At 37.2% G+C, this 72,089-nt stretch overlaps 1 protein-coding gene and 1 long non-coding RNA gene across 2 annotated transcripts; both read right to left on the bottom strand.

Annotated features, from left to right (window-relative positions):
• Positions 1 to 20,557: 20,557 nt before the first annotated feature.
• On the bottom strand, positions 20,558 to 41,256 carry LOC136840639 (uncharacterized). Its single transcript, XR_010853690.1, has 3 exons — positions 40,835 to 41,256; positions 28,407 to 29,124; positions 20,558 to 20,660 (listed from the first exon to the last, which is right to left on the bottom strand). It is a non-coding gene; the product is annotated as an uncharacterized lncRNA (long non-coding RNA).
• An 834-nt stretch (positions 41,257 to 42,090) lies between these two features.
• On the bottom strand, positions 42,091 to 46,178 carry LOC136840640 (uncharacterized). Its single transcript, XM_067107339.1, has 2 exons — positions 45,699 to 46,178; positions 42,091 to 45,152 (listed from the first exon to the last, which is right to left on the bottom strand). Exons 1-2 carry the CDS (start codon positions 45,849 to 45,851, stop codon positions 42,477 to 42,479), a joined length of 2,829 nt encoding a protein of 942 aa, XP_066963440.1. The 5' UTR covers positions 45,852 to 46,178; the 3' UTR covers positions 42,091 to 42,476.
• Between the last annotated feature and the right edge of the window lie 25,911 nt (positions 46,179 to 72,089).

Raw genomic sequence — 72,089 nt, forward strand, 5'->3', positions numbered from 1 at the left:
GAGAGGGAGAGGCAAGAAGGAGAGCAAGCCAGGCTAGACGGGTTAGAGCAGGAAGAAAGGGAGAGGCAAGATAGAAAACAAGCCAGGGCAAGACAGGGTACCTAAGGAAGACTGGGATCGAGCCCATGAACTCACCATGACCGCCCAAGTGGCCCGTAGCACTGCAACCACGCCTTCACCATCCTCTATCACTGCCGCCAGCTCCATGATGCTAAAATGGAATGACCTGGAGCCCGAGGCCTGGCTCGACCAAGTGGAAGAAGTCCTCAGGAATTTCAAGCCCCAGCCTGCAGAAATCTCTATGCTGCTGTTAAAACATCTGGAAGAAAAGGGCCAAACCACGTTCTGCTCCGTCCCATTAGCAGACTGTGGAAATTTTGCAGAGGTCCAGAAGGCCATAATTAAGGCCTACGAGCTCACCCCCGAAAGATGGAGACAACGTTGGAGAGGACACCCAAAGGAGGCAGGTCAAACATGGGCCGACTGGGCATGCTATAAGTCCCGAGCGCTCAAGCGGTGGCTAGAATCCTGCAATGCTACCTCTGCAGAGGAAATTCTAGAAACTTTCCAGCTCGAGGACTTCCTACGCTACGCCCCTCTGGCCCTCACTACCTACCTCTGCAATAAGAACCCTCTGACATTAGATGAGTGATGCTGTTTGGCAGATCACTGGGACATGCACCATCCTACAGCCAGTTCCTGGGGCCATAAGATTTGGCCCTCTTCCCCGACCTCTGGTCAGCCTCTGCCCAAGAATGGGCACCCTCACAAGAAGCCCATGTGCGGCTATTGTAAAAAAAAAAAAAAAAAACCTGGGCACTCCACAGAAAACAGTGCCACTCAAAGGCCACTAAGTCCCCTAATGAGATCATGACAAACTGAGCCACGTCCGGCTCTGGAATGAACAATAAAGAGCCTGCCCCCTCCAATGGAACAGTGCCCTAGTAAAACAAAACCAACCATCATTGCTTTGGCAGTGACAAATCCAAAAACCTTAGGCCCTCCAGCCAAAGGCCCTGTATCTGTGGCACCTCCCAGAGGTAGCTACCCTGCCTGCCAGGTCACAGCATTCGATGACATTGGCACGCAAATCTCCCTCATAAGAGAAGATAAGGTCCCCTATGGGGCCACCATTGACAGACATAAACCTATTACAATGGAGGGCATCAACCAAATCAAGATGATTCTCCCCACCGTCAAGCTAAGGGTCACAAACCTCAAAGATCAAAAATCTGCACTCTTGTAATAACTACTTACCTTCCTGGAGGCTATGACCTCCTCCTGGGACAGGACTTCCAGTCCACTTCTAAGTTACAGAAATTGGGGGGTCCTAACCTCTCAACAAATACATAAAAAACCAAGCGTCCTCAAGGACCTGCCTTAAACCCGCTGCTGGTGCCACTTGAGTGCCCTGAGCAGTGCCAGGCTCCGACTGTCGAGCCCGTGATAAATCACATCCCAGTGCCAGTGCCAAGGCGCACCCTGAGTCTTCCTCCAAGGGATCCCTCTCCCCCTTCTGTTTGGCATTGCTACCAGTGCCAGTGCAAGAGCCAATCCACTATATACTCGGGTTTCCTCTGCATTCCTCTGACCACGGCTCACCCAAAGGCATTGCCTGCAACCCGTGCCTGAGCTGGTCAAGTGAGCCAATGCCCCGACCTCTTCTCCTCCTTCCCAGTCCTCCGCAGACAAAACCATGAATAAGGATTCTGCCATATCACAACTGGCTGATGAATTCCTCTGACGACTAGTAGTGGAGCTTGTAATGAATGCCCCTACTTCGGCTGTCAGAGAAACTGGGACAGATAGCACTTCTATGTCTCCCTTGGACTCAGTTCCACGATTCCCCTACCAAAGAGGTCCACCGAAGAAAGGTCACAGTCACAGATAAATCCAGGTAGTCCAATAAGAGCTGTTGAGCTCTCCTCGCACTAGTGCCCTCTAGTACAGTGCCTCACCTTTACCTTACAAAGAACTTTGGCACCTATGTCCAGAGGAGGATGCCGGGTTTCTTCCCCTATTTATTCTTCTCAGAACTGTGTGACTTAACTTTTTCTTGCAATGTTTCCTTCTACCACTCTGATCATTTCTCTCTCTTTCTTACCAATCTTCTAATTTAATATTTTCCTGGCAATCTTGCCCCTTCATGAACCCTTTGTATAAGCCTATAAATGGCTCCTCATCTTAATTTGCTTCCCACTCTGCCAATGTAGAGCTCAATCGCCCGATTTTTTCTATACCGCAAGTCTTTTGACATCCTATTTAATGCCTACAACAGCATAGTAACTTTTAAATTGAATATAACAGAGCCTTTTGGCCTAACTGCTTGAGTGCTACACCTGGCACAGTGCCATTACCATCGCCATTGGCAGTTGTTTGTGCCATAGGGGTTGCGCCCTCTGGCTGGCCTTTTGTTGCCCTATGGGGCTAAAGAATGACCTAGACAGCCTTCATAGGCTAAGAAATGTAATTCTGATATATTAATCATAACTTTTACTTACTCTTGTCTCTGACATTTATTTTACTTGTGACTCGGAAAGCCCATGTACTTCACATACTTGACTGTCCTTCATTGTACTTAGCTTCGTGCCACAGGGCACCCGTGTTGTTAGTGCCACATCTGGCACCATGCCGCCCCATACAAGTATTGTGGCATCACCTAACCTAAGCCCATGAATACTTCCTTGTAATGCCTCCTCAAGGCCCTGTAACAGCATGACTTTGGACTGTCAAAGTAACCTTATTAATTAAGTGCATGTCTAACCTGAAGTTTAATGCCGTACTAATCCTATTATTGTTCTCTGTGTTGTTACCGAGTTTCTTGAAATATTAATTCATAGACCTTTTTATTTTGTATTTGCTATAATGCTGCTTTAACGTAATAACATGAGAGATACATGACTTTAACTGGCAGTGTAATGTAAACTACATAAAGCCCAATTTAAAAATCAGTGATATGTACCTTGCTTTTGATTTACTTGCATAATCAATTATTTTTCTGAATTGCAATGTTACCACAAAAGGGAAGTAGAGAGTTATCAGCTTGTTCAGCTGAGTTCACTTAGTTGTTGACATTTCCATCCAATTCAAGGTGCAATTGCCAACTTTGTGGGGGAGCTGTTAAGTGGGAAACCACTTCTGAAAACAAACCCAAACCTCCAAACTGTTTTGCACCCCAAAATGACGTAATTTCGCACTGATACCTAACTGAGGAGGGCGTGAGAAACTCAGCCCCTATGTAAATTTCTCTCCATGTTCCCCTTTTTGGTGCATCTGTTTATCTTTTCTAAAGACCTGGTGACTGCTTGAATTACCTCTTTTCAGATAAAAGGCGAATGACAACGAAGCCTGCCAAAAATCCACCAGAAAGGTTGAGTCCCCATAAAAACTGGCCAACATGGGTTGCCAGAAGTCACCAAGATTTGGGAAAAATCCCAACACAGAAAATGAGGCAACACAATCCCCAATTTACGATCCCAGTAACCTCTGGTAGGAGCAAGAAAACAAGCCCTCAAGGTCATATAAGGCGAGAAACGCCATCAGCAGATCAACACACTACCCCCTTGCATGGTCCCTTTATTGAGCTGACCCCTCCACGTGGTCACCTTTTGACCACCCAGTACATTACCTGTGCATTTCCCATTAAACTCATACCTCAGAACTGGTGAAATTCGACGAGGCTCCTCCATCACTCCATTATAAGGTAACGTCCTGACTAGAGGTTTTTTCAACAGTCACGTGTCTTTAATCCTTCACTGCACTCTCATTTTCTTTTCTGAAGTGCGAGTTATCACAAAGACCTGACTCACTTAGCTCAGTGTGAATTTTAATGCAAGTATATCGTACCAGAATTGAGTTATCTTGGCACCCTCAATTCACCCGAGATCGATATAATTATCCTTGTGTAACCACTGGCATTATCAAATTGCAGACAGTACATTGGCTGTGGAAACATCGACTTGTCTTGTGCTTCTTGCAGTGAAAAGGCCTTGGCAATCAATTCTTCAGTATCCCTTTCAAGAGGATTAATCATAGACTATTCAAATTTTCAACTGTGATGGCATAACTAACCACGTGGCAGCCCCTGTTGTATCTGCCTATCATTCCCCAGTCTTCTGACTGATGTGTTTAATTCTAAACATATCCCATTTTAAAGTAAATCTAAGTGTTTATCTGCAAGGCCCTTGTGGAAGTATGGCCCTCAGCCCAACTGTTTTTTTTTTTTCTTTTACCTTTCCTGCCTGACCTAGCAATTGCAGTCAGATTTTTTCAAGGTGTATACCTACGACCCCCTGTTCAAGAAAAAATGGAAAAAATTGAAAAAAGTGTAGGTATATATAATGGGCTTTAGTTTCTATTTGTTCATGAATGCCAGTGGATGGCACTTGCTGATCATCCGAATGAGTACAAGTGCTGGGCTTGATTTCATCTTGTTAACTAGACATAAGATAAACCAGTTGTAGATAAGTGCGTGATGTATATATGTACATACCTGTATTTATGAATATGCAGAGCCATACAGGAGATAGACAACAAGAACCTAGAGAGCAAAAGAAGGCAAATAATAAAACTGAATGTGAAATGTACAAAAATTATTTTAGAGCGCCAAAGAAGTGGTTCTACAGAGATGTAAATCTTCAGAGATTTTTTAATGACCATACGGACCTGAGAACTAATGAAGAAATGATATGCAAACGAAAAGATGCTGGTCTAGGTTGAAGAAATGATATGCTAACGGAAAGATGCTGGTCTAGGTTGAAGAAATGAGTATTGTGAAGACTTGCTAAATGTGAAAGACAGAAAATAGGTACAGGTGAGTGATGTGAGTGGAAGGGGTGCCTTAAGTCTGAGAATGCTTGAGTAAGCAGCTGCTGAAGATGAAAAATGAGATTAAGTAGCTCAAGAATAAAGAATAAGTAAAGTGATGAAAGTGAGAAAGTGGCTGAAAAGGGTATATGAAATACATCCGAGTGTGGAAAAGTTACAAAGGAATGGCTGAGAATGAATAAAGAAGATAAAGGGGACTAAAAATATATATCATTACTCAGTACACAAGGGTAGATGTACGAAAGATATTACCAAGATTGATAGTGGAAGTAAAGTGTGGACTTCAATAATTAACACTGAATGTGTCTGTGTGTGTGTGTAAAGCATTTTCTGCGAATCAGCGAAGTGTGAAGTTTGAGACTAAAGGGTTTAAGACAGAAGTTGCAAGCAAACCTTAAATAGGAACACAACAAAATAAATGACTGCAAAGTTCTGAGAAGCGAGATATCCAACTGTAAAATAACTGGAGTGTATTCATGTATTTTTCCTATCCAATTTTTTTAACCATTTGTTATTTTTCTACACAATTTACAAAAGTACATTAAATTTTGTAATCAGACAAAAAAAAAAAATACTCTAAAATCATCCATTCCTTCAATTTCAACTTGAGAACTATAACTTGAAAAATGACTTGAGAACTAGGGACTATTATAAAAATTCCAATACATACATTCCCAGTAAATACTAAAAACATAAAGGTATAAACATAAGCGAAAGAAAATACTTCCTTCGCCCCTACAATCTAAGGAAAGTAAAAGAAAAGATCCTCCAAGCGAACCGTAGAGATGAAATAAAATAAAGTAGCCAATTCTTTCAAAAAGGAAGTGTTCCTTTGTCCATCCCTGTGCTTATCATCGCCTTTGAAGGGAGACCTGTTCTATTTTTGTTGTCCGTAGTGGTCTTTCTCCCCCTTGTGTGAATGGTGCCATCTATCCCCCACGCCCCAAGATGAATCCTCAGCCTGACAAACACGACAGCTTTTTTCATATTGGTTCTCTTCTTTTCCTCTCACAAAACTTCTTCGGCACAAATGAAATACGAGTCTTTGAGACCTTAGAGCGAGACGAGGCGATTGGGAAAAAGATAATTGCTAAAAAAAGAAATTTAATCATACAAACTATTTCTGGGAGCTAAAAGAGCGGATATTTAGTAATACGTTTCATGACAAATTATTCTCTCTCTACTCAGAAATATGTGTGTTTCTTTTTTCATTTTTACATGCTATAGGTCTTTTTTTATAGAAATAAATTATTTTTAATTAAAGCTCAGATTTAGTTTTATCGAAAATCCTTATAATTCTTAACAAAAGCTTTTACACAACACATGCTAGACTGGACGCTTAACAAGGTAGAATGGAAAGGAATTGTGAATTTTTTTTGTTCAAAACACTTGAAATGTTCTTGCAAATACAATACAGGAAGTAAACTAATAGGAAGACAAAAAATTTTAATATTCTAATCAATCATCTATTTCCTTTTATGTATTAGTGGACATCTTTCATTCCTATTCTTTGCGCTGTTTATAATCAACTTAAATGAACTCATTTTATTCAGCCTAAAATTTTACACACAACTGAGAGCGTCAACTCCTACAACCTTCAATGGTTGCACTTGAGGGTTTTTCTTCATCACATTCAAACAGAGACAATAGTTTCAATGGTTATTTGCATATCCTTGAGATACACTGGAAATCTCCTTTCCATAAGATAATATTCGTCTTATCCAGTTTTTTTTTTTACTTCAAACATTCTTAAATGTCATAAGTATTAAATTCTGACCTCTAGTGATCCTTAGAGCTTTGCAGATCACCAGTCTAAGTTGCCATTTTATGGGCCAATTGGGGTGATAATTTCGTTATTTCACTGGCATTATTACCTTCAAGTCTTTTCTGGGCTCCTTGGAGAATTTACATTTGTTGAACCTTGAGATTCCCTAACTCCATAAAGCAATACTCGTCGTTTATCCAGCTGGTTTTTTTGAGCCTCAAATTTTGCCTTTGGTGTGATAACAACGTCTTGTGTATATATAGCGAAAACCAGTGTCCTCAAATTACCTTAACAAAGATTCCACACTGTTTCACTTCTGTTTCCTTTGGCTATCGATATCACTAAAGTCCTCTTCAAAACCGGGTAAAGCATAACTGAACGGCGGTAAAATAAAATTATAAGAATCCCCTATTAAGTTACACCGACAGCAACTTCAACGGGATATAAGAAATAAGATTATTTTAAAGAAATTTTGTCTAGTCGCCACAGAGATGAAGCAAAGATTCCAAAAGTACATTTCCACACGTCAGACCAACATCAGACGCGCTAACAAACATTCTTATTAAAGGAGTAAACGTACAACCCACAACTCCTTCAAGATGACGACATCCAAATTCACTTCATTCATTCATATTACGGAACTTCTCACACCAGACTTAGTAGATTCTTTATATGTCATCTTCAAAACAGTCCTAATAAATAACCTTTTGATCACACTCATAACACTAACCTTTGGGCCCACGTCTAGAGGATGGCAACGCAATCCTGGACCAAGAGAAGGACATCAGTCATTTATCAATTTTAGATCTTCCATTATTATTCAATTGCCGACCTACTACAAATCCTCCCGTCATCGAGAGATCCAAACTTACACAGTGACCAACCATTAAATTCAGCATCAATGAATGGACACACCAGTTATATGCTTTGCTTGAATGGGTTCGATATGGTCCCTTACACATCTTTGGACTTATCGAACTGAAAGATATGCTGAAGCGCGTTCTTGGAACTGTAATGCAACTAATGCCTTAATTCAACAACTCTCGGATGGGACATGATGCAAATTTCAGAGTTAATCCTAACTGTTAAATTATTAGAAACCTGAGCAAAAATAAATGCTATAATTCAGATACTTCCGATATACCGTTACTTTGAAACTTCTTTCTGCATTTCCGTGCTTACGCTACAATATTTCATATAGCTTTTTCCAGGCCATCTGGCCACAGACGTGGAAGGGAAAGTATTTAAGGACAAGATGTGGTTTATATGTTGTGTTCAGATTAAAGCTAATAAAGAATAACTATACTACAATCACCTGCCTAACAATATTCCATGTTTTGTAAAGTAACTTTCTCTTAATGATTTAATCGATTCCACTGTTTTTTATTATCTACCATTGAAAATACAGACCAGTAAATATGTCTTATTAATCTAATTAACAAAAGTATTTATAAATTTATTTTCAAGGAAGAGGTATAGATTTTTAATAAATCGCATTAGGTTCCCTGTCTCCAGTTTTCCTCGTTAAGTGGAAACAATACATGTCACTTTGCTAAATTAATAAAAATCATCACATACATTCTAGTATACTTCACTCAATTCCAATAAACAGTAGATCACTACTTCAGTATCCACGCCCATAATGGTTTTCTTGTTCAATATCAATTAATGCGTTTTACTTAGACTCGTGCAAAGTAAGATATCACAATTCACGCATTCATATTTAGAATTTACGTAAATATACTTTCACATCTCTACAAAACGTTATATTTTCGCATTTCGTGCTAAAAAAATAAGCTCTGGACATTAATCACAATATAATTTGATTTATGATGATTTTTTAACGCTTCAAAACACTATACGTGAAATTTCAGACGTGTGTTTCACCAAAAACATCCCTAATTAAGGTTTCTGCACTGGAAAAACAAACCATCAGACAAAATATCAATAAAAAGAAACAAAAAACTCGGGTCCTAAGGAAATAAAAAAAAAAGAAGGAAACGAAAGAGACGAGAATTCAATTGAAAATTAATTCATAAAAGCAGAAATGTTTCCACTATCCAGAGGAAATTCAGATGAAATTTACAAACGAATAAAAAACTAGGGACCAGTATAAAAGAATTTTACTAAAAAAGAAATGTAACAAATTTCCACCTTCACATGAAGACATGCCTGACAAAACACTCCCAAGGTAAAGTTCATAACAGAAAACTAATGGCAAACCGCCCTCCCCACCTCCGTTGTGAGGTAGTGCCGTCATTGCACCTCACATGGTGCACCGCAGGCATTACTGAAGGTTGTCTTCAGGGTTCCTTCGGCCCCTAGCTGCACCCACTTTCTAGCTTTTACCTCCATTCCTGCTTTCTTTTTCCCATTTTGTTATCCAACTCCCTCTTTTCAGTCTTAAGGCCTAAATGGCTGTAAGCACCCCAGTTCTTCATTTCAAAGCCTATTTTTGTTACATTAATAAAATTATGAGAAAACCCCCTCGAGGAATTGCTATACTACAAAGGAATTTTTTCTTGTAGCACGTTTCTATTGCATAATAATAATAATAATAATAATAATAATAATAATAATAATAATAATAATAATAATAATAATAATAATAATAATAGGGAGATAAGATAACAATACTGGTCATTATAACTAGTGCGGCGTGGATGTCTAATAATAATAATAATAGTTGCACCTGTCCCAAGTACAAGAAGAAAATATAATGAGCAACAGCAGAACAGAGAGCCAAAAACAAAAATAACTCGAGAACTAATGTGAATAACGATGACGTGCTGAAAATGTAATTGGTGTTTCGAACATTCCCACGTATCACCGGTCTCGAATATTAAGCTGAATGTGTTATCTTCCTTCAAATAACCCAATTCTTCGAACAAAATATTAATATAAAAATTCAATTCATGACAGGTAAAGTAACGTAGTGTCACCATCACGGGTATTGGGCATGCTCTTATAAGCAGATCAGAATACAGTTGAAACAGATCGTTTCTGATGAATTATAAAGTGTTATAATTTCTCCACATCAACTGAGTGAAAATGGTTAAAACTGAATTTTGCATTTCCAATTCAAACCAGCCAATCTTCCTTAGCAGAAGAATACTCAGTGGCCCATAATGGATGAAATCCTAACAAAGCCCAGGAATAATTAAAAACTATTTAAATCTTTCTTTTGGATTCCGTCAGAATCGAGATTCGGGGGAAATCGCCCGAAGGCAGCAGGTCTCGCTTTGGATTGAACTGCCAGTTTAGATATTTAAAGTTGGTGGTGAATTTTATGTCGTCGTTCTAAACTCTTGAAAATTGATTAGAAAACTTTTAGATCACATCAGTATAAATATTAGCTATACATATCTACCTAAAAAAGCAAAGACAACATCATACCTTTCAATACAGAATGCAAATCGTATACTGTACATTTAACAGGCAGGGTAATCTCTCTCTCTCTCTCTCTCTCTCTCTCTCTCTCTCTCTCTCTCTCTCTCTCTCTCTCTCTCACACACACACATACACACACACAAACTGTGGGAGTGATTAGAGGTTTGTGTAAAGGTATATTTGCGTATATAACGTATCTACGATGCACACTATTTAATGCATGCATATATTTAAATATTTGTCTTTCCTTTTAATTGTTGTTCTGTATAAGTTTATTTTTCCTTATATGTCTAAATAATATATATATATATATATATATATATATATATATATATATATATATATATATATATATATATATATATATATATATATATATATATATATATATATATATATATATATATATATATATATATATATATATATATATATATATATATATATATATATATATATATATATATATATATATATATATATATATATATAAATATATATATATAAGAAAGAAATGTAATAACAACCCAAAGACAACAGAAAACAAGGAAAATAAGGATAGCTACTTAAAATGTTAGAACAACATTATATCAGGCTGGAAAGAAAATGAATGTAGAGAGAGAAATGGAAAGAATGAAGCTACAAGTATTAGGGCTTAGTGAGGTTAGATGGCCAGGAGTGGATGTTCTCCAACTTCAACAGGAGGAACCTTTTTTATACTGGGAGGCCAGAGTGCTGAGAGAGGTGTTGGTGTGATTTAGACAAATCTATGAAACCATGTTTGATAGGCTATTGGGCTGTATCTGACAGGATTTTGTTGGTGCGTATAAAAGCCACACCATTCAATATATGCATAATACAAGTATATGCACCTACATCTGAACATGATGAAGAGGATGTTGATCAATTTTATCTAGAGTTAAATCAGGCAAGAGAGCAGTGCAAAAGAGCATGAAGTAATTATGGTTATTGGTGACCTCAATGCGAAGGTGGGACAAGGAAGAACAGCGGATATTGTTGGGCCTTTTGGATTAGGTAGAAGAAATGAGAGAGGAAACAGATTTGTAGACTGGTGCTTAGAGAGAGAACAGATTATATCAAACACCTGGTTTAAGCACCACCCAAGACATCTCTGGACATGGAAAAGCCCTGGTGACAGAGTTAGAAACCAAATAGACTTTCTAACCATCAATAAAAGATTTAGGAACTCTGTCAAGCAAGTGAAAACCTACCCAGGAGCCGATTGTAATAGTGACCATGTACCAGTTGTAGCAACAGTGATGATGAAGTTGAAAAATCAGAGGATGAGTACACCTAAATCAAAGAGGCAACTGAAATTATTGAAAACAGAGGAAATGAAGAACCAATATAATATAATTGTAAGAAATAGATATGACCAGCTTAAGGAGGAAGGCCCAGTGCTCCAACATCCTCAGCAAAAGTGGCAAAATATGGAAAATGCAATAAGAGAAGGTAATGAAATAATACCATCAACAGAAAGGAGAGCTCGGAGAGAATGGATGACAGAAGATATCTTGATAATGATGGATGAAAGAAGGCTACAGAAGGGTAAAAATGAAGATAGATATAGAGCTCTGGATAGAACTATTAAGAGGGAATGCACAAGGGCAAAGGAGAAATGGATGGATGAGATTTGTGAGGAGGTAGAAGATTTGGATAAAAGGGATGAACGGAGAAAGTATGATAAGGTGAAAGAAATTACTTTTAAAAAGAAGAGAAGTATCAGCACTGGTATCAAAAAGTGGATGGAACCATAGTAATGGAGTCAAAAGAAATATTGGAAAGATGGACGGAATATATTGGAGAATTGTTTGATGATGATAGAATAGAACATCTAGACTTCAATGACAACGGAGAAGGACCAAGTATAATCAGATCAGAGATAGAGGCATCTTTAAAACAAATGAAATCGATAAAGCAACAGGTGATGATGGAATAGCAGCAGAGATGTTGGTAGCTCTGGGAGAATACATCATTGATATATTAATGGAAATAGTGGAAGGAATATATGAAGATGGAGAGCCTGCAACACAGATGTACAAATCAACATTTATCACAATGCCAAAAATACCAGGAACACTTGAGTGCAATAAACATGGACTATCAGTATCATGAGTCAGATCACAAAAAATAATATTAAGGATTGTTTTGAATAGAATAAGAAATAAGATACTCCCAGAGATTGGCAATGAACAGTGTGGTTTTATGAGAGATAAAGGGACAAGAAATGCAATTTTTATTTTGAGAATGTTGATGGAGAGAGCAATAGAAGTCAAAAAAAAGATCTATATATTTGTTTTGTTGACTATGAAAAGGCTTTTGATCGGGTTAGACATGTAGACCTTATAAGGATATTGGAACAGATAAATATCGATGGGAAAGATCTAAGATTGATAAAGAATTTATATTGGAATCAAGAGGCATCAGTGAAAGTAGAAAATGAAGAATCAGAGACTAAGCACATCAAGAGAGGTGTAAGACAGGGTTGTGTGTTATCACCTGATCTCTTCAATTTATATAGTGAAATGATAATGAGAGATCTCAGAGAATGGAAGGAATTAAGGTTGGAGGAGTCAAATTCCATGTTTAATATCAGATATTATGATGATACAGCAAAGATTGCAGACTCTCATGATAAACTTCAAGCTTTAGTCAGTACTTTACACGAGTCAAGCAGAGAAAGAGGTCTGTCAATAAATATTAAGAAAACAGAAGTTATGGTTATCTCCAAAGATGAAATCCCCAAGAACAGATATAAGAATTAATGCTGAAACAGTTAAACAAACTGATAGTTTTAATTGTTTAGGATGCACTGTCACAAGTGATGGAAAATGCGAAGAGAGATCAGGAAGAGAATATCCATGGCAAAAGATGCATTTCAAGATAAAGAGATTAGTCACCAACTCAAAAATATCGATGAATCTTAGGAGAAGATTTTGAAATGTTTTGTTTGGTCTGTATTGTTGTATGGCTTGAAACTTTATTGTTGAGGAAGGCAGATGAGGAGAGGTTACAGGCTGCAGAAATGTGGTTTTGGAGAAGGATGCTGTATAAAAATATCATGGACAGAAAGGAAAACTAATGAGCAGGTATTAGAGAGAGTAGGCATTGAGAGAGAACTTTTGGCTTCAGTGAGAGGTAGACAAATGCGGTTTGTGGGTCACATAGTGAGAAGACAAGAACTAGAACATCTCTCTCACTGACTGGTAAAATCAATGGAAGTCGGCCAAGAGGAAGATTTAGACAAAAATATATGGATGGATTGGTGAGAATGACTGAGGAAGAATGTCTGCAGCTCAGTTGCTGCAGAGAGCCGGAAATAGAGAGGAGTGGCGAGCCATGATTGCCGACGTCCTTGGGGATATGGCACCTGGATGATGATGATGATTTATTATGTATATAATCAGTCATACATTTCGTTGTAGTGAGGGTATGGCCTCATTTACCTCACAGAGAGGGACCTAATTAATAGGTGATTTGGTCTAATTTGAATGTTTGCCTCCTAATCAGCGTACCCATCAAAAACGTTTACACATTTTTCCGCACGTTTACTGCAAATTAAGTTTATTAATTGTTTCTAACTAAGGATATTAAAATACATCAACTGATTAAGTTTAATAGTGTCATTTTTTTCCTTTTAATTGTTAGTCTGTTCAATAAGGGTGCATTATCTTCCATTTTTTTCTGAATAAAAATCACTTGTTCGTTCTGTTGTTCATTCTCAACTGTCCTATAATCAATGCCTGCATATAATTCGCATTTCCTAAATGTTTTCGTTGTTCCTAAATCCTGCATTTCAGCAAAATATTTAAAGAAATGGAAAAAAATGTAGGGACAACGCAGACTGACAAAATTTCCCATCCTCATGAAGTGAATTCACTATATCATAATTATGTTCTGAATATTTTTTACTATGACTAAAGTGCCAAATAATCCTAATTAAAATAGTATTTGCTAATCAGATCATTACAGCGTCACAGAGAAATATCATGACTAGTTTTATTTTTTATCCTTTAACGATAGCAATTATATGAATAAATAAATACAATACAGGGAAAACTCTGTTGAAATTTTACCAAACGAGGGGTAATTAGGGTCTGTTGCGCCAGAGGGAACTAAAGGAATGAAAACATACCAGTGACCCAATGCCGGAGTGAGGAGGCAAACACTGCCGGATTCAGTTGACTGATATACATTTTTATTTTTAGGCCACCAATCATTTTAATTTTCAGCCCTTATTTCTCCAGAGGAAATATGTCATTCGCATGAGGAAAGAATTACTGTCGATACAAAAAGACGAATAAACGTCGGTAAGTAATATCGTAGCATTTAGCTAATGTCACTTTAACAAAAACTGGCATCGATACCCGAGCATAAACTTATGCCGTCACTGCAAAGCATCTTTGTATTTGGTCACTGGACATGCCATTATTCCTCCATCAAATAATATAAGGCAATTTGTCAATTTATCTACCTACAAGTGCGTGCATACCATTACAGCAGTACGAAAAAATTAAACCTGCCAAAAACCACTTTGATGGTTCCTTGTGCAAGAACTGCTCTTACAATATAAGAAAATTATTTCTCGTCAATTTTCTACCTTTCATTTCAACCCATTTTCTTCGTTTCGCACTTTGGCCCCTTTTAGTAAGAATTACCTTTAGTTTTTAACATTCCACAGGTCACTTTTTTTTAATGTTAAAGGCCTGAGAGCTCAAAATTCTCAAGACATTAAATCCTTCCTGGGGATATCATTGATTCTTTAGGTCCCTACTCAAGAATTCTCTAGACCTATTTTTTTATTGAGAGCGACCAAAAACATTATCAGCTTCCATCCTAATTATTATTCAAAACAGCCAACAATTCAAAATGGCGATTTTCATTTAAAGTCTTTTTCTAATGTCTCTTCTTCCTTCTCAAATACAAAAAATGACATTTGTTAAACAGCGACACTGGCAACAAGCAGTTCTCAGGGGTGGGGGCCGTGGGATCTAAACCAAAAGGGGTCGAGGCAAAAAAAGTTTAAGAACCACTGCTCTAATGTCTCTTCTTCCTTAGATCTGACATTTGTTAAACATCTCCTCCGAGTTCTACCATAAAAGAAAGCAAACTTATCGTTTAGTTTTAGTTTTGTCTCTCTCGCCTATATCTGTCTAGCTATAAACTAAGAATACTAGTGTAAGCTAGAGCTCTTGCAAGGAAGAGCAATCTAAAACTAAAACAAAAAAATCAATCTTTTCTCTGCAGCTAGGCTATTTCCTAAAGAATTTTATTTTATGTATATTGCAAATCAGAATCTAAACATGCATGCTGAGTTGCTGAATAATAGTTCGACAGAAGAAAAAATTCTGAGGAAAGAAATTGGTAAATGCTGATTTTAGGTGTCTTGAGAGAAAAATGTACGCAGAAATTTTTCCGACAGTTCCCCCCCCCCAAGCGATGAAACTTGCAAACACGGTGAAGTGAAATTGCTTTAATCGAATCCCTATGTTAAAATGAGTGTACAGTACAATAATTATTTACATCCGATGTGTGCAAGGATACGTTTAGTTCATGATGTTTCATAATAAATGCTATAGGCAATTTAACCGCTACCTTGAACTGAAGCTGAGAAATATCACATTCTGTACCGCTGTAGTGTTAGCTCGCAATCACGCTGCCAAATGAAATGCCGTACAAGCAATTCCTTTTATTTCTCATCGACACTGACCAACACCTATGTATCGGTAGTCATGAAATCACAGAAAATTGTGAAAGCGCTTCCAAAAATCACATATATGACTGTGGCAAATACTTTTTCTCGTGGACCTTGATTTCTCTGAATTTAACTGAACCAAAGAGGAAGCAAGACTCACAGAAGAAATGACATGATAGTTACCATTGAGGCTAAGGAAATCGCAACTGCAGAGCGGAGAGGCGCTTTGCTTTCCACACCTAGGACTCTGTAAAATAATGATAGCGTGGGTTTCATCTCCTAATTGCGTGCAATGCAAACAAACTTATAAACTCGAGAATCCTAGATCAACCAAACAGCCCACAGCTGACAACAAACTGATGCATCTATCTCAAGAAGCTTTTCGATTCTTTTGCCCCATCGTGACCTTACATATTTTTAGTCTCTTCCACAAAGTTAATATTAAATTCACATTAGTCTTCTCTACCCTAATATCTTTCAAAAATTTTACATCACACAAATAATATATATATATATATATATATATATATATATATATATATATATATATATATATATATATAAATATATATATATATATATATATATATATATATATATATATTATGTGTGTGTGTGTGTGTGTGTGTGTGTGTGTCTGTGTGTGTGTATATATATATATATATATATATATATATATATATATATATATATATATATATATATATATATATATATATATATATATATATATATATATATATATATATATATATATATATATATATATATATATATATATATATAACATATATAATATAAATACGCACACACACACACAAAGTATTCCAATTTAACTTTCACTCGTAATTCCCCTCGTATGTTACAACATTCGCTGAATTGCAGATCCGCGTTGCGAGTAACCTGTTGTGTGAAATCACCTGTAGATCAATGGTGCCATCTTCTTGCAAACTACATGTGCCACATCCTGTCATAATTTTCCAGATTTTACAGTGTGACCAATCGCTTTCCCTGTAGTACCCCATTTTGTACTATCTAAGGATCCTATCCCCCTTCTACGAAGTGTGCGAGCCTAGTCAGGCATAGATACATAGCTTGCAGTACAGTGGCACTCATGTTTGTTTACTGTCATTTAGTACAGTAATTCTGATAGTGCCACAGAGCTCTACTGACAGCTCCTGTATATATTTTATCTTCTGATACCTTTAGTGAATTAAATGTTTTAAGTGGAACCTCCCCCCCCCCAACCTTTACCTAAAAACACTTCTTTGATTGATATTGAGTTGTGTTAATTTCCCTGGGGTTGGAAATTTAATTAGCACCGCTGCCCCCATACTGCGTTTACAAGTATGATAATCCTATTTCCATACATCTCTACTGCATAACTTAATATTTAAACAACCAAATTTCTTTTGATATTAAAGGATCAAGTTTATACATCCCTTGACTGATATTCTTTTATACAGCTAGATTCAATGATATTCCTTTCCAGGGTGTTATTAGAATACACAATCCTTTTTGCCCCTTCCCAGTTGATAGCATGATTATTCTCACTAACATGTACGATAACACCACTGTTCCCCTGTGCAAACCTCACACATATTTTATGCTGTTCTTTTCTCTTCTCCAGTGCTTTACCCTTTTTGGCCAATATAAAAGTTGTTACAAGACTTACATGGAATTTTATACACATCCTTTAGTACTGTCGGGAGAGTTCTTGATAAGTACATGTTCCATTGTTTTATTGTTCTTAAATGCGACATTAACACCCAAATTCTTAAGAAGATGGGGGATATCTTTCATATTATTATTATAAGGCAGTACAAGCAAATTCTTTGTGCTGTAAGGTTCGTTTTTGTTTTGATGCATAATCTTTTTTGCCGCTTCTAATACATTCCCTGGCCATACACAAAAGTGCCAATTGATACTGGAGTTTTTATCGGAATTATTAGAGAATGCACAGCTAGATATCCCATTTCCTAAAAGCACCCTAACTGAACTGATTAAATTATATGGGTGAAAGAATGTAAATTTGAATTTAATGGTAAATTTTACTCCCAAACTTTTGGTATGCCGATGGGAAACCCTCTACCCTCAGTGTTACGTAACTTTTATACGGAATTTTTTGAAAAGAAAATATTAAACAACCTAATTCCACACAATGTAGTATGGTTCAGATAGGTTGACGACAAAATTTGTGTATGGCCATCAATTAAATTCATATGGAAATGGAAAATGATGGGTGCTTATCCCTGTCAGATGTCCTCATACGAAGAAATGGTAATGGGTTTAAATACAGTTGTTTACAGAAAACCTACTAATATTTCCTCCTATTGCAGACAAAGCAATAGGCTTAAGAATCAGCGTTTACATCTATGTTTTTAAGTGCATTACGTGTATGTAGCCCTGAATATATTGATGAGGAAATAGATAAGATTAGGAATACAGGCAAGAAATTGAAATATCTTGACAGCATATTAAACAATGCATTAGAAGCGGCAAAAAAGACTATGTATCAAAACCAAAAAGAACCATACAACACAAAAAAATTTGCTTGTACTGCCCTATAATAATAATAATAATAATATGAAAGATATCCCCCATCTTCTTAAAAATTTTGGTGTTAATGTCGCATTTAAGAACAATAAAACAATGAAACATATACTTATCAAGAACTCTCCCGACAATACTACACAATGTGTGTATATAAAATTCCATGTAAGTCTTGTGACAACTTTTATATTGGCCAAACGGGTAAAGCACTGGAAAAGAGACTAGAACAGCATAAAAAAATGTGTGAGATATGCACACGGGAACAGTGGTATTTTTGTACATGTTAGTGAGAATAATCATGCTATCAACTGGGAAGGGGCAAAAAGGATTGTGTATTCTAATAACACCCTGGAAAGGAATATCATTGAATCTAGCTTTATAAAAGAATATCAGTCAAGGGATGTATACTCGTATCTATCTAATATCATACGAAATTTGTAAATTGTTTAAATTATAACGTAGGCAGTAGAGATGTATGGAAATAGGATTATCACATTAGTAAACACAGTAAGGGGGCAGCAGTGCTAATGAGATTTCCAACCCCGCCTCCTGACACCTGTCAGGTGTGGATCTGTAGCCTCCTGTGGTCGGTACGTTTATCGGTATTGTCCCTTGAGAATCTACTGTGATATCTAGCCAAATGAGTATTGAAAGCCACTCCTACCTTGACACCCGCCTGTGGGTGGATCTGTAGTCTCAAACGGTTGTGTATGTTCGTGAGTACTGTCTCTGTAGTATATACTGTATATTTGTGACTTCTAATACTATATATCATTCCTTCGTCAATTGCTTTGAAATAAAGTCGAAACCGGTCAGGTAACGTGTGATAAATGAATCATACAAAAGTGATTATATATATATATATATATATATATATATATATATATATATATATATATATATATATATATATATATATATATATATATATATATATATATATATATATATATATATATATATATATATATATATATATATATATATATATATATATATAAGAGAGAGGACGCGCAAATTTCCTTCGACATTTACTTTACCCTTAGCAAAAGAATATGCCTGATGGAAGAAAGGAAATCTTACAATCCCAGAAGGCATAATTTAAAATTACGACGCCAAGACGCTACAAGATTCCAGAGGGTAAGGATGACGCCATCTGCATTCCTAGTGCTTGGGAGACGCAAAACACAGTGAGGGACACTGTTTATCATATTCGCCTTTATTCTTTTTTTTCAGATGAGGGTTATGATCCTCGTGGAAGAAAGCGGCGACGTCTGGAAAGGTCTTAAGAGCCTCACACGCTTTCCTTATTTGGCGAGATCTGGCTGAGCGTGTTAAGAATGAAAGGCACTGGCGTGGACGTATTTCTTTTAAATATATGACTTGAATACGTCGTAATATTCAAAACAATGGTTATATGCATATAGCTCTAACCTTAGGTGATACACAGATTCTCCTGTACGCTATTTGCCGTAAGAGCGCATTCCATTTTCTTCTGTTATTTTGGGGGTCCTTTGATTATTTACATTCTTTCTGACATTTCTTCCCACCAACAATGCTTCTTTTCCCTCTATAGTAATTCCTGTCCATCTTGCTTCACCATTTTTAGTAAACAATAGCTTACAATTCGTACAATGTACACCACCTGCACACAATTATTCAGATTCCAAACCCTATCTCTCTCTGCTGCGATAACAGATTACATCTACGTAGGTACGTGTTCATGCATAAATTTAAGCGCGCACTGAACAATAGACATAACAGTTTCATTAAAACCCCCTTAATGACTCTTGGGCTTCATCAAGAATTTGATCGTCCGTTTGCTGACATGAGGATGAAATATGCGGCATTTAAAAATGTTCAGCATTATTCTAAGCGCAGTAGAATTTATTTCTTTTTTAATGTGATGGAGTACAAAAGCTGACCAAAGACCATTATCAACAACCATGAATTTTATCATGTCCATGACTAAGAAACCTTTGTAGACGCCAAGATCTATGTAAAGATCTTTAGAAAAGTTTACAGCACTGGAGACGGAGATAAGCAAGAAAGCACAGAGCAAATGTAGGGACCAGTAATTTGTCTCAAATCAAACATTTCTGATTTTTTATCATAGGAATAGTGCTAATAAAGACATTTTTGCACCAAGGATTTCATCGCAAGAAATGTAATATCAGCTGTACCAATAATTACAACAACCATGGCTCTACCCCCAAGCACTTAAAGAGTATAAATTGTTCGATCAACAGGCTAGCAATAAAAGAAAATAAAAAAAAAAACAATAAAACATGTAATGTAACACTTACCACACTCTGAGCAACGAAGAATCCGATGGATGGCGAAGCGTTATCTTGGGAAACGGCTCCAAGACAACAAAAACGTACTAAGAAGCACTATTACAACGCGCACCTGCAATAATAAAAATATGAGAATAATTAAGAGGAAAATCAATCTTTCAGACGTCTTGGTTGTTTTGGGATTATAATAAAATTCATGAAATTACTCATATTAATCTTAACTGCTAACACCCTTCACCCCTTACCCCAAGGATAGATTTATTCTGTAGGTCCATGAATAACTTTGGACAAGTTAGAAGTCAATGACTACAGATGAAGCATGCCTGTAGAATCAATATATATTTTACATATCGCACCAAATGATTACATACACCAAACATTTAATATCACAACTGTTTAAATTATATCGGTTAATTTGTCTAACCGTAAAAAAACCATTATTCAAATTTCCAAAGGCAACAACTAGAACTGCTAATGGTTCCGAACAAAGGGAGAAGTTATCAGTACACATCGGATAAATAAATTCCTTGTTTATCCGCAATGTCACTTGATGCAGAAAAATACATTTAGTCGGAAAACAAATTTCTTACAGAATTGCTGTTTGACAATTGTTTCATTCAGCAACAGCTTTCCAGCGGAGATTATTCATACTAAATACGTCGTTCTACAACCTGTCTCAGTTGCATATATGAGTCGAAAAATTCGAAGTATATCGAAAACCATCCATGAACGTCGAAGTAGCTAGTATTTACACAACATTAAAACTGCAACAATACTGCCATTATTTAAAATACTGATAATAAATGCCATTATTACTGCTATTAGAATGATAATAAATATCATTATTAAAGTAAAAAAAAAATAGAAAATCTTAACCGAAACACACAAAAGACAGTGAAATATAACGTTTTATATATTAAAATTTCATGCACTTCTTGCCTTCAAGACTTTATCTAATCATTCCATCTGTGCAACCTGAAACTTCCAGTCTGTTCACTCAGGAAACAAGTCGCTAAGAAAGCCTTTCCTGATAGTTGCTTACTCTAGTATTATATTAAGTTACACACAAACACACACACACACACACACACATTATTAACTGGAATATTATCATATAGAATAATCCGAAAAAGGAAATGAACAATAAAACTTTGCCAACAGAAAGCGAAAAAAACAGTAAATACCACAAATGACGATATGTAAATAAAATCATTGCTAATAAATCACATTTAATATACATACACAGATATATAAATACACACATACTCCATATATATATATATATATATATATATATATATATATATATATATACATATATATATATATATATATATATATATATATATATATATATATATATATATATATATATATATATATATATATATTTACATTTACGAAACTGTGTGCGTATATTAAAGAGCTACGTAAACTGAGGAATCCTAAAATACTGATAAAATGGACAATGAAATAAATAAAATTAATTAGAAAATCATTTTGATGCGATATTTGGACTCTGAAATTATAATAAATAAAATATCTGATAAAGAAATAGAAAAGCTGAACTACACAATGAGAAAGGTTACAAGTTTTATTGAAATGAAATCCTGTTAAATACGACCTTTGCACAGAAACGGCCTGATCTCATCAGTTTAACATCCATAAGGATGAGGTTGGAGTATTTATTTTTAATGCTCAATGTGCCAGAACTAAAAAAGGCTGTGCATATATTTCATAGTGTTCTTATCTATAAGACGCTGTTCTAAGAATATCTGAAATAAGGACAGACTTCCGGTGCTTGTCATTATTAAGACTTAACATTGTATATACTAAAAAATTTAGGGAGACATCAAGTAAAGGGAGATATTACAAAATGGATGTTGCATAAAAAGGTGTGTAGTGTGTTGTTTCCTAAGATTAGTAGATTCAATAGATTTTTTGTTGACGTAGTATCTCGGCGGATGAGCACAAGCTCTTAGCAATACAGTGCCTGTTCCAAAGAATGGCATAGCTGCAGACAGCAGTGATTACAGGCCAATTTCTATTCTCGATGTGCTCCGCAAAGTTGCAGAAAAATTTATTTTTAAATTCACTGTATAAGGGTGTGGAATCTAAAGGATTGTTTGCTGATAGTAAACATTCATACAGGAAGCAGTTAGATACCTGCGATGCTCTTTTAGATTTGACATGCCATTTGCAAGAGAACCTTGATAGGGGTTTTGAATGTAGAGTAATTCAAATAGATTTTAGTGCTGCTTTCGATTTTAAAAATCACAAGGAATTTATTTGTAGACTTTAGAATCTTGGATTGGGTGGATATGTTTTAGGTTTACTTCAAGATTACCTTACAGGTTGGCAGCAGCGAATTGCTGTTGATGGGATCTTTAGTGAATCAAGACCTACTGTGTCTGGAGTTTCACAGGGTAGTGTTCTTGGTCCATTGTTATTTTTAGTGTATACAAGTGATATGGTTGTTGGCCTGGAAAACATGACTGTTCAGTATGCCAATGATGCAACACTTGTGGGTGTAGTAAAGTCTCCACTTATGAGAAATGAACCGATGATACGGTTGGAAACGTTGGAATTCCGCTACGCCCTTAGAACAACGACGAAGATTCTGCTTGAGAATACGACAAATCCCGATTTCCTGAAACTCTACGGCGATCAAACGGCCCTTTTGACTTCCATTTCTTTTATGCAATAAAAATTAATCATTCAAGAAACCAGTCCCTTATCCAGACTATGAACATCGGCTAGTTATTAGCAAATATCAGCCCTGACGAGAAGAAAATAATATGAAGAATGGAGAAGACTATATATAAAATCAATTCCACTGATGTTCCCATCCTCTTTAATAACAAAATAATAATAATAATAATAATAATAATAATAATAATAATAATAATAATAATAATAATACAGTTTTTACGCGGAGCATCATGAAAAAAATTAGAATATGTAACCTGGCTCAGTAATCGAAGAAAAACGGAATGAAGGAAAGAAAAATGATCCGAGAATTTAGTTCACTGAAAAGAGGAGATATCAAGATCCCTGAATTCAGGAGACAAGCTTGCAAACTGAAATGAAGTTTTAAGAATCGACTGGGGGCCAATGCCATCTTTTTTTTTTCAGATCGAAAGCGGACTGGAAAGCCCGACGCTTTTCCACAGGAACACCTAGGAAAAAAAAGAAAAAAAAAAAAACACTTGGGTCTCACCTTGAAAAAGGCAGAATGTTATGAGAACAAGGAAAACGGAAGCATGAAAAATGACAATAAAAACTAACGAAATGGAACGTAAATGATATAACCGAAGATGAACGAGTTTAGTGATAAGAAGATACTTTTAATGGCCGCACAGCAAAAATAAAGTAACCGGCTCTGGAAAAAACTGTAAGCAAGACTGAGATTTTCAGGGCATGTATTAACAGTGTGCAGGTATTAAAAATCAGAGAAGATGGGTCTGCCCTATATCTATTCCCGACTACATCGCAGTTTTCTTCGTTTCTCCTAAATTCCAAATGTCTTTTTTTTTTTTTTTTTTGGTTAAACGACTGCCTCTACTGTCTCCTGCTCAGCCAAAAGCGAGGAAGGAACTGCACAATACGATGAAACAAAGCTGACACAAAAGATTCGAGACTGTATAGAAGGTGACACATCAAAAAACAGTGGAAAAGGAACATCAAAAAGAGCGACCCAAATTACTAGTGAATGGAGTTGCAGAAAAGAATTAAAAATAAGTTGCACGGCAGAAATTCTGATAAACAAAAAGCAACGAGGTTACAGCATACAAGGCACAAATTAGTGAAGGGAATATGAAGATATGTCAGTTTGCAAGAAAATTCACTTATATCAGCAGCCTACAAGTTAAGGCAAATAAATCAAGCACCCCACACCATAAATGACCTGCGGTTGACGACCTCTTGCAACGAAATGTCTGTATACACAGACAGCAGAGAGCGGACAATGCTTTTCCTGTTGGTGAACGATATAATTCTGAAATGTTAATTAACTTCAAAGTGCACTAAATAAATATAGGGCATTAGTACATACCTGAACATCAATATATCTAACATTAAAATTATCATTTTGACTCAAACAATGCTACACACATTCAGTGTTTGTTGTAGGTATGACGAGATCATTTAAAAAAAAAATAAATGGAGCCCAACCCTGAACATCGCCGCCCACGCACGAATTTATAATGACTAATCAAAACACTCACAGATAACAGGGAATTATAAGGACACAATGCATACCTTGACGAACATCAACAAACATTAAAATCAGACCAAAAAAAAAAAAAAAAATGTCGTTTTGCACAAATGTCTGGTTATATGAGCCCGATTAATTTAAACCTAACGTACATTGAAACATATTTATCATTTAGATTTAACAATGAAATATATACTATGTATAATCAAATACGATCATTTATATGCATGTATGTATGTAGAAGACTATATATAAAATGATGCCACAAGCACACCATCCTCTTTAATAATAATAATATATATATATATAATAATATATAATATATATATATATATATATATATATAATAATATACATGTGTGTGTGTGTGTTTGTAGCCTATAAATAATGTAAAAAAATTCCACAAAATCAATTTAGCTCTAACAATAAACAGATAGTATAATCAAAAAAGGAACAAAAGGAAAGAAAAATGATCCAAGATATTTAGTCCACTATATAAATATATATATATCATATATATATATATATATATAGTGTGTGTGTGTGTGAAATGTATGTATTATATGTATGTATGTGTGTGTGTGTGTAGCATCTTTTTAAATAATGTAAACACGCAATTCCACAAAATCAATTTAGCTCTAACAATGAAACATATAGGTATAATCAAAACGCGCAAAAAAATGCATGATATCGCCTATGAAAAAGGCGGATATATATATATATAGAATAATAAAATATATATATATATAAAATGACAATAAATACTGTGTGTGTGTGTGAAATGGTATGTAAATGTATATAACATACGAAGATATATATATATATATATATGATAGAAGATATATTAATATATATACAGCAAAAATAAAGTAACTTCATGTTTGGCATGTTAAAAATGGCAGACTGTAACACTGAGATTTTCAGGTTGCACGGACAGCCTATCTTGTAGGTTGCTACAGCCTCTGCTTCTTCTACAGTTCCTGCTTTACTCTTGGATTATTCAGAGAAACTGATCTCCAGCAAGACCTTCCAACAGACATCTCCACTTTCGGGAATTCTCTCGACCTCGTCTGTAGTGGCCGCTCTTCCTAGTCTCTTCCCAACCCTCTTCCATTCGTCTCCCCTCACCACTCTCCAGAAGTTTTATACCCGAAGCCCCTAATGCATTGTAAATATGTATGTATGTAGGTATGTTTACACATAAATATATTATTTAACTGTCTTTACTTTGATCATAACTACCTAACGTATGTTCTTATTTCTTGACTTATCACCTTAATATATATATTTCCATAATCACAAAAGAAATTTCTCACTGAAAATGTGTACAAGCACACCGGGGGAAATTTGCCTTTGGCCACTGGCAACATATTCAAATAATTTTTAAAGCTTATACGCAAATGTGTGGGAAACGCTTTTTGTTTGGAAATGAGTATTACCTTTCTCATGGGAAACTGAAAATCCTATTCAGCGGTGTATACTAACAAATAACTAAACAAATCCAGTTTCTGTGCATGGTTTTTGGTGGGTTCTGGCAGTGAGATGAATACATTTTAATTTCATGAGAATAGCAGACCTGGAACAATGACGGTGAAAGCTGTTTTGGCTCTAAAATAAAAACCTTTGTCAAGGAAAGCCTGTAAAAATAATAAATAAACTGAACAATTATAACAAGTACAGACACAGAGGCAATACAAATACATTTACAGCTAATGGCAAATTCCTCAGAGTTTCAACTCGAGATACTTTTTGTGAGGCCTCCTAAAATAAGGAAAAAACGACTCGCAATGCAATCAGTCGAGTCATTGAGACACATACGTCTCCAAATGCCTCTGTGCGGACTACCCATTGGGCGTCTGGAAAATAAGAGCCCTGCAAAGCCAAAGAGGCTAAAACTAATACAGAAACGGACACGTACAGTATATCTTTCATAGCCAAGTGTTCGCTCACTGGATAGACTCTGGGCTACTCTACTTCTCAGTGTAAGATTATGTGCTAATCTATCTACACGAAGAGTATATCCTTAAACTGCTAATACATATCAAAGTTACGAGAACACTGAACGATGACACCATCATTTGACCCAAAGACAAGGATCAATTAATTATAGGAAGTTTGTGCTAGCTTGAGGTCCTCACACAACCGGACAGGTCATGTTCACCTTCAGATGATCCCTTTGTCCGTTGAACAAGCAATACGCAGTGATAATTTTATAGATGAAGAACTTTTCTAACCACAGCGCAAATGACATCATGAAACTTTTAGGGGATTCAGGCAGGTTCTCTTGGACTCAATACGGGTGATGCATACTTAAATAGAAGTGCGATAAATTGCTGAGGGCCGAACTCTAATGAATTATCTTTCAGAAGTAAGCGTCATGATTTTTTTTATATGAGGGAAAGGTTATCCCTCAAGAATTAGGCACATGTGAGTATAAAGAACAAGCAACTTCTTGATCATGCATCAGAAAGAAAACGTGGAAACCTCCACACCTGAATATCAATTCCAGATAAACGTGTGACTCTATATCACCTAAAATAATTAATTTAATTTTTAAACTTGAGGGCAGCGCCGAAAATCTGTTACAAGCAATAAAGCCCCAGCCAAAAACAAAGCCCTACACAATAGTCGAAAAGAAATATTACTAAAATTTCAACCCAGTTCTGTTCTGACAATAAGAAGTTTCAGTGTAATTGTCCTCTGATGTGATCAATACACCAGAGCCAAGAATTTCCACACTTTTATGTTATAAACCTTAATAAATATTTTGTCTGTCAAACTACTTCCAGAGGTAATACTGCAGCAGCGCCTTGAAGGATATAGGAGTAAATGATTTAGGGTACTCTAAAGGGAGTGAATCGCCTCACCCTTTAAAGGTGCAGTTTCACCCGTAAGCACTTGTACATCCTGACATCAATTATGTAACCATAATACTTGCTGAAAATTTGAGAGAAAATGCTGAACTCTGTATTCTAAATTTTATTGTAACCTTGAAAACAGGTCTTGTTAAAAGATATCTAGGGTATGTCATCACCAACCCCCAAGATACCGCTTTAAAAAAAAGATAAAATTTTGGATTTTGAGAAGACCCCTCTTCTTGAAAGATCGATCATGGTCAAAATTATTTTTTCAAACAATCACAAACCGTAACACTATGATGTCTGTCCAGTCTCTTCAAAACCGGAAAAAAAGGACCTTCTACCGAGATAATGGGCCAATATAAAAACTGCGACTGTTATCACCCTTAACCCCCAGGAACATATGCACCAAGCTTCACTAAAGCAGTGACATAAAACGTTGAAAAATAAAATTTCAGCTTTCCAACTGATCTGTGACATTTAAATAATAGTCAAGATAAAAATACTTTGCAAATACAATCACTAACCCTAAAGGTACCGACTTGTGACCTTAAAATATAGGTCTAGGTCAAAAATATATTGGGGAAATAACTCATACCAACCTATCAAAATAGTAAAAAAAAAGGCAAATACAAGGTTGATTGACCTTTATATAAACCTACCATCAAAAGAAAAATTCTATGACCAAAAATACCAAAAACCCTGTATTTTAGAAATGCTACCACTCCTAAGAATAATGAAATTTACATCACAAATTATAAAAAAAAATAAGTAAATCACTTACCAAATTTAAGATGATCTGCAGCAGGATTTTTCCACAATATATCAACCTGACGAAACGCACTCGACGGTAGCACCTTCGCACTCCCCCTCTACACACCCAAACAAAACTTTGAAACGCGCGAAACTGCACTGGCTCATCAAATGTCTTCTATCTGGCAAAAGCTACAGTATCTCATGACCTCTTGTTCTCGGACGCTGGAGATTTTGTACTTTGTTAATACCCTTCTTACATTTATCATTTTTTCGTGAATTATCTTTCGGGCTCAAAACGAATATGGATTGAACATATTTACAAATGCCTTCTCAATTTTATGGAATTGTCTGATGAATCCAAATTCGTGAAACACAGATCTCAATTTCCTTTTAAATGTTACGGTGATCTTGACTGACTTAAGAAATCACCGAAAATCAAGCATTATGCAAAGTTCAAAGTTGTCAACGAGAAATATCCTCCCAAAGCAAGCAACATCGTACGCTGAACACAATATCCTGAAGTTAAATAATTACTCAGTCATGGAAACCACGTTGAAGTTCACTTCTGTCCTGTGGTAACTCTTCAAAATACTTATGCATGACGTTGCGCTTCGCGCTCGTCATTTGTTTATCTCAGGTTTTTTTTTTTTTCTGCCTTTGATTTCTCCTGCCATACTGGTCTACATGATCAACATCCTGAATGTTTCTCCTTCTATGACGGACTTGTGTTCGATGAAGCCTCAGATCTGAAAGGAAAATAACGAAATCTGTTGCGTTATCTTACTATAAAATGGGAGCCACTATCATTTAATTTGAGTGCACTGGTATTGATTGACAGATTGATTATTAAATCTAGGTCTTGAAGACCAAGCGCCGGAACCCATCAGGAGTGGTATTAAGAACGTTATTTAACAAACAACACAATAAACTACGATAATCATTTTCACTTTGACAAATCAAAAGCCGTCTCAAAAATACTATAATAAGCTTTTTACCAGGCCATCATCAACAAGGGAGGCTCCAGAAACATCTGACACAAAAGCATAAGGGGAGGTGTGAGGTCTAAAACCAGAGGCTGTATATTCAGTGTCTGCAATTTCCTCAACTCCTTCAAACTTCTTGCCGTGGACTCTACAAAAGGAGAGAAGGACATTCTCAGAAAAAGTCCAAAGATCAACAGATGGCAGAGAAATAGACACAATAGCTTCGGGTAAATTAGGCCTCGTCCAAACGACCATATTGTGTCTGGCAGACTTGCCCTGTTCCCAGACAAAGTCTGTGCAGACAGCTGTAAAAGCTGTAAAAGCGGCCGTCAAAGACTCGCCGCTCCTGTTCCCCATGCACATCACCGAAGTGTATGCAGAGCGCTTTGAGCCACTAGCACTGGGAACACTGACACTGGCAGCACACCAGACCATGGTCTAAGACCAAATTTCTTAGACCATGCACCAGACTTTGTCTGGAGTGAGTAACGTAAACGGCTGCCAGGCAACGAACGTGGCAAAGACCGATCCAAAGAAAATAATTTTTTTTTTTTACTAAAATAATTATATAGGCTATTATACATGAAAATATTGACTGGAATATACAGAGAACGTGAATATGAGTATCACTGGAATCAAATATAACTTGATATCCATGGGAAATATATATACTTATAATTTTCTATCTTAAATGTTAGCTATTCTACATAATACATGTGTTCAATCCGTATACATGGTCATTTGTTATATGAAATTATGATGTATATTGTCCTTGCTTTTCATGCATTATAATATTTAATATAAATTTATTTCATTTTAATTCTTCACATTAATTTTCCTTTCTTTTAATTTTTCTGTTATATTACTTCTCTTATTCCGCTCTTTTGGCGCCGTTGAGTCTACAGCATTTTGCTCTACTATTATTACTAAAAATAATAATGATAATAATGGTAAAGACAATGTAAACCTGAAACACGTAAAACCAATTGTGGAGATTGTAGGGTTGGGCTTTGAATGGTTTTCAGTTCCGCCTAATTAACAACGTAAACGAAGGCACAGTCCCATTCATCATTCCGATGACACTTCTACCTACCATTCTCACGGCACAAAGCTAGAGTTAGTTATCATTTCCATTATTCCAAGTGCCGTTCGCTTTCTGTTATCCTGGCTATGAGCCATGCTGCCGTTACCTGACTTTTGTTTATTTACAGATTTTGCCAACAGACTAAGGCTGCCCATTCACTAGCGATTTGATTGGGAAATCAGATCGTAGTGGGCGGGGCTTTGGAATTGTATAGGTGAACACTCACACTACGATCAGATCTTCATAAACAAGTCATTTCAGTCTCAGCAGTAGAGCAGTTAAAACCTGTGGCAGAACCTCTCTATAATTACGACCTTTACACCATTGCTTTTTTGACTTGTAAATATGTGAGACTTGAGAAAAAAGGACAGAAGCAAGAAGGGACGACGACGAGGAGGAGGATAATTTTATGGATTATTTTTTATGACGAAATATTTTTATTTCTAGTTTCCTGATACACACCAAGAATGGATTGCGATTGCCGAAGATTTCCGTGAGATGTGGCAATTCTCGAATTGTTTAGGAGCTGTTGACGGGAAACATGTAGCCAACACGCCACCAAAAGATGCAGGCTCCTATTTTTATAATTATAAAGGGTTTCACAGCCTAGTATTGCTGGCAGTCGTCAAATGCAAAAGATGAATTTATCATGTGTGATTTTGGAACGAATGGAAGAATATCTGATGGGGGTGTTATTGAAAACACAAAATTTGGTGAAAAATTAGCCAAAGGCAGTCTTTCAATACCCTATGCTGCCCCTCCATCATCCTCGTCGGAACCTTTACCTTTTGTGTTTATAGGATATGAAGCTTTTCCAATGAAAGAAATTTTTTAAAAACCTTATGCTCTAAACCAGCTTAATGAACAGAAAAATGAATATTCAACTATAGACTGTGCAAAGCTCGCAGAGTAGTCGAGACTGCACTCGGAAGATTGCGAGCAGTTTTTCCAATATTTTCAGCTCCAATTAATTTGAAATTAGAAAACATATAAAAGGTTGTAATGACGTGCTGTTTGTTGCACAATTATATACAGAGTCGTGCTAAAATTCCTGATATGTCAGAGGATTTGTCCTCAGATTATTATGAATCATTATTACGTGATGAAAATGGACAAGACACTCGAGATGCAAAAAAAGGTCGAGAAATGTTTCTGAACTATTTCATAGGCAAACAGAGATGGTTTGAAATATATTTTGTATCTGAACATTATAATGATTGTGGTTTTCTGGTTTATGAATATTAAATATCAAATATTTCAAGATAACTTTGTGTATAATTATTATTTCATATTGGTATTGCCTTAAAACGTTTGGTTTATTAATATAATATATAAATTGTCACGGTTTCAATTAACAGGTTCTGTTCATTAAATATAATAATGCAATGTATATTAATTTCCCTTACCTCTTGCACATTGGACACAGAAGGACGTGGTGCTTCTGAATCCTTTATGAATGATAGAAGATCTTAATACCATAGAGATGGTTCATACACCTCATCAGTTCCTATGCCAGATTTCTTGGAGGCCTCAAACTTTTTCCAGTTCCTTTCGAAACACACTGCGCATATTGTTAATTTTTTTAGTGACCATGTCTTTATTGGCTTCAGGAGACTTTTCTTTAAATTTTTCTATTAGAACTTCGTAATCCTTGTTTTTAGCGTTTCTATTCGAATACATTTTACTCTTTACATTCCAAAGGCATGGATGACTCTTACAAAGTTCAATAAATTCGCCCCAAAAAACTTTTTCCACCCACATATCAAACATTTTCTCTTCCACTTTTAATTTACACTCAAAAAGAACAAAATAATGGGGCTCCCGATATAGAGACTGACCAAGTTGACTCACCTAGCGACAAACCAGCATTTCCAGCAGATGCAAATTACATCTGTCTGTAAATGGCCTCGTTTAGATCTGAACGAACTATCGATTGTAGTAATTAGACCCTACAATCATACTCGAGGAACAATACCAACACTCACACAACGATATGCAGAAACTCCGCCCACTTTGATCTAATCTCACGGATTCAATCGCTAGCGAATGGGCAGCCTAAAGTCTCCCAGACAGTTTGATCGTGTGGACGGGTCTTTAGTCATTAGTTTTAGAAGAAAAGAGTCCATTTATAAACAGGCTAATTTGCTCGATTGAAACTGGTAGCTTAATGCCGGGTGGGTTTACCTGGACCATATCTGAATTCGGGTCTTTGTTCATATGTTGCTTAGTGTAAGCGGACCATAAATTTAGGCCGAAGGCCAAGCGTTTGGCCGTACGAGGTGATTCGGCGCTGAAAGGAAAATTGAGGGTTCAATTGTTTCAAAGATGTAACAAGAGGAAAACCTCGCAATTGCACTATGAAACAATTGTTAGACGAGGGTTGAAAGTAAGATGGAAGAAAGAATATGAATGGAAGTACAGTAAAAGGAATGAAAGGGGTTTCAGATAGCGGCCGCAGGGACTGCAAAGAACCTCCGGGCTTGCTATGTAAAGTAAAAGACGAAAATGTCTGATGTTTGGATTATCAACCGCTTTTGAGCTGAATTCATAAAAGTTTATAGGGATAATCAGTACCTATATAGGAATATAGAATTCTGACCCAAGGCCAAGCGCTGGGATCCATAAGGTCATTCAGCGCTGAAAGGGAAACATTGTAGAAAGGTTTTAAAGGTGTAACAGGAGGAAAGCCTCGCAGTTGCACTACGAAACAGCTGTTTGGACAGGGTGGAAAGTAAGATGTAACAAAGAGAACATGAACGGAGGTACAGTAAAACAAATGAAAGGTTACAGCTAGGGGCCGAAGGGACGCTGCAAAGAACTGCATGAGGTGCACTGACAGCACTACCCACCTACAGAACGTCAAAGCAACTTGAGAAACAAAGATTACGAAATCTGGTAAAAAATCTAAAGAAAATTCCCTGATGCCAATAAGGATCTTCAGTCCTTATGATTACCTGTGGCTAAATATCGAAGAGTGGCAGAAAATCTTTCATCTGCGTGTCCTCCTTTTCTATATAAAAGGTGTTACTTTATGAAGTAAATGGCAAGATGTCTATCTTCAGGACGTCATTCAAGTTCCTCCAGTAAACTGAAATGTGATACAAAGCTCCCTTCTAAGTAACCAATCTTTCACGCAGTCTCTTCCATTTTTCTATCCTTGTTTCTAAATTTAATACCAGTCCTAAAAAACGATAGTGAAAAGGGCGTGCCGCTCTGGAGATTGCGTCATACCATCTTGCTGCTTGGCCGCTAAAACCAAAATGACTCGTTTGTCAACATCTGGTCGAAGTGTGAGGGTCTAGGGTACATATACTAACACTCCGCCTACTAAGATCTGATCTTGCGACCAAACCTGTAAACCCCTCATGAATAGCCACCCTTCCATATCAGCACCTAGACTTCAAGATTCAAGAAACGCTTGCAATATGAAATACTTTTACTTTACAAACAATTCATATCGCCTTTGTAAAATGCATATTTTCTACTATCATTCTACTATACAATTCATTCATACTGTCATTCTGCTATAAACACCTCAAGCCATAATTCATGTATGCTGTCAATACTTTTCATAACCATTTTCACTATTTTTCAATGCTCATTTCGAAAATTACCAATTACACAGACACACACACACACATATAAATTATATATATATATATATATATATATATATATATATATATATATATATATATATATATATATATATATATATATATATATATATATATATATATATATATATATGTGTGTGTGTATATATATATGTGTATATATATATATATATATATATATATATATATATATATAAAATATATAATATATATATATGTGTGTATATATATATATATATATATATATATATATATATATATATATATATATATATATATATATATATATATATATATACTAGCTGGCCAAAACTGGCACTGCCCAGAAAAACTGAATGACATTCTCTCTCTCTCTCTCTCTCTCTCTCTCTCTCTCTCTCTCTCCTCTCTCCTCCTCCTTAACACCCCCTCTTCTCTCTCTTCTTCTCTTCTCTCTCTCTCTCTCTCTCCCAACATACCCATTCACTATTATATAATTCAACAACCAAAGGCCGTGTATTCACAATCAAGTTTACCTGTCATTTCTTCTGTCAGTTCATTGAAACTGTTGTTAAAACTTACATTTAGACAACAGTTTGTGGGCGTAGACAGTCCACTCGCCAGAACTGACGAACTGATGGTATTACCTAAATATCTTCTGACCAACTGACAGGTAACTCCATGTGTGGACAGGTAAACGCCAATTTCATGACTGTTTGCCGCTGTATTTCATCTAGGAAGCATTGTAGGTGCTCCCATAAGAATATCAATAAATTATGTTTAGGCGTTATTCATTTCACTGTTAGAACGTCGGGTTTCCCCAGAAAACACAAATCTATGACTGACGGCTGAATCTGTGATTTTTAAGTATTTTCATTAACTACAATATTTTATATGTAAAACAAAAATCAACCACGAATGTAAAACACGTCAAGCTTTCAAGTCATATGTATTAGAAAACTCTTGTCATGTTGGACAAAGAATTATTAGGTATTTTTCTGGTGAGAAAACACAACTGATCATAAAATTATGCCATTCTTGTTCTAACGTCCTACGCTATTTTTTCGCTAATGGATCCAAAGTCTTGTCAGAATTCTGTGATAATAACCAAGATGACGGATCCCGCCAGCTCTCTCAACGGCAACACTGCAGCTGCATCTTGTCCGCCTGACCCCTTTCATGACACACAGCCCAGAGGCCTGGTTCTTTAGGGCAGAGACGATCTTCAGGTCCAAAAAGATCATGTCAACTTCACGAAAAGCTGATGCAGTCCTTGAATTCCTACCCGACAATGTCTTCGAACAAATAGCAGAGTGGTAAGCCAAGCCAGACACCACCATCACATATGAGAATTTGAAGGCACAACTAAGGTCATCCTTCAGCATGCCCCCAGCCCTCAGCTAGAAAATTCCTAGATAATGTAGGAATGGCAATAGAAGATCAACAGCCCTTGCATATTTACAAGCAACTCCGATGGCTAATAACAATCCCTGCCACAGATGACAAATCAGAGATGGCGCTGGACTTACTGTGCGAAGTCCTCCTGACAAAGTTGCAATGCAAAACAGTTACTGCAATTCCCAACACATCCACCACGCCCTTCGAGGGAGTTCTCAGAATGGTAGATGCAGTTCATCTGTATGCTATAAAAAAAAAATGGTTGCAGCCCAACCAACTAGCCATCAGCAATGGCCAGACTGGTTGCCTTGTAAGGGGGAATGAGTCTGCCTTCACTGTTTTTCTTCCAGCAAAAGGCAAAAACTCTCTGTGTTTCTATATCATATCAGATGTCCGATACACGATTCCCCATCAATATGAGTGCATGAAAGTTGTTCGTCCCAGTCAACCCAAACGAACAGCTAAAACCAGCCCCCAACACTCTCCATGCATCTACCAGCAAAGGTGCCCTGCCAGAAGTATGAAAGTATCATTCAATGGCAAACCATACAGTTGAACATTCATCACAGCAGACGTCACCGTTGCACTACTTGGAGCAGACTTCCTGAGGGCACATGACATACCGATAGACATATCCAGACAATTCAGAGATGCCCCTATAACCCTCATCACTCCAAGAACAACAACAAACTCCACGTCGGTACCAGAAATCTCTCGCCTCCTTCAGGAATTTCGCAAAGTGTCCAAGGGCGACCTCCAGCATGACCTCATGCACCCTACAAAACACCATGCCAAACATCATATCATCACCGAGGGCGCCCCCAGCACACGCATGTTTCAAACGGCTGGCTCCAGACAGACTAGCTCATATAAAACATTCCATGATATGGAACAGGCAGGAATCTGCCAGAAAGCCTCCACCTTGTGGGCATCTCCCCTTCACATGGTGCCTAAAGCAGAAAGTATGTGGCGGCCCTGCGGCGAATACCAGGCCTTAATTTTAAAACACTACCAGACAGGTACCCCCTGCCTAATATCATGGACATAACTAATCAGCTCAATGGAGCAAGAATATTCACAAAAACTCATCTTCTGAAGGGATACTACCAAGTCCCAGTAGCAAAAGAAGACATAGAAAAGACAGCAATCATCACTCCCTTCGGGACATATACTTTCAATTACAGCTGTTTCGGCCTTCAAAACGCAGGGGCTACTTTTCAATGGCTTATGGACAACATCCTCGGAGAATTACCCTGCTGCGTTGTTTACGTCAACGATATTATCATTTTCAGCCCCAACTATAAACAGCACATTAAGGACGTAAAACAAGTCCTCGAGAAACTAAAAGAAAATAGGCTAATAGTCCGACCAGATAAATGTGCATGGGCGACAAGCAGAATTTCTTGGTCATCAAATAAGATCTGAAGGAGCTAAACCTTTCCTGATGAAGGTCCAAGCTGTTACTGAGTTCCCAAGGCCAAGAAACATTAAACCACTTCAAGAGTTTGGTGGCATGATCAATTATTAACACCGTTTTATACCCAACCAGGCTAAAATGTCCCCTTTGTACAAGTATTTAAAGGGAAAATCTAAATCATTATGCTGGACGGATAAGCAAGAAATGGCTTATCAAGAAGTCAAAAAAAAAAAAAGCCCTTGGTTCTGCTGCAACACTAATGTTTCCTGTCTCCCATAGGTCCCTTACACTGACCACAGATGTGAGCAGCACAGCGATGGGCAAAGTACTCGAGCAGGATACAAACAATGGTCATCACCTGTTGGCCTTCTTCAGCAAAAAGCTATCTCCACTGTACCAGAAATAATCCACGTTTGACAGCGAGCTGCTGGCAGTCCACCGCGCCATCTGACATTTCAGGCATATGCTTGAAGGACAGCAATTTGTGGTGCAAATGGACCATCAGCCCTTGGTCCATGCCTTCACAAAAAAGACAGATTGCTGGTTGCTGAGCCAACAACGACAACTATCAGCAATCTCCGAGTTTTCCTGCACCACCAGGTACCTGAAGGGTTCCTCCAACAACATCGCAGATGCCCTTTCCAGAAACACAGTTCACGCCATCCAGATCAGGATATCATATCCGAAGATTGCAGCAGCCCATAAGGATGATGCGGACTTACAGAGTCTCTGGTGGGAAAGTTCCGCCATTTTGTGGAGGAATTTTGCCATTGATGATGGAGAAACGACCACTGCCTGCGAAATAAGTACCAGACACCTTCGCCCTTATCTACCACTGGCCTTGAGGAGAAAGGATTTCAGTCTTGCCCATGGTTTATCACACCCATCAGGCCGCTCCTGACAGAGTGATACATTTGGTGGGCAATGAAGATGTACATTAAGAAATGGGCCTAATGTTCAAGGTCAGGAGGCACACCAAATCAGGGATAGGAGAATTCCAAGCAACCAACTGCTGCCTCGCCCATATTCACATCAACATGTGGGCACCTAACCCCCTCCGAGGGGTACAGATGCCTCTTTGTCTCTTCACCATTGTCAACTGAAATACCAGATGACCTGAGGCAACACCTGTCAAAAGCAGACCGTAGAAAGTTGCGCAAAAGCTCTAATCAATTTTGTTAGCCAACACGAGTCCCTCAGTTCATCACCAGTGATAGGGGGCTAATTTCACGTTGGCATTATGGAGCTCCCTTGCCACCAGCAGAACTGACATGCAGCTCAGAACTACTGAGGCAAATGTAATGTGTCTGAAATTCTAACGCTACCGACCACCTACACTACAATACCCTCTTCAAGGGAATGTTACAGGAACCAGCCAGTGTTGCCAACTTAAAGGGAGAAAAATGCTATGTTTAGCGGATTTCAGATTGTCACAGTTGGCAACACTGGAGCCAACTAACGCATGAGTTAAACCACTTAACTCATCTGGCCGGAGCTGCGCAGCAGATTGGGTACCAAACTCAAACCCGAAAAAAATTATGAGAGCGTTGTCAAAGGCCCCATGACACACCCTATTTCCCTGTAAGAGAAGACAACCAACTGACGCAGGGCAGTCCAGGGAGTGGGCTACAGACAGAAGCCAAGGTTCCGGCAACTTCCTTCTCATGGGGGAAATCGAAAAAGTTGAAAATGGGGGGCAATTTTGGCCCTAATATTTCGATCAAAAACCTAACTAATAAAAGAATATACGTCAATTATTATTATTTTTCTCCTGAACCAGAGAGGGAGAAAAAGCAAGCAGAGCGGAATGAGAGACAGGAATTAACCTAGGCTATCAGGTAGGCTAATGAAGGAGGAGAAGCAATACTGGGACGCAATAGGAAAAACTGAGTAGACTGCTGGTGTGCCCTAATTGTCTACATAAACTATCGGCCTCTAACAACTTCCAATACTTCACAAAATTTACATCCCCTCTCATCAAAACACTCATAATCTACATATCAAGAAAACCACACTCGAGCCTGCGCAGCCAGCCTTACACAGCTGCTAACATAGGCTACATTGTTATCAGCAAAACCTTAACAAACTCTTTCCTATACAGCCTAATGCTTTCATCTCCACTTGTTGTAGATGACAAAGCAAAAACAGAAAACAAGCACAATACTGTACAGGAGAAATGAGCCAGGAATCATTCAAAATATTCTAAAGCCAATCGAGACCATGTGTTTAACACTACAGCATGAAGAAATATGACAGAACGTAAACATTCCAGCACCACCTGGTGGGAACAGGTGAACACAATGACAGTCCTAACAAGTTAGCCAAGAGATTTTGAGTTTTTTAAAATGCTGATCACACCAAACAGCGTGAATGTAAAACTAACTTTGGTAATTCTAAGCCGGCTGTCCACGGTGAGATAGCCTATGGCAATTGACGTTTTCCTATGTTATTTTACCTGCTGAACAAGATTTTAAAATAATATTTTGTCGGTCAGCTGTAACTAAAATGTAATTGACCATTGAAAACTGCATGTCTGTCCCAATGGGTCGCATACAGCTCAAGGTTAAATTACAGTTTAGCAGCAGCCGACCGCCAAATATTACCTTAAACTCTTGTAAAGCACGTAAAATAACATAGAAAAACATCAATTGCCAAAGTCTAGCTCCACTGCACATTGTTCGAAGCTTTCGTAAACGGGAAACAAAACATTACCATTTCCACTTTCAACTTGGGTGGCCTCTATAGGTCACCGTAGCAGAACGGTGCTGCGCGCCTTATCTGCATTTTTAAAGATTACTGCAAGCTCGTATGTTCTGGCAAGAGGTAATGACTTTAAATTCTTGTTCAGCAAGTAAAATAACATAGGAAAACGTCAACTGCCAGTCTGTCGCAGTTCTTGCTAAGCGCAGAAAACTGGCAACTGCTGATTGGTGAACCAAAAGCTAGAGCATGCGTGTTAAGGCTTAGAATCAGTAGTACTAGTAATGAATGAAAAGTGCCTTTGGAACGGCTCCAACTATCCATTTATTCGCCATTCTTTTTATACTTGTTTTTCGTGTTCCAAAAGACATATATAACAGGAAATACAACAATAAGGTACCAAAACCTTTTCCCAAGTTATTTACCCCACCAAAAAACCCAAATTCCCAACGGGTCTCCCTTATTGTTAGCTATTCTCGAAAGGGTTTTACCACACCAGTTCTAAGATAATTTACAGCTTAATTACAGCTGAGCGACAAAATATTACTTTAAATTCTTGTTCAGCAAGTAAAGTTCTATAGAAAAATGTCAACTGCCATAGCCTAGCTCACCGCGGACAGCCAGCTTAGATCTACCCTAACTTTAACAGTAGGTAACATTCATTCCAAATAATATCTCTTTATATAACTGAGAAACACAGAACCTCTTAAAGCCTAAAATTTAGCAGGGCCCCAAAAGGAAAGCGGGATTTTTTGGAGGGGGGAAAATACAATTGCAATACTGTATAAGATTGTATTCAACCTACCCAAACATTTGGTGCTTGTCCCTGACTTGGCTAAGAAGAGCGTCAACCCCGTGTACCCCTCACATAACCTAACCCAGGGAACTGTAGGTTACTAAGTAAACAGTTCCAAATAAACCTGACTTTGGCTATCGAACCTAGCCTGGGGTGCACGATCCTTACCTGGCCATAAGGGCTTTATCTACTCTTGACTTCCACATAACCTAACCTAGGGCACTGTTAATTAAAATAAAAAAGGCTGCAACCTAACCTGGTTGGGTAAGGGGGTAGGGAGGAACTGGTTTTGCCAACCTGGACTTCCCCACCTAACCTAGCCCATGGCACTGTGGATAAATAGGAATAGGGTTGCAAATAAACTAAGCCACACCAACCCTAATATTAATAGCCTAAACTTCCCCGTAATGTAACCCAATGCACTGTAAATTAAAATAAGGATGCAACCTAACCTAACAAAAACTATGGTGCTGGATCCTTACCTGGCTGGGGCATGAGGAGGAAGAGATGGCTTTGTCACCCTGGATTCTCCAATTTAGCCTTGTGCACTGTGAGTTAATGTAACAGGGTTGAGCTAAAAGATCCGTAAACTAACTTAACTAGGGTGACCAGTCCTTACCTGGCCCCAAAACTAACATGACCCATAATCGGCTTCATTTCATATGAAAATGCGGCACAAGCAAGGGTTAGCACGTGAGTGGCCAACAATCAACGTTTCTAATATTGTTGGTTTATGATAAATATTAAATTATATTTCTTCAATAACATATTTCTGTGCTTATACAAATAACCCTGATATTTTTTATAAATCACAAGGATGCCAATTTGTATCCATAATATTGGCACACAAAAGACGAGCTTGCGTCAAACAGTCTACACAGATCAAACATAACGAACAATGGACTACCAATAATTATGATTTATCTCTGTATAGGCCAGGCTACACTTACGCATACGCTTACAAGCTGTTCAAATCACGATCATCTTATAATTCAAACTTTACTTTATGTACATTTTCACTGCATGTATATAAAAATAACGTTATTATGATACCAAAATAAAATCTACGTCCATAAATAGAAAATAACCTTTAGCATTGTTTACCGTTTGACCACGAAGCTTGGACTAATGAAGATGGTACTGATTCGCCCGATATTTTATTTTACTGTCCTTGTTCTAAGTACACATTCATTCAATTTCAGTCAGAATTACCTTTTTTTTTTTAATCATTCTGTACAAATACCGTTCCAATGCCCAACAATGTTAAAAAATTATGCATGTCCAGGCTTTAATGTCGTATGTATGTCATCAACGCTCTTCTAACGCTAACTGGAACTCAGTGGATTTCAGACTTTTTTTTTTCCATCAGACTATGTATTAACTGAAATTTTCCGACCTTCAGCCAGTACGGCAGTGGTTATCCCATTCACCCCCAGAGGCCATACAACCTCATATACACTGTTTACAATATTAACTCAAGTAATTTCCATGCGAGGAATTATTAAAATTCCTTCTATTCACATTCGGATAATGATGATGTCAAGATAAAAAAAAATTTTTATGTAGCCCATCGTTCGTTTGCGTTTGACAGCCAAGATAAAAAAAAAAATTACCTGGGGATAAGGCCTTACCTGGGGATAGGTCCGTTCCTTTCTATCTTTCTTATTTTGTTTTCTCTCTCTCTCTCGCAAATTTTGTCTTCTATTTTCTCCAATCTGTATATATATACATATGTGTGTGTGTGTGTTTGTGTACATACAAGTATATATATTGGGAGTTTTGGCAGTAATGTCAGTTTTCTTACTGTTATTTTTTTTTCTATCGTCTTTATGTCTATATGACATTTCATTGAATAAGGATAAGGATAAAGTAAATTTCTTTGATGATGATTTTATGTTTACTACGAATATGTAGCATATACCTATTATTTTATTATGATAAGTATTATTCAGTAAATACAGATAAAAATAATTATAGACAAATTTTGAATACAAAATATGATATATACACTGGACATTAATAATTCATGAAACTGCTGCTATTTTTGTCAAAAGTTTCTCAATATAGAATAATAATGGTAACTATGAAGTTATGCTATATTGGCAGAAAATTATATCGAAAATATCATTTACTTAAAGTTTGTAATTTGCGTTTTTTACCATCATTTGCATTGCATGTATTGATTAAAATTAAGTCATTTTCCCTTTGACAATAACTATTTAGCAGGGAGTTGGTGGAGGCCCAAATGATCATCTGCTGAATTTTATTTAATGAATGTCCATTGCAACAGTAATCCATGGGGAAACCAACTCCATTTGCTTCAAGAATGCTATTAGTGGTGTTCAGTGTAAACATTCTTTGGTTTTTTGCTTTTCTGAATTGGTAATTTTGTGTTAATTTGTTAATAATGATGTAGTTATACTGCACAATATTAACAGTTATAACATCAGGAGAGCAAAGAGATCCTCTACTTATGCCATGAAGGTAATCATAACTGGCTGGTGGCTCATTAGCATAATCACTGCGCGATATTATTTCATAGCAAGATGTGCATTTCATTTTCTTATTGATTGTATGACAACAATATCCAGCTAAATAAACTATAACAGGAAGTATGTCTTTACACTTATCAAAATCATGATTGGTTACATTTATATTTACTTCATAATGTTCAGGGCATTCCTTGATTTCCATCATTTCCCAGTTTGTTTCTCCAAAGTTACTTAATAATACCTTTTTGTCCTGAATTGGTACAGCCATTTTTAAAACTGACATTTGACGAATTTTCTTCTCACACTCAAACATCTGGCGCACTGATATATTGTAATTGCCACCAGCAAGCTGACGGTATTGGCCGAATCTACTCTCAAGATGATCTGTTTGAAATTTACCAGGTAAAATGTAACGCATTTTAAGGTCATCTATGCAGTATTTGCAGACTTTCAGCAATGCTTCACTTGTGTGTTTCATGGCAGTAAAAGTCTCTTTACTCAACCTCCCTCCTTGCCCTGGTATGCTTTCCCAAATATCTAACCAATTACAGAAATTATTAAGAAATAAATACTTTACATCATTTTCATCAGTTGTGAGAGGGGTGCAATATTTATTATTCAGTCTCTTACCTTTATATGGTGATTTCACATTTACAACTGACCACCAAGTCAAGATTATTTCTATAAAAGTAACTACATTATAGTGAAATGATGAATTTCTTTCTTTTGCAATTTTAAACAATCCTTGAATAACATATTCATTAAAAATTTTCAGTACTAAATTTACATTTTGTTTATCAAAGGAAGAAGGTCTTAGGGCTTTCATTGACAACCTATAAGAGTATTTTAGTAGCAATTCTGATTCTAACTTATGAAGCTCTTGCAAAGCTTTCCAGGGAGCAAATAGGAGGTTTTCTTTTTTATGGTCTCCATCGTGTGAGAATTTTGGGAACATCATACCATTCTGTCCAAGCCAGTTATTCCTAACACATTTCAAAATATGTACTCGTACAGTGTCAAACATAAAGAACAAAGGTTTATTGCACTGTGCAGGGTGGGGGTACTCTACTGATAACTTGGGTGGATTTGCAAAATATGACATTGCTTTTCCATTGATCCTATTGTTACCTGACACAACACAAAGTACATTAAAACCAATTTTCTGTAAGCCTATTATTACTTTCTTTAGAACCATATGAAGAATTTCTGCTTTTATTGTCTTGACTGGAATTATATGGACAACATCACGAAATTTTGAACCAATACTATTTAGCATAAAGGCATATGCACTTGTTGCTGCTTCATTACTGTTAAATGCTGAGCCAACAATACTACCACCTTTATAATCCAAATATGATGATAAGTGAATCTCATCAACCATTAATATTACAGTCTTGTCTGATGGTAACAATGATTTTGCTTTATTTTTAATGTATGATAGAAAACCATCATCATGTTCAATTTCAGGACTAAACTGTTTTGACATGAACACTTTTCTAATAGTTGTACAACAAGGTAATATCAACAACCGTTTATCCCTTATAAATCTGTAGGCTCTAGGAGAAAAATTATATAAAAGAGATGACAAAACAAGTAAATCAGTTGAATATTCATATTTTTCCAAAGTTAATAAATAAAGCTGTTCAGAAACAAATTTCAATGTATTTATATGCTTGTATGACTGATCCTGCAAAACCGCTGTCAGCAGTGAGATAACTAACTGTGATACACTCATTACGTTCAGTGAACTACTGCTCTGTTTGTCAAACATTCGCAACCTATCAAGGATTGACTCTAAGATGTTAGTATCATAAACGTGAGATGGAATGACATAATTACCCCACCTATTCACTGCAACGCCCTCAACATAAGCAGCAACAGAACAGTCATCAGAGTGCACAACTAAAGATAAAGCAATTTTTGGTACTGGCAGCAAAGTAGTATGACTTATCAATACACTTTCATCAATCTCCTGAATTTTCCAGTATTTATCTAACTTAAGTTTTCCAAGTAGTTCACTGGAGCTTTTGAATTGAATTTTGTTTTGATATTCATTATCATCAGTGACACTCTTTTCAATTGCAGACTTAATAGCTGCCATTTCTAATCTTTGCTTTTTAGAATCAGGAGATTCCCTTCTGCAGGTGTCTACATTAAGATATTTAGGACAACCTGGCAACAACGAGGGCACTGCACCTTTGCAAAGCCGAGGGCGTTGTAACTTTGCTGTTATTGTCACGCCGGTCTTTTCATCAACTGCCGATGTTTCTTTCCTGATGTCTTCGGGTTTGAAATGTAATTCACACACCTGGAAAGAATAATTGTATTCCATTTAGACACTTTACTGGTGCCATAAACGATTTGGTATTCCATACTATGAATTTGTAGTGTGACAGGGATGTGACAATAATTAGCAATTCTTCACGTATTATGCGACTACTTATTCACACTAAACGTACAATAGCACATAATGTTAAGAGAGAGAGAGCGAGAAATGTAGACACACTAACAATATAATGAGAAAGAGTTGACATTAGAAAATAAAGGATACATTGAAAGGGAGATGGAGGAAAGGGATGGTTTGGGAGAGTAATAGGGTACGATTTGAGATAGACATACATAGGAAAATAGATAGATAGATAGATCGCTAGACATATAGATAAAGATAAAAACGCTAGTACTGTGAAGAGAAAGAGAAGAGAAGGTGTAAGAGAAAAGGAGACGATATTGGAGAGAGAGTAAGAAAAAGACAGGCGATATTGGAGAGAGAGAGAGAGAGAGAGAGAGAGAGAGAGAGAGAGAGAGAGAGAGAAAACAGTAGGAAGAGATAAAATGAACTTGAGATGAAACTTACTTTGCTATGTTCATTAGCAGTGAAATTCTCTCGATGAATGGCTATGGTCCATATTTTACGCTCCTCTTCATTTTTGGGGAAAGAGAAGCAGTGAACTTTCGGTCCCGTAACGTAGTTGCCGTTACACTTGGGGACACAGCATTTATACGGCATTGTCAACGGACTTTTTATTATTCTTCACTATAAATATAGATCACAAGAAATCCACTTCTTCTTTGGGGCACTAGTAAACTTCCTCAGGTATTTGAATTAAAAATAACGGAAAAACAAAGGTCCACACAGACGAAATTTGGCCGTGACCTCCTCGTACGACAGGTCAAGAGATACTAATTTATGGTCCTCCTCTAGGCCAACTATCGCTGACCTCACCGGATTTAAAGGGAATACCCATGCGGCCTTCCTAATCTCGGTGGCTACAGGTCACTCGAGTTCCCGATTTGTGAAAGAATGGTCTCCCTCGTCTCTGGGGCCCAGCCCTTCTCCGCCTCCTCTCGCAAGTGGGTCATTTTTTCAACCCAAGTTTGATAAACTCGGTGAATCAGTCTTTAATGCGCTTTTCGGCAAGGGGACTATGTTGACGACACAGAAGAAATGAGGCGCCTTGTATCTTATATAAATGTACATTAATCAGCGACCGTCCAGTGTTTTTTGGATTACAAAAAATTTGTTATGTTTATTGTTATAATTATTAATGTATGGACGTTTCAAGTGTACATTTTCGTTATGGCTGTGGCCGAGGTGGCTGGGTGCCAATTCAAGTCGTGGTCCAAATGGTTTGAGCCGTCATGACTTGTAATGATAATGTTTGATGAAGACACCTAAAACCAAACCTCTCTCTCTCTCTCTTTCTTTTTCTCTTTACAGAATATAGAAGCACGTGTCACTTTTCGACGAGTTAATTCATGTTACACGTGTGTGCATTATGAAACGATTGCAGTTGTCAATCGTTGCCATGTATTTGATATTCACTCTGATATCTGATGGGTCTTGTGAAATTGCGTGGTGCAATCGGCGGAAACATAAAGAAATTATGGGTCATTCCAAATCAAAGGGATTCTTCATGCCTAGATCGAGCATGGCATGAGAGAGAGAGAGAGAGAGAGAGAGAGAGAGAGAGAGAGAGAGAGAGAGAGAGAGAGATGGGTTGGGGTGGGTTTGTAACGGTAAATGACGGCTGCTGCTTCCTCGCACTGACGTTTCCATAATTTGTTGCAGATTCGTTGCTCGCTCTCTCTCGCAGAAAAGGATTGCGCCTGGATTACAAGGAATTTATTTCGCACGTTTGGCAATATGTCTGCTTCGCAACATTCAGCTTGTAAAAGAAGGAAAGAATCATTATCTTAAAAAATCTTTGTCTTGTCTTATTCAAAATTCTTAGTGCATAATGGTGTCATATATATATATATATATATATATATATATATATATATATATATATATATATATATATATATATATGAGAAAGAGAAGAGAGAGAGAGAGAGAGAGAGAGAGAGAGAGAGAGAGAGAGAGAGAGAGAGAGAGAGAGAGAAATGTACGGTTTTTAACCGTTAGAAATTCAAAGGCTATACATGCAAAAGCAGATACTGATCGTTTTCCAACAAAGCAATAAGTATGCATTTTATGTTTTCAGCTAACTATTGTGCTTCATATTTATATTAATACTTTCATATGCATTGTGATTGCTAATAGCAGTAACGCTCATGATTTTTATGCAGCTGATATTGTCATGCCACTGCCAGCTCCATCACCGCTACCACCACCACCACCACCGCTTCCACCACCAGTACTGTTACTATTGCTATCATCGATAATAACCACTGCATTTTCTATGTAAATAAAAAATATACGTACGTTGGCATTTCGTCTTTTTCGTAATGGAGCAAAATCTTATTGAAATACTACACAAACCTAGTTACGTTGCATAAGTTCATTTATTTCAAATTCATAACTTTACATATTTTACCTTTGCTTCCAGTGATTCAAGATTCAGTTTCACTTCGTTGCTCTTAATCAACCCCTCCCCCCCCTTTTTTTTAGATAGTCATTGATACTGCACTTGTTCTCGAGATATTGTTATTCTCTAGAACAAATTCGAAACAATTTTTCCTAGCCACAAGCCCGTCAGCTTCATGAAAGGGAGACTTTCCTTCCCAATGGCTTCAGAGGATTTCAGCCTGTCACCCGAAAACTTCGTTGGCCACGAAACTTGATGACTGTGAAAACGATAAATGGATCGCAGTACGCATACTTAAACTGAGAGTATATTATATTGTGCTTCAACCCGGTTATTCCAGTAAAATACCTAGAGTTAGGAGTAAACAAAACAGTTTCCAAAGATCTATGCTTTTGTATGCCTGCGCGTTCGATGTTGGGAAGAACGTTGCGTTTGAAATCTAAAATTCATCTCAGCTAAATCTGTTAAGGTTAATTACATAACTGGCGACTGGCTAACTAACGACTGTCTTTGAGGTTAACTTTTGGCTTCAAGTGGCAGGATGCGATATTCTTGGTCTGGGACGTAAAAATTAAATAAATTGAATAATAAGTGATCAGCCGAGAGTCCACACGTAACAGTGGCGACCTTGCGTAGAATCTAAAAGTAAATTTTAGAGAAGAATCTGGAGAAAAATTAAATTACATTAATTCCAAACGATAAAATTCAGATATTGAATTCCATTTCACTCTTCAAACGAAAGAACCAGGCATAATAATAAGCATTAAAGAAAATAGTTCGGGTGAGAAGAACGATAACGAAAGACACAAAGTTGTTTTGGTAATTTAGTTTTCCATCCGTAACGTAAAACGCTATGCATGATTGGTATATTTAAAGTAAAATCTGGATACCTGCATTTGTTTTGTTCGTTGTTTTGAATTTGGTGCAAAAGAAAATACCCGCCATTTTGGATTCCTCCGCCGTGTTCGCCCGGTTGTTTTGAAATTGTTTAAACTAGAGTAACCGCCATTTGATGTTTCGCGCCGCCCAGGTTTTGAAATTTAGGCCTAGGGACCTGGCCGCCATTTGAGAACTCGTGTTGTGTCATCGCTGTTGTGACCAGACTCACCTGCTCACCACTCTTGCGTCATTTTTTCTTCTTTTCGTAGTAGACCCGCAGCATAATATCTTAGCTAGACAGACTTGATAAGAACAAAGCAAAAAGATAATTTAGGCAGGGAAAGATAGGCCTTAGTTAGGAGTAATACCATAACAAGTTCCTATACAAATACATGCTGTAAAAATCATATAAAAAGAATTTAAAATTGTAGCTAAAAGTCTTGCGACGTCGGCTCCCAGGAAAATTACGATAATAAAGCAAAATCCCAAAGGAAGCCAAGACGACGTATATCTATCTGATTTTATTAAGATCCATGCCATTGTGCATTTATAAGATCTTTGCTTTACATGTTCTCAAGCAGCAAGAAATTAGCTGATTGAAGATCTCTCTCTCTCTCTCTCTCTCTCTCTCTCTCTCTCTCTCTCTCTCTCTCTCTCTCTCTCTCTCGTCATTCAAGTAAGCATTCTAACCTAAGTGTCACGTGACCTCTTCAAAAGAACAGCCGACACTAGGCTAATTAATTCGAGCCACAGTAAACCAAATAAAGAAACACCTCTGTCCACAATAGATGAGAGACAAGTTAGAGTAATTACAATACAGTGATAAACTGTCAGTCCACCCAGTGAGGCCTGCTATCAGACCGAAGCAAACAATGATTTTCACCCTCTGAAAGAAGAGAGCGTTAGCACTGGGTACTGGGACCAGCCACTCCACGAGGATCTTTAGAAAAACACAAATTCTGCTTTATTCCACAGTGCCAAATAATTTGCTGCACTGTCATCCTCAGATATTACTTCCTCTCTCTCTCTCTCTCTCTCTCTACTCTCTCTCTATCTCTCTCTCTCTCTCTCTCTTTTACTTCCCTTTCTCTCTCATTCGATTGTCACACTCTGCAGGGGTGTGAGTGCCTTTCTCCCATATAGCTAGTTGGACTCCAGTAGGGTTCCTAGAACACATTGGCACCATAAGGTGCCACCCAACCAACATATGGAATTAATTAAAAGAAAACAAGGAACACAGAAGAGAAAGTTCTTCTGGAACCTAACCTGCACCAGTGCCTAGGGATACTGGCAGAGTGCCACCAGTGTGACCTGTGCGGCACACCCAAACTACAGTGCCACCTTTCGAAGGGTGCCACGTCATTGAAGAGATACTTCCTCGCTGCCCAAGTACGCCCAGTAGACCCGGTTAGACGCCCTTCCCCACCAGAGCCATGGCAGCAGAGCATTATAAAACCTTCCTGGGGCTGGGGACGGTGGCAGGTCTCACCGGCTCGGAACTTACCACCTGGGTTAAGGAGCAAGTGGACGACTTGGCCAAGCGGGAGAAGGAAGAAAGACTCGGCAGGAAGTATGAAGCCGAGCAGAGGAGGTATGAAGAAGAGCGGACCCGACGGCGAGCAAAGGCATTAGAAGAGAGAGCGAGAAGAAAGAAGAAGACAGCATGAGTTAGCCTGCAGGAAAGTGAGCTGTACAAGGAGAAAGAGCTTGAGCTGGAAAGAGCCAAAATGGAGAATGCCCGAGCGATGGCTAGACAGCAAGCCTCCAGTCCACCTGCTGCATCAAGCGCTCCAATTTCGAGCATCAATTCCTAGTCCCCAAGTGGACTGAGGGACGAGCCAGAAGCATGGCTGGAGGAGATCAGCTCTTTCGATAACCACAGCACCACGGAGACGGAAGGCAGCAATACTAGCCAAGCATATGGAGGAAAAGCAAGGCAGGCCGCTCACTGGAGAAGAGCCAGAGGTAACATGACGAAGTTCGTAGAGTCTCATTACAAGGCCTACAGAAATAACTTAGAAAAAGTGGAACAACGGTTCAAGGTCTTGCCAAGGAAATTAGGCTGGTCTTGGATGGAATGGGCATGTCACAAAACCCAGTCCGATGCGGCGTGATTCGACTCATGTCCTGCACGACGTTTGAGGATCTTTCAATCGGACCATGCTAGAAGATGCTTTTCCAATGTGTGCCCAGGGCCCCTTGCTGTATATCTTAACGATAAACAGCCCTCCACATATGGAAGCTTGTTGCATGGCTGATTCGTGAAACCTTCAATCAGTCGCGCAGCACCTCATGAAGCGAATCATTCCCCAGGCCTACCTCTCGAACTCCACTCGCCCGAAGGAATGGACACATGGCAAGACCCTGTGCAATTATTGCAGAAGGGGGACACGCTGAAGCTGAGTGCGATACAAACTTCGGCACTAATAAGCAGCCCTAGCTTCCAGCCAGAACTCCGCTCTGATTCGTCCTCAATATATCATCAGCAGTTACTGAGCTACAGAATAATCAAAGGCCGATGCAAATCCTGTGGGGCTGCTAGCCACTACAATGCTGGATCTCCGGCCTGTCACATCATGTCCCCACCACCAAATTTGTCCAGCCTAATCAGCACTTTCATTTCTGCTGCTGGTCGCGCCGGATCCTTTACCCCGAGAGACTGGGACCAGTTCATCTCGGTGGCCCCTCTTCATAGCATAGCCTGCCAGTGACCCTTCCGGTCACCGTGAACACCCTACTTGCGGCAGACATTAGCCTGATCACTAGGGCCCAAGTGCCTGCGGTGCCATGGTTGTGAAGAAGCCCGATTGAAATGATGAGATAGAGAACCCTGCATTACCCCGCACCGTTCTGCTGTCAACTCCGGAATTCCATGACACCTTGAGATGATGCCCCACTGCCTCGTGGTAGTTAGATCGGCCGGATGGCTTTCTTGTTGGGTCGGGATCTTCTCTCACGGAGCCGTTACCAACGCCACTCCGCAGCCACGTTACCTCCTCCCGCAGGCCCCATCAACACTCTCAATAATGACAAACCTCCACCTTCCGCCACCAAAATTGGTCCAGCGGGCGCTAATATTTCAGGCCTGGCCTCTCCAGTGCGGGGCTGGCCACAAAGATCTCCCCTCGCGAAGAGGGTGGAGGAGCAGTGCACATGGGACGCTCAGCGGGCGAACCGCTCACACATTGGGAGGCTGCCCAAGCAAGCTGGCGCGGGCGCGGACAAAGGCTAACCGAGGGGCTCACACGATCTCGCTGGGGCAGGAATCTGCCGCAGCCAAACACAAAGTCAAATCGCGGTGTGCACATCGGACCCCTCGTCAGGCATGCCTGACCCTCAACTGCTGCCAGTGCCACTTGCGAGCACTGAGCAGTGCCAGACTCCGTCTGTCTCGGACGTTGACTACCAATGGAAAAGGCCCCTATGTGGGGTCTAAATCATGAGAGCGAATCCTCACTCTGGGAATTTAGAGATTCCCCATGCAGTTGATCATCGCGACTGGAAGCCCCAACGCGAAACTTCTTCCTTGCAAAATTTGACTCCAGGATGAACCCTGGAGGATGAAAATGGTACCCCTTCCTTGGAAGACCAGGAACTGGCATCCTCCGGACGCGAAGTCGAATCGCTCTCGCTCGGTTGTCGCGGCAGCCGGGTGAGGGAGTCCTCCCCCAGCTTTGCAGTTGCCCTGACCCGCGCCCGCTAGCCCTCCTGGCCTGTCCCCCGGAGTCAGTGCTCTCATCACCTCCTAGACCCGGCTACTGATGGGCCTTGGAGGAACCGAAAGAAGAAGAAGGGCGGAAGAGGCCAGTGGTTGCGAGCTATAAGCTCATCCTGGCATAGTGCCCTCTGCGACCAGGAGTGCCCTAATCTAAGAGTGATCTGTTATATGAAGGTAAGCCAGTGTGATCTTCTTTTATTATGCATAGCCTGAAACAGCAAAATACAGTACATCAATTTAGTAACCCTTGTTCCTTCCACTTACCACCGAGGCAGCAGTAATCCGTAAGTAGCCTAACTAATTTCAATAATCTTAACTGTGTGTGAACCGAGCCACGATGCTCAGGACACATAATGAACCTCCGTGAGGCACCCATTTTATCATATGAAACAGCCCTCATGAATTAACTAGTAATTATTAATTGTATTAAACATAAACCAAGTTGTGATTCAGTTAGAACATTAACTCTCTTATGTTGGTGCTACGGTCGAGGTTAGGATAGGTTGAGCTAGGGAATATCATAAAGATATTGCCACTAGGCTGGGTCTAAACACATCATGATTGAAGGAGGTAGCCTATAATAACCGTAAGCACCTTCTAGTACTATTAGAATTAGGTAAAGTAGTGATTATAGCTCGTATCCTATCTAGGGTTAGGTAGTTCTGTAGCTAGGTAGGCTAACCAGGACTAATCTGCTCAGGGGAAGGAGAGTAAACTACGAGAGGCGAACAGCTTGCTTAGTATAGACCTTCACACCCGAAAAGGGAGTGAGGGCCCTCTTAAGGGGGGGAGCTTTTATAAATGTTACTGCTGTTCGCCCTTGATGTATTTAGGTGTAGGAATATTAGTCAGATTGACCTCGACAGAGAACATCTCTCACCATGATCAGAGCTGAACAATTCAAAATACTTGTCACAGCAGTAGACAGATGGGCGCCGCGCATAGGCTGGTCAGTTTTAAAAAACAAAATATGCTAGGGCATTAGGGACCTAAGCCTCAGAGAGGTTTACACTCAGCGACTAGTATATTGACCTTAAGCCATCTTTCTCTCTATTCTATGGCGATGCCTTTGTCAAGGTCGGATTGCCCGGGGCAGTATGTCAAGACCACCTCATCTGGCGGGGCAGAAAGCTGCGAGAATTCGGTCAGAGAGGAGATAGCGGTCACTGAACCAGGGTGCTGTGGAGAAGCGTGCCGAGCCTTTATTCTTTGTTCTTTATTACTTTTACTCCCTGCATCTATCTTAATTAGTCAATTGGAAGACTGCCCAGAATCGCGATTCTGAGGTCCCTCGTTTGCATGGCGACTTTCGGCGTTCACGGTAAGTCCGATTCTTGTTGAAGCCGTCGATTGACTAGTACTCCTTCTGTATTTCACATTTTCTTTGTTTTCTTCCTTCAGCCACCACCCCATGGTATATGTGTTCACGAAGTCTAGATTAAGCCAAAGTATTACATTTGTTAGCTTCAACCCGTTATTCCAGTAAAATGCCTAGGTTGGAGTAAGCAAAACAGTTTTAAGTCTCTATGCTTTTGTATGCCTCGCGTTCGATGTTGGGAAGAACCGTTGTGTTTGAAATCTAAATTCACATCTCAAATATTCTTGTTAAGGTTAATTACCCTTAACTGGCGACCTTTGGCTAATTAACGACTGTCTTTGAGGTTAACTTTTGGCTTCAAGTGGCAGGTTACGTGTATTCTTGGTCTGCAGGGCCGTAAAAATTACGTAAATTGAATAATAAGTGATCAATGAGAGTCTACGTAACAATATATATATATATATATATATATATATATATATATATATATATAATATATATATATATATATATATATATATATATATATATACTATATATATATATATATATATATATATATTTTATATATATATATATATATATATATATACTCTTCTCTATATACTCTATATATATATATATATATATATATCTTTAAATGGTATGTATGACTGAAAGAAATTCTCGACTTGCGTATTGCCCAATTTATGTCGGCGATATAACTACGTCGGGAATGGATGCGTGCTTATTAGACGTTCATAAAGCAAAATGGAGTTCGATATCAAAATTTTACACTAAATTTTGACTTAGTATATAAAGCCAACAGAAGAAGTACAGCTCTCTCCTCTCAAAGAGCTGGGAATGAGAACCATCGGAGTGACATGAAGTGATTTCCTGAATGAGATGGAATCTGAAATGGGGATATGTTTGGTGCTGGTAAAAGGAGATTCACACACACACACACACACACACACACACACACACACACACACACACACACACACTGTGAGCTTAGTGCCTGTTTGTTTATGGAACAATTGTTTCATGTTGATTATCTACTCATTAGTGATTATTTTTCTGTATACAAGTTTCGTCTGTTGTCTTCGCTTTAGTGGCGATAGTCAGGTCTGGGTAATCATCATCGAGTCAGGGTCGAACAGTATAACAGCATGGACGGGTAGTTGTTACCTGTTGGCCCCACAGTTTCGGATGTGGAGTTCGACGCCGAGTTCGAGGATGAGTTGATGGCTAACCCTAGTCATCTGTGGAGAGGAGGCATTCCTCTAGGACAGCAATTTGGCTGTCGCATCGACTCTGCGTGAACGTGTGTGTTTCGTGGAGATGTTCCTGTTTGCCGTTATGGGGCGGTTTTTTTACTTCACGGCAGTTGTTTGGTGGTCATCCTCTGTGACCCTTGTTTAGTGGTCTTGACATCTCTGGGTAGATGTTTATGTATTATCTGTAAGAGGCTTGTTAATTATCATTACAGATGTTTATGTATTATCAGTGTAATTGGCATTTATGATAATTTGGCTTATTTGTGCTGCTTTAATGATTTTTTAGATATTTGGGAATTTTTGGTTATACCATTATGTTAATTGATGCTACTGGTAATCATTATGCTGTCTGGAATGTTTGTGTTTCTTGGTGCCTGATGTGTGTTTTATTTTTAACTAATTTTACCATCTTTGTTATATATATTTTGACTCTTTGGTTGTGATGTGGTACATTTGTTATTGATGTACACCTGAGACTCATTTGTAAATATGTACAGCATATCTTAATGTTAATAAACCAGTATTAGGGTTATTCTGCTCATCGTTTTGTTGTTCCCCCTTTCCCCGTTGTCTTTCTCAATTTCTATGATCATTTCCAGTCCGGATGTTTTGGTTTTAAAGAACCTGCTGAACCGACTGCGGTTCATTACAACACATACACACAGGAGAGAGAGAGAGAGAGAGAGAGAGAGGGCGTGCACTCTCACTGGGTAGGCTGATGCTTTTCCTTGTCAGAATATTGTGGTCCCTCGCATCCATATACCAAACTGAAAGATTTCCTTCGTGACCTGAGAAATGAGAAAGTACGTTTAGTTGATCTCTTATAAAACCTGAAGACCACCTTATTTTGTACAGCGGTAAAGTCATGTGAGTGGAATGGGAATCAGAACGTATAGTTGATCTCTTATAAAACCTGAAGACCATATTATTTTGTGCAGTAATTAAAATCATGTGTGAGTGGAATGGGAGGAATCAAACGTAATCTGGATGTTATGTACTGATGGCTATGTACAAGATATGTCACGACGTCTCAAGCTGAGATGATGGTTTTCCTGAATGTCTCTAGTGCTTGGATGACTGAGTCATTGAGAAAACAATTCTGTGCTGTGTTGAGGAAACGGATATGCAGCTGTCATTTAGAAGCGGATGAGAGAGAGTCCGATCTCTTTGAGCGGATTCTCATCTTTAAAGGGAGTCCGAAGTCTTGCCTGAGATCCTCGGTAAACCAGCCTTCCAGATCCTAAGCTCAGCTTTGAGTGGAGTCTGTAGGCGTACGTGTCAATACTGACCAATGCTTCTTCGGGGCTAAAACAGAGGAAGGGAGGTGGAGGGGGAGGGAAAGGAGGTTGTTGCTAATTTTTTTAGACAGCTTTTGCTGCAAATAAGGTTTACTGAATAAATTCAACCTCATTTTTTTTTTGGTAACAAGTATGATAACTGACACAACTATTCATTTCTCTATCTTTTAATTACATATTCTGAACGAATCGTCGAAGCTGAAACCCTAATTAGCCACTAATGTCAGCAATCAGTTACTGTACTACTTCGTAAAATCTACTCTCGCAAATAAGAAAACCTACTTATCACAACCCCCGTTCGGTTTCCTAGTCTTCTGAACATCTTTTAATACATACAAGTAGTGTCGCTACTGTCCGTAACATTGGGTGGTTCTTAGCGCAAACGTAATGATTTTTGCGTAGTTGAGAGGGAGGTCTTCTTCAGTAAATTACCTGTCATTTCTTAAAGTGGGTCAATTTGCAGGCCACAGACAGGCTCTCCAAAATTTTCTCGGCACTGTTGAAAAATACAATCTATCCGCCAACACCTCAGGAAAGAGTGATTGTGGAAGGAAGAGAAAGTCGGGCAGGGAACTGCATGAAAGGTCCCCAAGGTGCCTTCACTCCCAATTTATCATTCGACCAAACACTTTTATTTTTCAACGTAAGTGTGCAGTACCATGGAGAACTTTGGCAAAAATTAGCTCAGTCATTTATGAGTTCTCAATGTCCTGGTTTTACCGTTTGTCGTGTAACATTATTATTTTACGCTGGAAGTTTTTATTCTCTCTCTCTCTCTCTCATTCAGGTTTCATTAAGTATAAAAATCTTCACCGCATTTTGAGTAGGTTGCATTGACGTGGATACTACAGTGCCTATTGAAAAACTAGCAGATCAGTAAGTAAAAAGATGGTAATACTATAAATAAATAGCAATGCCCCTAGTAACATAAAATATCTGTGACAATTATATTATTTCCAGTCATTATCTCAGTTATTATTATTATAAACATTATCCTTTCGAGAAAAATTAACTACCAATTTGCTATATACGCTTTCCTGAAATTACCATGGAGAAACTATGAAAAATAACGGCGGTCAGCAGAAAGAATATTTGCGCGCGCGCTCGAGACAGAGAGAGAGAGAGAGAGAGAGAGAGAGAGAGATTCCCAATGGAATTCCTTTTTTCTATCAATTATCGTTGTCTTTTTTTTTCAAAGCAACTGGAATTACGTCATTGTGACTTTCTCTCTCTCTCTCTCTCGTGATACCATTCTTCCCATATCATTTCCAGTCATGTATGAAAATCCCTCTCGCTCCACGATAATTCCAGAGCAAGAAAAATAGGTGATTACTAACGTAATCCTCGTGACGAAATTGGATGCAGCTGTGAAATGGAGGATATTATGTTAAGGAATTACGGGCATTAATGAATTCCTCTTAACGACGTTTTTTTTTTTTCAGAGAAAAGATGTCGACATAATCTCTATGAGGATGGCTGTTATTGTCGTATCATTTCTGATACTTTCACAATTACTGGTAATTTCTTTCAGAAACATAATTAATGTGACTATCGTATTTTGTTATGTGTTCACAAGATGTTAATTACCTTCTTTTATGATCTAATATACTTTCATTGTTCTTTTTCTTATTTTTATTACAATTATAACTATAATACAGGCCATGATGTGCTCAATATTTTTTTAAATGTTGCTAGGGTGTATTTTTTCGCACATACCCTGCATTCCTATCTTTAACTGCTATGGTATTTTGAAGAATTACGAGATATTTTGCCTTCAAAATCCCAACAACTGTATATTCGAAAAAATCATCTTGTCTATCTACCCGGACCAAGAGCAGTCTATTTGTTCAAGAAATATGAGTGATTCATTACCTACCTAAGAATTGGAACTTATTTTATTTTAGATCGTAAAGACGAGAATTCTCGTCGAACAACTGAAACTGGCTTCTTTACCGGAATCGTAATAAAGGTCGGAACAAAATTGTGTCGCTCCATATAAGGATAACTCTCTCTCTCTCTCTCTTAAAATTTGAACGAACTAGGAGGGAAAAGGAGTTCTTTGTTATCTCATATGAAATTCAGGCTTCCATTGCCGAAGGACATTTGAATAAGGACCTGCACAACTAGTGCTCTCATCTTGTTTATATATTTTCCACCGTTTATAATAACTCCTGCTTACAAATGTTTCATTACATTTTTTTCTATTAGCTTTCTTTGGTAGTTTTTCATATGTATATCCATAAAATTCATAGGTCTCGCGTCTAGAGCTAACCTCGTTAGTCATTCCTTTATTCAAGTATCATATTTCTAGTGAGGAAGGAATGTCTGCCGAAGCAGAATATTAATCTTTTTTCTGTATCTTCCTTTCTTTCAAACCAAGATTAAGGTTCGTTCGAGGGGTAGAGGTAGAGGATCGTCTCAAGAATAAAACGGTTTGATTCTTATCTAAACACATTTAGAAGCAGATGGAGTAGTCGCAAGTAAGCTTCCCTCGACTTTAATACTTGTTGGGTTATTGTTGCTGGCTAGGAGAAGCTTTGGGTTCAGGACTCGCCTCAGGCAAGGATTTTGAAATGGAGATAAGCAATGTTTTGTCTTTCTTTCCTTGATCATTCTTTTGGTGCACAGATCATGACGGTTTCTCTATATTAGATCTTTCTGAGTTTCATTTAAGGATTATTTTATATCTCGGTAAGTAAACTTACATATACACACACAATACATACTATATATATATATATATATATATATATATATATATATATATATATATGTATATATATAACTCTCACATATTATATATATACATACACATACACACACACACACACACACACACATATATATATATATATATATATATATATATATATATATAGGTACGGTTTTTAACCGTTAGAAATTCAAAGGCTATACATGCAAAAGCAGATACTGATCGTTTTCCAACAAAGCAATAAGTATGCATTTTATGTTTTCAGCTAACTATTGTGCTTCATATTTATATTAATACTTTCATATGCATTGTGATTGCTAATAGCAGTAACGCTCATGATTTTTATGCAGCTGATATTGTCATGCCACTGCCAGCTCCATCACCGCTACCACCACCACCACCACCGCTTCCACCACCAGTACTGTTACTATTGCTATCATCGATAATAACCACTGCATTTTCTATGTAAATATATATGTGTGTGTGTGTGTATGTGTGTGTGTGTGTGTGAGTATGTATGTATTTATGTATCTGTGTACGTATATTAAATCTGAATTATTAGAAATGAATTTTAGGTACATATCTTCATTTGTGGTATTTACTATTTTTTTCGGTCTCTTACCACATGGGGACTGTTCTGGTGAAAAAGTTTTATAGTTCATTTCCTTTTTCGGATTATTCTATATGATAATATTCCAGTTAATAATTTACTATATTTCTGTCCCATATGCTGAAATTCTTTGCTATATGCGCTTGTGTGTGTTTGTGTGGAACTTAATATATTACCAAAGAAGGCAACTATCAGGAAAGGCTTTCTTAGCGACTTGTTTCCTGAGTGAACAGACTGGAAGTTTCAGGTTGCACAGATGGGATGATTAGATAAAGTCTTGAAGGCAAGAAGTGCATGAAATTTTGATATATAAAACGTTATATTTCATTGCCTTTCGTGTGTTTCGGTTAAGATTTTCTATTTTTTTTTTTTACTTTAATAATGATATTATGGCATTTATTATCAATGTTTTAAATAATGGTAGTATTGTTGCAGTTTTAATGTGTAAATACTAGCTACTTTGATGTTCATGGATGGTTTTTTGATATATATACTCGAATTTTTCGACTCATATGCAACTGAGACAGGTTGTAGAACGACGTATTTAGTATGAATAATCTCCGCTGGAAAGCTGTTGCTGAATAAAACATAATTGTCAAACAGCAGTTCTGTATGAAATTTGTTTTCCGACTAAATGTATTCTTCTGCGTCAAGTGACATTGCGGATAAACAAGGAATTTATTTATCCGATGTGTACTGATAACTTCCCCCTTTGTTCGGAACCATTAGCAGTTCTAGTTGTTGCCTTTAGAAATTTGAATATTGGTTTTTTTACGGTTAGACAAATTAACCGATATAATTTAAACAGTTGTGATATTAAATGTTTGGTGTTTGTAATCATTTGATTCGATATGTAAAATTTATATTGATTGTACAGGCATGCTTCATCTGTAGCCAGTGACTTCTAACTTGTCCAAAGTTATTCATGGACCCACAGAATAAATCTATCCTTGGGGTAAGAAGGGTGAAGGGTGTTAGCAGTTCAGATTAATATGAATCATTTTATGAATTTTATTATACTCCCAAAACAACCAGAACCTCTGAAAGATTGATGTTCCTCTTAATTATTCTCATATTTTTATTATTGCAGGTGTGCGTTGAATTAGTGCTTCTTAGTGCGTTTTTGTTGTCTTGGAACCATACCAAGGTAACGCTTCGCCATCCAACGGATTCTTCGTTGCGCAGAGTGTGGTAAGTGTTACTGTACATTACATGTTTAATTGTTTTTTTTTTTTTTTTTTTTTTTTTTTTTTTTTTTGGCCAGCCTGTTGATTGAACAATTTTACTCTTGAAGTGCTTGGGGGTAGAGCCATGGTTGTTGTAGTTATTGGTACAGCTGATATTACATTTCTTGCGATGAAATCTTTGGTGCAGAAATGTCTTTATTAGCACTATTCCTATGATACAAAATCAGAAATGTTTGATTTTGTATTAGAAGGAAATGGAATGCGCTCTTACGGCAAATAGCGTACAGGAGAATCTGTGTATTACTTAAGGTATTACTGGTTCTTACATTTGCTCTGTTCTTTCTTGCTTATCTCCATCTCCAGTGCTGTAAACTTTTCTCAAGATCTTTAAATAGATTTTGGCGTCTACAAAGGTTTCTTAGTCATGGAAATTATAAAATTTATGGTACTGCGCTTTGAACAATGCTGAACATTTTTAAATGCCGCATATTTTATCCTCATGTCAGCAAACGGACGATCAAATTCTTGATGAAGCCCAAGAGTCATTAAGGGGGTTTTAATGAAACTGTTATGTGTATTGTTCAGTGCGCGCTTAAATTTATGCATGAACACGTACCTACGTAGATGTAATCTGTTATCGCAGCAGAGAGAGATCGGGTTTGGAATCTGAATAATTGTCTGCAGGTGGTGTACATCGTACGAATTGTAAGCTATTGTTTACTAAAAATGGTGAAGCAAGATGGACAGGAATTACTATAGAGGGAAAAGAAGCATTGTTGGTGGGAAGAAATGTCAGAAAGAATGTAAATAATCAAAGGACCCCCAAAATAACAGAAGGAAATGGAATGCGCTCTTACGGCAAATAGCGTACAGGAGAATCTGTGTATTACTTAAGGTTACAGCTATATGCATATAACCATTGTTTTGAATATTACGACGTATTCAAGTCATATATTTAAAAGAAATACGTCCACGCCAGTGCCTTTCATTCTTAACACGCTCAGCCAGATCTCGCCAAATAAGGAAAGCGTGTGAGGCTCTTAAGACCTTTCCAGACGTCGCCGCTTTCTTCCACGAGGATCATAACCCTCATCTGAAAAAAAAGAATAAAGGCGAATATGATAAACAGTGTGTCCCTCACTGTGTTTTGCGTCTCCCGAAAGCACTAGGAATGCAGATGGCGTCATCCTTACCCTCTGGAATCTTGTAGCGTCTTGGCTTCGTAATTTTAAATTATGCCTTCTGGGATTGTAAGATTTCCTTTCTTCCATCAGGCATATTCTTTTGCTAGGGGTAAAGTAAATGTCGAAGGAAATTTGCGCGTCCTCTCTCACATTATATATATATATATATATATATATATATATATATATATATATATATATATATATATATATATATATATATATATATATATATATATATATATATATATATATATATATATATATATATATATATATATATATATATATATATATATATATATATGATTATAATCACTTTTGTACGTGATTCATTTATCACACGTTACCTGACCGGTTTCGACTTTATTTCAAAGCAATTGACGAAGGAATGATATATAGTATTAGAAGTCACAAATATACAGTATATACTACAGAGACAGTACTCACGAACATACACAACCGTTTGAGACTACAGATCCACCCACAGGCGGGTGTCAAGGTAGGAGTGGCTTTCAATACTCATTTGGCTAGATATCACAGTAGATTCTCAAGGGACAATACCGATAAACGTACCGACCACAGGAGGCTACAGATCCACACCTGACAGGTGTCAGGAGGCGGGGTTGGAAATCTCATTAGCACTGCTGCCCCCTTACTGTGTTTACTAATGTGATAATCCTATTTCCATACATCTCTACTGCCTACCTTATAATTTAAACAATTTACAAATTTCTTATGATATTAGATAGATATATATACATCCCTTGACTGATATTCTTTTATAAAGCTAGATTCAATGATATTCCTTTCCAGGGTGTTATTAGAATACACAGTCCTTTTTGCCCCTTCCCAGTTGATAGCATGATTATTCTCACTAACATGTACAAAAATACCACTGTTCCCGTGTGCATATCTCACACATTTTTTTTATGCTGTTCTAGTCTCTTTTCCAGTGCTTTACCCGTTTGGGCAGTATAAAAGTTGTCACAAGACTTACATGGAATTTTATATACACACATCGTGTAGTATTGTCGGGAGAGTTCTTGATAAGTATATGTTTCATTGTTTTATTGTTCTTAAATGCGACATTAACACCAAAATTTTTAAGAAGATGGGGGATATCTTTCATATTATTATTATTATTATTATAGGGCAGTACAAGCAAATTTTTTTGTGTTGTATGGTTCTTTTTGGTTTTGATACATAGTCTTTTTGCCGCTTCTAATGCATTGTTTAATATGCTGTCAAGATATTTCAATTTCTTGCCTGTATTCCTAATCTTATCTATTTCCTCATCAATATATTCAGGGCTACATACACGTAATGCACTTAAAAACATAGATGTAAACGCTGATTCTTAAGCCTATTGCTTTGTCTGCAATAGGAGGAAATATTAGTAGGTTTTCTGTAAACAACTGTATTTAAACCCATTACCATTTCTTCGTATGAGGACATCTGACAGGGGTAAGCACCCATCATTTTCCATTTCCATATGAATTTAATTGATGGCCATACACAAATTTTGTCGTCAACCTATCTGAACCATACTACATTGTGTGGAATTAGGTTGTTTAATATTTTCTTTTCAAAAAATTCCGTATAAAAGTTACGTAACACTGAGGGTAGAGGGTTTCCCATCGGCATACCAAAAGTCTGGGAGTAAAATTTACCATTAAATTCAAATTTACATTCTTTCACCCATATAATTTAATCAGTTCAATTAGAGTGCTTTTAGAAAATGGGATATCTAGCTGTGCATTCTCTAATAATTCCGATAAAAACTCCAGTATCAATTGGCACCTTTGTGTATGGCAAGGGAATGTATTAGAAGCGGCAAAAAAGATTATGCATCAAAACAAAAACGAACCTTACAGCACAAAGAATTTGCTTGTACTGCCTTATAATAATAATATGAAAGATATCCCCCATCTTCTTAAGAATTTGGGTGTTAATGTCGCATTTAAGAACAATAAAACAATTGAACATGTACTTATCAAGAACTCTCCCGACAGTACTAAAGGCTGTGTATAAAATTCCATGTAAGTCTTGTAACAACTTTTATATTGGCCAAAAAGGGTAAAGCACTGGAAAAGAGAAAAGAACAGCATAAAATATGTGTGAGGTTTGCACAGGAGAACAGTGGTGTTATCGTACATGTTAGTGAGAATAATCATGCTATCAACTGGGAAGGGGCAAAAAGGATTGTGTATTCTAATAACACCCTGGAAAGGAATATCATTGAATCTAGCTGTATAAAAGAATAACAGTCAAGGGATGTATAAACTTGATCCTTTAATATCAAAAGAAATTTGGTTGTTTAAATATTAAGTTATGCAGTAGAGATGTATGGAAATAGGATTATCATACTTGTAAACGCAGTATGCTAATTAAATTTCCAACCCCAGGGAAATTAACACAACTCAATATCAATCAAAGAAGTGTTTTTAGGTAAACTTAAGGGGGGGGGTTCCACTTAAAACATTTAATTCACTAAAGGTATCAGAAGATAAAATATATACAGGAGCTGTCAGTAGAGCTCTGTGACACTATCAGAATTACTATACTAAATGACAGTAAACAAACATGAGTGCCACTGTACTGCAAGCTATGTATCTATGCCTGACTAGGCTCGCACACTTCGTACAAGGGGGATAGGATCCTTAGATAGTACAAAATGGGGTACTACAGGGAAAGCGCTTGGTCACACTGTAAAATCTGGAAAATTATGACAGGATGTGGCACATGTAGTTTGCAAGAAGATGGCACCATTGATCTACAGGTGATTTCACACAACAGGTTACTCGCAACGCGGATCTGCAATTCAGCGAATGTTGTAACATACGAGGGGAATTACGAGTGAAAGTTAAATTGGAATACTTTGTGTGTGTGTGTGTGTGCGTATTTATATTATATATGTTATATATATACATTATATATATATATATATATATATATATATATATATATATATATATATATATATATATATATATATATATATATATATATATATATATACACACACACAGACACACATACACACACACACACACACACACATATATATATATATATATATATATATATATATATATATATATATATATATATATATATATATATATATATATATATATATATATAATTTGTGAGTGTGTTTTATGTAAAATTTTTGAAAGATATTAGGGTAGAGAAGACTAATGTGAATTTAATATTAACTTTGTGGAAGAGACTTTAAAAATATGTAAGGTCACGATGGGGCAAAAGAATCGAAAAGCTTCTTGAGATAGATGCATCAGTTTGTTGTCAGTTGTGGGCTGTTTGGTTGATCTAGGATTCTCGAGTTTATAAGTTTGTTTGCATTGCACGCAATTAGGAGATGAAACCCACGCTATCATTATTTTACAGAGTCCTAGGTGTGGAAAGCAAAGCGCCTCTCCGCTCTGCAGTTGCGATTTCCTTAGCCTCAATGGTAACTATCATGTCATTTCTTCTGTGAGTCTTCCTTCCTCTTTGGTTCAGTTAAATTCAGAGAAATCAAGGTCCACGAGAAAAAGTATTTGCCACAGTCATATATGTGATTTTTGGAAGCGCTTTCACAATTTTCTGTGATTTCATGACTACCGATACATAGGTGTTGGTCAGTGTCGATGAGAAATAAAAGGAATTGCTTGTACGGCATTCCATTTGGCAGCGTGATTGCGAGTTAACACTACAGCGGTACAGAATGTGATATTGCTCACTTCAGTTCAAGGTAGCGGTTAAATTGCCTATAGCATTTATTATGAAACATCATTAACTAAACGTATCCTTGCACACATCGGATGTAAATAATTATTGTACTGTACACTCATTTTAACATAGGGATTCGATTAAAGCAATTTCACTTCACCGTGTTTGCAAGTTTCATCGCTTGAGGTGGGGAAACTGTCGGAAAAATTTCTGCGTACGTTTTTCTCTCAAGACACCTAAAATCAGCATGTACCAATTTCTTTCCTCAGAATTTTTTCTTCTGTCGAACTATTATTCAGCAACTGTCAGCATGTTTAGATTCTGATTTGCAATATACATAAAATGTAATTCTTTAGGAAATAGCCTAGCTGCAGAGAAAAGGTTGATTTATTTGTTTTAGTTTTAGATTGCTCTTCCTTGCAAGAGCTCTAGCTTACACTAGTATTCGTAGTTTATAGCTAGACAGATATAGGCGAGAGACAACGAAAACTAAACGATAAGTTTGCTTTCTTTGGCCTCGGAGGAGATAAGGGCAGATCTACCATTACTTAGCCTCGACCCCTTTTTGGTAGAACTGCTTGTCCAGTGTCGCTGTTTAACAAATGTCATTTGTATTTGAGAAGGAAGAAGAGACATTAGAGAAAGGAATCGCCAAGTACGCTGTGAAGGAGCTACGTGGTCGCTCTCAGGTCTAGAGAATTCTTGAGTAGGGACCTAAAGGTCAATGATATCCCCAGGGATTTAACTTGGATTTGAGCTCTGGCCTTCATTAAAAAGTGACCTGTGGAATGTTAAAAACTAAAGGTAATTCTTACTAAAAGGGGCCAAAGTGCGAAACGAAGAAAATGGGTTGAAATGAAAGGTAGAAAAGTGACGAGAAATAATTTTTCTTATATTGTAAGAGCGAGTTCTTGCACAAGGAACCATCCAAAGTGGTTTTTGACAGGTTTAATTTTTTTCGTACTGCTGTAATGGTATGCACGCACTTGTAGGTAGATAAATTGACAAATTGCCTTATATTATTTGATGGAGGAATAAGGCATGTCCAGTGACCAAATACAAAGATGCTTTGCAGTGACGGCATAAGTTTACGCTCTGGTATCGATGCCAATTTTTGTTAGAAATGACGTTAGCTAAATGCTACGATATTACACACCGACGTTTATTCGTCTTTTTGTATCGATAGTAATTCTTTCCTCAAGCGAATGGCATATATTTCCTCTGGAGAAATAAGGGCTGAAAATTAAAATGATTGGTCGCCTAAAAATAAAAATGTATATCAGTCAACTGAATCCGGCAGTGTTTGCCTCCTCACTCGGGCATTGGGTCATTGATATATTTTCATTCCCTCGGTTCCCTCTGGCGCAGCAGACCCTAATTACACCTCGTTTGGTAAAATGTCAACAGAGTTTTCCCTGTGTTGTATTTATTTACTCATACAATTGTTATCGTTAACGGATAAAAAATAAAACTAGTCATGACATTTCTCTGTGACGCTGTAATGAACTGATTAGCAAATGCTATTTTAATTAGGATTATTTGGCATTTTAGTCATAGTAAAAAATATTCAGAACATAATTATGATATGGTGAATTCATCTCATGAGGATGGGAAATTTTGTCAGTGTGCGTTGTCCCTACATTTTATCCATTTCTTTAAATATTTTGCTGAAATGCAGGATTTAGGAACAACGAAAACCTGTAGGAAATGCGAATTATATACAGATATTGATTATAGGACAATTGAGAATGAACAACAGAACGAACAAGTGATTTTTATTCAGAAAAAATGGAAGGAAATGAACCCATATTGAACAGACAAACAATTAAAAGGAAAAAAATGACACTGTTAAACTTAATCAATTGATGTATTTTAATATCCTTAGTTAGAAACAACTAGAAAACTTAATTTGCAGATAAACGTGCGGAAAATGTGTAAACGTTTTTGATGGGTACGCTGATTAGGGGGCAAACATTCAAATTAGACCAAATCACCTTTTAATTAGGTCCCTCGCTGTGAGGTAAATGAGGCCATACCCTAACTACAACGAAATGTATGATTGATTATATACAAAATAAATAGTATATGTATATATATATATATATATATATATATATATATATATATATATATATATATATATATATAAATTTCTGACTCACGTCGGGATCGAACCCAGGTCTCTCAGGTGGAAAGCAAGGGCGTTATCCACTAGGCCATACAAGTCTAAAAGAAGTTGGAACCTTGTATGGCCTAGTGGATAACGCCCTTGCTTTCCACCTGAGAGACCTGGGTTCGATCCCGACGTGAGTCAGAAATTTATTTCTGTTCCACACGTGATTGTGTGTTGATGATTTCTATATATATATATATATATATATATATATATATATATATATATATATATATATATATATATATGTGTGTGTGTATGTGTGTGTGTGATATATATGTGTGTGTGTGTGTGTGTGTGATATGTATATATATATATATATATATATATATATATATATATATATATATATATATATATATATATATATATATATATATATATATATATATATAATCGAAAGCTACAAACGTCCTTTAATATCAATTCACTCTACCTCGGAAGTAATATATTTTCATATATGTTACCGAAGGGAATTTTTAGTTGATAATAAGTCCACCGTCCCGTGGGATCGAACCAGCGACGGACGAGAATCAGGACTACAGTGACACACTAACCAGTCGGCCACAAGAGAGGTATAAATGAATACCATCTCCCATCACCCCACCCGTCGAACTCAGGTGTTTTGCGTTTGGAGACGATATCCACCCACCTCTGCCATGTTGACCGTGTAGTGCGTTTGTCGCACGTAGCCATATTATGACTATTTATCACATCACCGTGATTCATATACAATCAGTGATGTGATAAATAGTCATAATATGGCTACGTGCGACAAACGCACTACACGGTCAACATGGCAGAGGTGGGTGGATATCTCTCCAAACGCAAAACACCTGAGTTTGACGGGTGGGGTGATGGGAGATGGTATTCATTTATACCTCTCTTGTGGCCGACTGGTTAGTGTGTCACTGTAGTCCTGATTCCTCGTCCGTCGCTGGTCTGATCGATCCACGGGACGGTGGACTTATTATCAACTAAAATTCCTCTTCGGTAACATATATGAAAATATATTACTTCCGAGGTAGAGTGAATTGATATTAAAGGACGTTTGTAGCTTTCTGATTGTATATGAATCACGGTGATGTGATAAATAGTCATATATATATATATATATATATATATATATATATATATATATATATATATATATATATATATATATATATATATATATATATATATATATATATATATATATATATATATATATATATATATATATATGTCTGTATATGTATATATGTATATACATATATAGGCCTATATATATGTATGTATATTATGTATGTACAGTATGTATGTATATATTATTTAGACGTATAAGGAAAAATAAATTTATACAGAACAACAATTAAAAGGAAAGAAAAATATTTAAATATATGCATGTATTAAACAGTGAGCATCGTAGATACGTTATAAACGTAAATACACCTTTACACAAACCTCTAATCACTCCCACAGTTTGTGTGTGTGAGAGAGAGAGAGAGAGAGAGAGAGAGAGAGAGAGAGAGAGAGAGAGAGAGAGAGAGAGAGAGAGAGAGAGATTTATTACCATGCCTGTCAAATGTTGTACAGTATACGATTTGCATTCTGTATTGAAAGATATGATGTTGCCTTTGCTTTTTTAAGTAGATATTTATAGCTAATATTTATACTGATGTGATCTAAAAGTTTTCTAATCAGTTTTCAAGAGTTTAGATCGACGGCATAAAATTCACCTCCAACTTTAAATATCTAAACTGGCAGTTCAATCCAGAGCGAGCTTGCTGCCTTTGGGCAATTTCCCCCGAATCTCGATTCTGACGGAATCCAAAAGAAAGATTTAAATAGTTTTTTAATTATTTCTGGGCATTGTTAGGATTTCATCCATTATGGGCCACTGAGTATTCTTCTGCTAGGGAAGATTGGCTGATTTGAATTGGAAATGCAAAATTCAGTTTTAACCATTTTCACTCAGTTGATGTGGAGAAATTATAGCACTTTATAATTCATCAGGAACGATCTGTTTCAACTGTATTCTGATCTGCTTATAAGAGCATGCCCAATACCCGTGATGGTGACACTACGTTACTTTACCTGTCATGAATTGAATTTTTATATTAATATTTTGTTCGAAGAATTGGGTTATTTGAAGGAAGATAACACATTCAGCTTAATATTTGAGACCGGTGGTACGTGGGAATGTTCGAAACACCAATTACATTTTCAGCACGTCATCGTTATTCACATTAGTTCTCGAGTTATTTTTGTTATTAGCTCTCTGTTCTCCTGTTGCTCATATTTTCTTCTTGTACTTGGGACAGGTGCAACTATTATTATTATTATTATTAGACATCCACGCCACACTAGTTGTAATGACTAGCATTTTGTATCAATTTATGTTATCTCCCTATTATTATTATTATTATTATTATTATTATTATTATTATTATTATTATTATTATTTTATTATTATTATTATTATTATTATTATTATTATGCAATAGAAACGTACTACAAGAAAAAATTCCTTTGTAGTATACCAATTCCTCGAGAGGGTTTTCTCATAATTTTATTAATGTAAAAAAAAAAAATTAGGCTATAAAATGAAGACTGAAAAGAGGGAGTTGGATAGCAAAATGGGAAAAAGAAAGCAGGAATGGAGGTAAAAGCTAGAAAGTGAGTGCAGCTAGGGGCCGAAGGAACCCTGAAGACAACCTTCTGTAATGCCTGCGGTGCACCATGTGAGGTGCAGTGACGGCACTACCTCACAACGGAGGAGGGGAGGGCGGTTTGCCATTGGTTTTCTGTTATGAACTTTACCTTGGGAGTCTTTCGTCTGGCATGTCTTCATGTGAAGGTGGAAATTTATTACATTTCTTTTTTAGTAAAATTCTTTTATACTGGTCCCTAGTCTTTTATTCGTTTGTGAATTTCATCTGAATTTCCTCTGGATAGTGAAAACATTTCTGCTTTTATGAATTAATTTTCAATTGACTTCTCGTCTCTTTCGTTTCCTCTTTTGTATTTCCTTAGGACCCGGGTTTTTTGTTTCTTTTTATTGATATTTTGTCTGATGGTTTGTTTTTCCAGTGAGAAATCTTGTTTAGAGATGTTTTTGGTGAAACGCACGTCTGAAATTTCACTGATAATGTTTTGAAGCGTTAAAAAATCATCAGAAATCTAAGTTATATTGTGATTAATGCCCAGAGCTTATTTTTTAGCACGAAATGCGAAAATATAACGTTTTGTAGAGATGTGAAAGTATTTTTACGTGAATTCTAAATATGAATGCATGAATTGTGGAGTTTTACTTTGTACGAGTCTAAGTAAAACGCATTAATTGATATTGAACAAGAAAACCATTATGGGCGTGGATACTGAAGTAGTGATCTACTGTTTATTGGAATTGAGTGAAGTATACTAGAATGTATGTGATGATTTGTATTAATTTAGCAAAGTGACATGTATTGTTTCCACTTAACGAGGAAAACTGGAGACAGGGAACCCAATGCGATTTAATGAAAATCTATACCTCTTCCTAGAAAATAAATTTATAAATACTTTTGTGAATTAGATTAATAAGACATATTTACTAGTCTGTATTTTCAATGGTAGATAATAAAAAACAGTGGAACCGATTAAGTCATTAAGAGAAAGTTACTTTACAAAACATGAAATATTGTTAAGCAGGTGATTGTGGTATACTTATTCGTTATCAGCTTTAATCTGAACACAACATATAAACCACATCTTGTCCAAAAATACTTTCCCTTCCATGTCTGTGGCCAGATGGCCTGGAAAAAGCTATATGAAATATTGTAGCGTGAGCACGGAATGCAGAAAGAAGTTTCAAAGTAACGGTATATCGGAAGTATCTGAATTATAGCATTTATTTTTGCTCAGGTTTCTAATAATTTAATAGGATTAACTCTGAAATTTGCATCATGTCCCATCCGAGAGTTGTTGAATTAAGGCATTAGTTGCATTAAAGTCCCAAGAACGCGCTTCAGCATATCCCTCAGTTCGTAAGTCCAAAGATGTGTAAGGGATCATATCGAACCCATTCAAGCAAAGCATATAACTGGTATGTCCATTCATTGATGCTGAATTTAATGGTTGGTCACTGTGTAAGTTTGGATCTCTCGATGACAGGAGGATTTGTAGTAGGTCGGCAATTGAATAATATTGGAAGATCTAAAATTGATAAATGACTGATGTCCTTCTCTTGGTCCAGGATTGCGTTGCCATCCTCTAGACGTGGGTCCAAAGGTCAGTGTTATGAGTGTGGTCAAAAGGTTATTTATTAGGACTGTTTTGAAGATGACATATAAAGAATCTACTAAGTCTGGTGTCAGAGAAAACGAGGCAAATTTTA

This window comes from Macrobrachium rosenbergii, chromosome 8, assembly GCF_040412425.1.
Source record: "Macrobrachium rosenbergii isolate ZJJX-2024 chromosome 8, ASM4041242v1, whole genome shotgun sequence".
Classification (NCBI taxonomy): domain Eukaryota; kingdom Metazoa; phylum Arthropoda; class Malacostraca; order Decapoda; family Palaemonidae; genus Macrobrachium; species Macrobrachium rosenbergii.

Bases quoted from the DNA above. Each gene is read 5' to 3' on its own strand.
- LOC136840640 (XM_067107339.1), bottom strand. From the start codon at position 45,851: ATGCCGTATAAATGCTGTGTCCCCAAGTGTAACGGCAACTACGTTACG. The intron at 45,153-45,698 runs GTAAGTTTCATC...TATTCTTTCCAG, and splicing joins CTGCTAATGAACATAGCAAA to GTGTGTGAATTACATTTCAA.